Source organism: Haemaphysalis longicornis, unplaced genomic scaffold (genome assembly GCF_048455015.1).
Source record: "Haemaphysalis longicornis isolate Haplotype H1 unplaced genomic scaffold, Haemaphysalis longicornis Haplotype H1 scaffold_3, whole genome shotgun sequence".
NCBI classification, from domain to species: domain Eukaryota; kingdom Metazoa; phylum Arthropoda; class Arachnida; order Ixodida; family Ixodidae; genus Haemaphysalis; species Haemaphysalis longicornis.
Window position 1 is genome coordinate 2839030 of NW_027526335.1, and position 60948 is coordinate 2899977.

Here is a 60948-nt window from a genome sequence, read left to right on the forward strand (position 1 = left end):
AGGCCCGTGCGGGGGCACTGCGCACGCTGCTGTACTGCCGGCACTACGACAGCACACCAGAGGTTCAAGCAGCAAAGTGCAGGGCATGCAGCGACCACGAGGAAAGCATGGAGCACCTGGTGCTGCACTGCCACAAGCTGCGCCCACCCGCCAGAGTCAACGCCACTATACAACAGGCGCTAGGGTTCGAGGATGGCGTCGACAATGCCATGGACGTACACACGACGAAAGAGCGACTGCAACTCTGGCAGCGATCGGTTCGGCTGGGTGCGGCTGTGGTGACGGTGCAGTGAACGCACGAGTGAACTGCAGTGAATGGTGACAGTGCAGTGGACGTACATACGCATGCAGTGTACCATATGCACAAGACTGCAGGAAAACTGCTACCTTTAGTTTTCTCGCTGGTGGGGACGGTGCAATGACTTTAGGCATTCAGCCGGTTTTTTTTATATGTATTTTGTTAACTTTTTCACCTGGCTTGGACATTTCGGTGTCTGCCCGATACAAAGGGTTTCTGGCCACAACGATCATCATCATCTGGCCACAACGCACTGGTCTGATGCTCCCCAAGCAGTGACCAGAGGCTGTGTCGCTGATGACACGGGGGCCCAGAAGACAGGAGAAGGGGCGGAGGTCTTGCTGCCGCCCGCGGTTTCCTTGCCGCCAGGTTCTGAATAGACCACAGTCCAGCCAGCAGTGGTAGAAGCTGCAGCACAGGCCAGAAACCTGCAGCTGGACGGAGGCAGGCAGAACAAAGATGGAAAACCCCATGTCAACACGGTTGAGCATAGAGGGGTGCAGGATACCAACCGTGAAGAGGCTGCACGGGAAGTTCTCATTGTGGGGGACACAAATGCCTCTCGAATCACTCGCGCTCTACAGCGCCAGCTGGGAGGAAGCGGTAAGCGGAGTGTCCACTGGTGCCGTGTCCGTCGGGCCCTGGCGGAGGACATCAAGGCATTTTGCAGCCGACCCCAGGAAGACCCCGGCAAGAAATTGCAGTTTGTGATTTTGCACACGGGGCTTACGGATGTGCTGGAGGGCGCACAGCTGGAGGCTGTAGTAGAGGCCATTAGGGAAACTCTGGTGCCGCACACATCGCGCCTCGCAATCTGCTCTGTGCTGGAGATCTCAACACGGGGAAGGGAAATGCAGAAGCAAACCGTGCTGCTGAACTCTCTTCTCAGGAAACTGTGCGACTCCCTCAAAGTGACATTTCTGGACCGGTCGGCCTGCACCCAGGGGGAAGGCCGAATAGCTCGGGATGGTATTCACTTCCTTGCCGAGACTGCTCGCACAGTGTCAGGCTTGGTGGACCAGGTTGTGAGCCCTTTTTTAGGGGTACCGAAGCCAACAACCAGAGGCAAGGACTGGGGGAAAAAGTCACCCGCACGGCACAGGACATCGCCACGAATCTTCTGGCGGTCCCAGAGGGATTTTCCCATGGAGGGTGCAATGGTACATGGAGTGGCAGCAGGCACCAGAAGGCCAAACGTGCCCGTAAGAAGCGAGGAGCAGTTCAGCACTGTGGAGTTAAAGGAAAGACAACAAGCGACAGGTGCTGGAGCCCACAGCATCCCAGGGCACCAGCAACAGGGAGCACTGACATGTCCACAGATGGCAATCTGGAACAGGAAGCCTCATCCCCCGGCACCGGTAATACTGGCCCCGGGCCAACACCCATCGGAACCACCCTTTCCGGCTGGGGTACCACCGATGGCAATTCACCCACCACCCTTTGCCCAGGGGGTCCACCCACTGCAGCAGATGCCTGTGGACCTGCGCATCTTCCACATGGTGGGAGATTTCGTCCGGCAGCATCTCAGTCGAGAACGGAGTCAGCGGGCATAGGGGTAGGCCGGTCCCACAGCTAGCGCCGGGCGCAGGAAGAGGTCAAGGTGGGATTCATCAACCTCAACGGTGGTCTCCGCGAGCTCAAATGGACCGAGTTGTATCGGACACTGCAGGAAGACCCTGTTTGCGGTGGCTGAGACGCACCTTCGCCTGCTGGAGGAGCCACCTGCCCACTCCGACTGGTTATGGGCAGGCCGCAACCGAGACAGGCAAAGTGCGCAAGGGTGGAGGAGTGTGTGGAGGCGGAACCTGCAGTGGCAACACCAAGATGGGGAGTGCAGTGACCATCTGTGGGTGTGTGGTGATCTGATGGGCAGACCAGTGGCAGTATGTGTGGTGTACCTGGCGGTGAACAATAAGTACAGGGAAGAGAATGTGCAGCTACTGGACTGTGTTCGTAAGTACGCACGCCAGTGGGTAACCCACAGGGAACTGATCATCCTGGGCGACTTCAATGGGCACCTGAGTGAGTTGGATGGCCACACTGCAGACTTCAATGGTAGGCTGGTGCTGCGGTTGGCTGAGGACCTGCAGCTAAGGATTCTGAACCTCGACCAGCGGTGTGTGGGCCAGTTCACGTGGTGTGCTCGGGGAAGCGCCACCACCATAGACTATGCGCTAATCTCCCGGGCATTGGAAAAAAGGCCGACTTACCACCACTGGCTCTCAGACAGTTTTCTATGCAATTACTGTACGAACAACACAATGACCGGAAGCACGTATACACAGACGGTTCTGTGACGTCCTCGAGCTCGGCAGGTGCGGTGGTTATACCATCAGAATCAACCAAGATTCGATTCCGTGTCGCCCATGTGACGAGCTCGACGGCTACTGAACTTACAGCCATCCGTGAAGCTGTTCAATACATCATGGAAGCTTCTCCCCAAAAATGGTCCATTTTTACTGACTCCAAAGGCGCCCTGCAAAGCTTCCGAGCAGCCCTGCGCTATGGTCCTTTGCACCAACTAGTGACGGAAATTCGGGAATTATTTCACCAGGCTGTCATAAAGGGCCATAATATTGTATTTCAGTGGCTGCCAAGTCACTGTGGAATTACCGGCAACGTCTCGGCTGATGCAGCTGCCCGGACAGGCCATGACAGTGAAAGGACCATCTTGCTTCCGCTTGCAAGGACTGATGCCGCTAGGCTGCTTCGTCAGTTCGCGCGGAGGACCTCCATTACTCAATGGAATACACCGGACTTTGTGCACCCGCGCCTCCACAACCAGGACCCTCTACTCCAGCGTCGTCTTCCGTGTGGGCTGACTCGATCACAGTCTACTTTACTTTGTAGGCTGTGGTTGGGAGTGGCCTTCACGAAAGCCTACTCCTTCCTCATCGGGATGGCCAGTAGTGCCCACTGCGACGCCTGCGAGGTTGAAGAGACAATCGACCATGTGCTTTGTTGTTGCCCCGAGTATTCATCGGAAAGACGTGTTTTGGCAGCCGAGCTCAGAAGATTGGACAATCAACAGTTCAAGCTAGAGACTATTCTAGGACAAAGACCCCTACAATCGACTTCGCAGAAGGCAACAAAAGCCCTTCTGCGTTTTATGAAGGACACAGGTTTAGCTGAGAGACTCTAGCGCCCACGAAGGGACTAAAGTGTGTGTGCGACCCCGCTCCTATCCCCCTTTTTCGCCTGCCATCTCTTTTATCCCCTGAACACCCCTTCCACAGTGCCGAGTAGCAATCCGGGCTCTAAGCCTGGATAACCTCTCGGCCTTTCCTTTCGCTTTTCTCCTCCTCCTCCTCCCATGGTCTTGCCGATGCCTGTAGGTCGTGCACGGTGGATGAGGAGGGTCTGCGGAGTGTGGGGAGTGACAACAACCGTCTGTGCCTGCAGTTTGGGACGCAGGGTTTAAAAGGAAGTCGCAGCGGAAAAGGGCCACCGGCAAGTACCTGCCTAGCAGTGCAGTTGGGAAGGTCTGCGAGGACTTCGAGGTTAGCCCAAGTAGGCACGCCGCGGCATCGTATGAGGACTTCATAAGAGCTCTACGGGAGGCCACTGAGCGTCACAAAGTGCAGGATAGGCGGTCGTACGAGGCCAGGAAGAATGCCTGGTGGGATGAGGAGGTCGAAATAGTGTGGAAAGAGCGCCGCAGGGCAAACCGTGAGCACAGGCGGGCACTCAAGACAGGGACTGCCGAGGTGATCTCACTTCGCTGGGCTCAGTACATTGAGCTGAAGCACAAGGTGCAGACACTGTCCAGGCTAAGTTGGCCGAACACAACATGCGCCTTTTTGAGTCCCTGCACTGGGATGGCAAGTCCACGGCTCAGAGGTTCTGGCGATATGTCTCATCACTGGATCGGCCAGCACCCCCTCTGGGCCAGCTCATGGATGCGATCTCTGGACACCCTGTCTTGGACCTACAGGCGCACCTCACCCACCACTTTACACAGGTGTTCGGGGACCCGAGTCCCCCTGCAGACCTTTGTGGTGAGCAGGAAGAGGACATTTTCCCTTCCACGACCCCTGCCAAGGATGGGGAGGATAGCCAACGGTATGCGTCCTCGAGGCTGGGAGTGGACCGAGCTTTAGCACGCTTGAGGGCCTGCACAGCCATGGGCCTAGACAGTCTGTCAGCCCGGCTGCTAAAGAATCTCGGGCCCGGTGCAAGAGAACAGTTGGCAGACCTGTGCACAGACATCATAGAGGGAGCTCCAATCCCAGAGGACTGGCGATTGGGCAGGATCACCCTCGTCCCGAAACAGGGTGGTAACATTGCACACCTGGGCGACCACCGGCCACTCACCGTCACCAGTGTGGTGTACCGCCTGTTCGCGAGCATCCGGACCGAGGCACACAACCTTTTAACAGAGCTGCAGAACGGGTTTCGTCGGGGTCGCAGACTGGACGACAACTTGTTTGTGCTTACTCAGTGTACAGAGATAGCCAGGAAGGAAGGACGCCCCCTGTTGTGTTGCTTCTTGGACGTAGAGAAAGCATATGACTCTGTACCCCATGCCCTTCTCTTCAAGCGTCTGGCACGAATGGGTATCCCTGGGGCCCTACTGGACACCATACGACGTCTGTACGAGGGAAATTCGGTGGTGGTGAAGTTTGGTGGTGTGCAGTCTGCACAAATCTAAGTGGCCAAGGGACTCCGGCAGGGGTGTCCACTTTCACCACTACTGTACATACTGTATGCAGCAGACATTGAGCGGGAGCTGCTAAAATCAGGCCTCAGACCAGGGGCATAAATGACAGCTGCAGACTTCCGGGTCTTGCCTTCGCCGATGACTTGGTCGTTAAGCTCATCAGAGCTCCAAGTGCTGCTGAACATATGCCATGCCGAGGTCACGAAGCTGGGCCTACGGTTCAACACCAAGAAGACGGTAGTTGTTTGCCTTGCGGGTGGGAAAAAACACAGACAGTACGCTCTCACTGGCCGGAGAACTCCTCACCACTAGAGCATCATACAAGTACCTGGGTGTGTGGCTGGGGATGGACGAGAACCTGTTCAGTGAGCAGGAGGAGAAGCTCCGGCAATCCGCACTGCGAGCTCAGGGGATCTTCGGACGCCGGGTGCTGTGGGGCTGCAACCGCTTCACTATGGTACGCGAGTTGTGGAAGCTCGTCCATGTACCAGCCCTGACGTTTGCCAACGCCGTGATCTGCCTGTCATCGGAGACTAGGGAATGGCTTGAGCGACGTCAGCGCGAGGTGGGTCGCACTGCAGTCGGCTGTCATGGCACCGTAGCCAACGAAGCTGTGCAGGGCGATGTGGGGTGGTCCTCGTTTGAAGCGAGGGAAGCTTCCAGCAAGCTTGTCTTTAACGGCCGCCTGCTGTTTATGAACCATGAATGCTGGGCGCGCCGTGTCTTCGAGTACCTGGCGGCGACGTGCCTGCGCACCAGGTGGACGCGTCGAATGTACAGGCTGGAGCAAAAGTATGGCCTCTCCCGAAAGCCTGTGGAGGCGAAGTCGGCAGAGAGTGTGTGAGGCGGAAGAGGGGGAGTGGCGCCGTGGTTGCTCCGAAAAATCTTCCTTGGCCCTCTACAGAGCCCACAAGCGCGCGATCAGCTCGGTCCGGCTGTATGACAACAGCCTCGGCAGCACGCTCCTTTTTGAGGCTCGGGCGGGGGCACTTCGTACGTGAGTGTGGCAGAAGAGGCTGGACGATTCGGTGGAGGATGTGCTGTGTCGTGCGTGTGTGCATGAGGAGGAAACGGTGGAACATGTGGTCTTCCAGTGTGATCGGCTTGGACCGGACTGCAAGGGCGTGGGGAGTGACGGCAACACTCCTCTGCATGTTGTTCTCGGGACCGGTTCGAGGAGGGTGGCTCAGTGGACATGCGAGCTGCATGTGGCGCGGACAAAGTGCCGCCTTGAAATGTGGAAGAGGGCGACCCTTGGCAAACAGTAGTATGGGTCGTGGTGTGGCGTAGGACTAGGACGGTGGGTTCGGGTTCGGGCCACTGGGCCTTCACGGGTCCTGAGCTCTTGTACATAGAGTGCGTGCGTAGTGTTTAACTTTTTTCTTTTCCTTTTCTTTTCTTTTTTTAATGGTTAAGGTAGAGATCTCTCACACGCCCGCTGTAAAGGGTATAACCGCGAGATCATCATCATCATCATCGTTGTATAGCAATTTCCGGTGAGACTTCACTACGTAGTACATTTAACATCGTCCTTTAGTTTTAGTTCTAGCTCTTCGGGCAGTTAAGTTGCGTTGCGGGAGATGAATGGGAAACGTCGCTTCTGTACAGAGAACGTAAGGATATCGAGGTCAAAGGAAAAAAAAAGCGTGAAACCGTGAGCCAAAAAAAAAAAACGGAAGAGGGAGAGAGAAAGGATAGACCAAATGACGGCGGCTGAATCAGATCGTCCGAGGGGCTGTGACGTACGGTAACGCGGCATTTTGGGCCCTTTATGAGGAGGCACCAGGAGCAGCTGTCAGTACAGTGTACATTGAAGGTGAATGGAAGAAGCTGCGTATGGGACAAATATTATGTGGCAGGGCATAAAGCCACTGAAAATTTTAAAGCGCACAAATAACACGTACAGGCAGGAGGGACACATTACAGTCTCGTCAAACAAAGGGTGACACCCACACTTTTTATAATGCGCAGTAAGATTTGCGCCCATTGAATTCGTTATTGTAAACAAATGCTCTCAGAGATGGACGCTTAGACAGTGTCCTGTCTGGCCCACATACATGGACTTACATGACAATGGAATTCTGTAAACCATGCCAATCGTACAACGAACTAAAGGCTGCGGATGGTTAACACTGCACTCGTTCCTCCCTTTCCTTGGATGATCCTTGTTATTAACAATGTGGCAGAGATTGCCCACTTTTGCTTTTGCAGAAAACAACACACAGGACAACGCGCTGTGTGTTCTTTTTCTTGTCGTGGGTTGTCCTGTGTGGTCTTATTCCACGTCGCCATCTTTTACGCATTTTGTTTTTCAAAGATGTACCCAACTTTCAGTTGTGCTGACACAGCATTTAATCCTGTTCCTGTAGCATATCTGCATAGGAAAGCTTCCAGTGGAAAAAAGTGCTGGACCTGGCCCCTATGATGTTGGTGCTGGGCCTGGAGGGCAAGCCTTGGTCTACATCCTTTTTGGGTACCCATGGAAAGCAGGTGAATGCCTCCAGAAGTCGGTTGTTTTGTGGTACACTCGAAATTAGCAGCAGACAGACTGCGTCTGCTCGTAGACCACCCTGGTAGTATGACAACCAAATATGTAGCTGTGTCCTAGTTACTGACGGGAAGACTTAACAAAAAATCAACTGCCCATTTGTTGAAACGACAAAAACGGGGGATGTGAAGCTTTCCAAAACCAAGTCCAACACCAAATTAACCAGTTCAGTACTGAACACCTGTTTCTTGTCGGGACGGTCTGCTGCACTGCAGTTGTGCTCTCTAGAGCTTTACTGATGCAGGCAATCCATGACCTTCCGTAGTGTACAACCATTGTCGTTAGATGGAGGTGTACATTTTCTGTGTAATTTTCCATGCACTTCCATGCAAATCCAGATTGCTTCGACTGTGCTGGAATGGCGCAATGGGATAGATGTCAGCTTCATAGCATGAGGGACCCAGGTTCAGTTCAGATCATGGGAAGCGTTTTAATGTTTTTTCACTTCACCCATGATCGTCATCATCGGAAAAAGTTGGCTTTCCTGCAGCGCATTTTGGGTGGACTACAGATACATCAGGGAGAGGCTGGAAGCTTCACTTTAGTAAATGAAACTGTGCCAAGTACAGTATGTGCGTGAAGCTTAAGCATTGTACATGAGCCAAGCCAGGGAGGAGTGATTATAGGTTAAATCCTTGTAAAGAAAGATCACAAAAAGTTCAATGTGAATCACCGAGCTTGCAAACTTGTCAAATCTAAACTTGACAAGTCAAATCTAAACTTGACAAATCTAAACTTGACACGTACTTTATTGTACCAGTCTTTCATGCTCAGCTGAGGAATGGTAGACAGATGGGGGAAACAACTAGCAGAAAGGGCCATTAGCATGCAGTTCATGTGTCTATGTAAATATTTTAAAAAGTACTGGTACGAAATTTTCGTGTTACATTTTTCCCATTGCTATGGCTGCCTACCAGCCCAGGAGTCATAGAATGGAACATTCGATGGTCGACTGCAGGGTAAATGAATAATTATTTTGAGCCTTGTTTATTCGTGTCAGTTTCGGCTTCGACAAAACGAACACCAAGGCGGCCGCCATGAGAGAATGGTGCAGTTGATGTCACTGTTTTCGTTGCATCATGGTCAGACTGGACACGCGTGCTAATGGGGGCGAACACAGCCAGGCTGGCCGTAGTTGCACGCGCCTGGGCCACTCGATATCAGTCCCAAAACTGTGACATAATACACAAGGCAGTGCAGCGTGCGCCATCAGCAGCCGGTGTGTTGGTCGAGTCACTGGAGCCCTGATGTTGGCAGTTCAGGGCGAACTGCATGGCGAGTCAGCCCATGCGTCTTGCTTATGCCATTTTCAAGAGGGTATTTATTCTGAGCTTTCTGATGCATGCAAAGATTACAATTGATTTAAAATATGTTAACCGGTTGCTATTAAAAATCTTCAAATACAAAGGAAACTTTTTGCATAGTTATCTCAGCTGTAATATTTCGCCTCAGTACTCCTTTAAGTAGAGCCTAATCATGTTTTGAATGTTTAATAGTGGTGCTACTCCTTAAGGTATTTTGTAGTTGTTTTAAGCTGATGTTTTGAGTTTGGAGTTAAGAGAGGCCATAACATTCTGGCCGCCCACAATTCTGGCCATCAGTATTTCTAAGTCGTTCTTCAAAATGTTTTTGCTCTGCACTTCTCTGAAATGTTTAGGACACCTAACTGAACTTAGCCGTCATTAAGGCATTGTCGTGCAAAGGTTCAGCAATTTCTACCCTTCCACTCACCTGGCAGAGGATCATCCTTACATCAGAAAGGGTTTTGTTTTGCTGAGTCTTTGCCACTTAGGACCACCATAGAACTTGCTGCCCACAGAGGAGTGCTCTCCAGCCGAATCAGCCTTAGGTATCACAGGAGTGAGAGTAAGAAGTTTAAAACTCTTAGAAAAAAGCACATACAATAGCTATCTTTTTTGGAACGGGTTAGCATGTCGACCAACCTCATGGCGACAGCAGGGTGTGACTTGTTTGTAGAGGGGCAAAATCAGAAAAATAGAGACGAGCAAGTAGGTCATCGTTGACGACAGCTTCTGCGACACCTAAGTTAAGCTGCCTGCAATCAGTAGGTCCCAAGGGAAGGGAGGGAAAGCGGGAGCTTTCCCTCCCTTCCCCTTTTTCTTTCCCTCCCTTCCCTTCCCCCCCCTTTTTTTTTTACTTTTCAGTGACAGCGAGGTCTCAACGAGCACATGGATGCGCCTACAACGTTTGGTCTGGGCACTTCTGGTACCTGTCGTCTTCTATGACTGTGAAGCTGGGAATAAATAAAACTAAAAACTGTCTCCTTCCTGTGGTATATTCCTTTTACATGTGCAGGAACGTGGAAATAATGTGGAGGACAATACATGAGCACTTGCACGTCATCGTCCCCTGGTCTCTTATCTGGTATTGATGCTGCAGTTTAAACAACGAACTTCCTGGTAGCCAATTTAACACAACCATTTCAAGTTGTACCTCTCAAGCTGAAAAGTTATAATTCATTTGTCCGAGGAACATTTTAAAGGTCTTCACAAGAGCACATGATTAAAGATTGAGATGGTATACTTACAACAGCATGTTCTAAAAATTTTGCATATTTTAATACTGTCCTTCACATCTGCTCTTGAAGCCTGTAAATTGGAAGCAATCTAATGCTTAATCTGCATCGGTTACTACGAAGGGCTAGTGTCATAGCAATCAAGCATCTTGCAGTAACACAAATTTGTTTAGACTGCCACTAAATAAGCTACGCTACCATCTATCGCCAATAAATGGGCATTTTGGAACTGACTTGAAGGGGTAATATCTCATCCTACGTGTTTTTTGTTGTTGTTGTTGTTGCTGTTGGTGGCACACTGCACAAGTACAAGTGCTATTGCGATTACCGTTCTCCCCGGCCGGTACACGCGCGCGCTTCTCGGAAATCTCGCAGCTCTGCATGGAATTTTTCTGTGATTTTCTCATCGTTCTTGGAAGAAGCAAGAAACTTAAACGCAGAGGTAATTCAGTGTCGGAGAAATAATGAAGACGTCCTTCCAGTCTGATGATTAATTGGTTGGTGCGGCACAGCAGTAATATTAGGGCCACACAGAGGAGAAAGAAATGTTGAAATTTTTTAAAAATAAACGAAGCAGCGCAAGACCAACCCGGGGCGATACCATGGACACGGTCAGGCAGGCACGCTCCGCATTCATAAAAAAAAATATCATCAAGATAGACACCCGTCAAAACTGAAAGGAAGCGTCAGTTCCAGCCGTTTGCGTCGTCTGCTGCTAGACGACGGCACTCAGCTTTTTACAGGGAATTCCCTAGAAGGCGACGCGCGATGTCCCCAACTGACAGCACTGAGAGTGTTTTCAGGCTTTCAGGGATCCAATCAAAACGTGTAATATTTCCCTCCTGATGATGATGATGATGATTAAAGGCCTCCTTTTTGAATCGGGGTGACGGTGTGCGCCATCTAGCCTATCTTAGTAGTTTGAATTTAAATTTAGTCCCTCAACTCGGATTTCTTTTTAATTCTGCCCTGCCGCTACCCCTGGCTGGGATGTTATTTTATCGAATTCCCTGCTTTTTTTCCACCAATACTCTAGCAATACCTACTGCTGACCAGTTAATGCTTCCGTCAATTGCGAAGCCCAGTGCCTCAGGAAGTAGGACTTTCCCCCAATTCTATCCGGCTGAATCTTTTGGCATCCTATTACTATGTGGTCGATTGTTTCTTTATCCCTGCCACATACAACACATGTCTCATCCTGGGACGAATATTTGCTCATGTAGGTTCGAGTTCTCAAGCAGCCAGCCCGCGCCTCAAAGAGCAACGCACTACCTTTATTGTTGTCATAAAAGTTCTCTTTCCGGATCTCTTTTTTGCTTGCTTTGTAGATTCCCAGCTATATTCCATCCTCTCTTTCCACATGAGCGTCTCTGCTTCCTTCACTTGCTTTTTAACTGCCCCCTCTTGTTTATTTTTTAGCCGCATGCAACGCCGCCTGCGGGATCATAGAGGAAGAAAAATGTGCGGATCATGTGCGGGATGAACGAAATTTGCGCAGCTCGAGCTATGGCTTGGCTCGAGGCTGTTCCGTCATGGGCGTGAGATGTACGCCAGTAGCGTATAAGGGGAGGAACGGCTGGAAACGCTGATTGGTTAACAGAAATCAACGCTCAAGAAGGCGATCCGTCTCCCTAGGCGACCCAGGGTGCCTAGGGAACCAAAAAAGGTCCCCAGAAAGGTCCCTGGCCGTACGGCGGCGCCACCGCGCTGCGGCCGCGGCCGACCGGCCGAGCCTGCCGCTGCCGGTTCATTCATTCGGCTCCTGTGCTTGCGGCGGGCGGTTGCACGACGTGCTGCTCGCCGGTGCCCACTGTTTTGGCGCGAAAATTGCTTTGTCATCGCCCGTCGGAACGAAATCGTGGTTCTGCAGGAAACGCACAACAATCTCAAGGTAAGCAGTACATATTCCCGGCAAAAGAGTTTTGCCCCCTTTCTTTTTTTTTTTCCCAGCTGCAGCAGGTGCACGACGTGCTGCTCGCCAGTGCCCCTTTTTTGGCGCGAAAGCCCATCGGAACGAAATTATGGTTCTGCCGGAAACGCAACAATCTCCAGGTAAGCAGTACATATTCCCGTCGAAAGGGTTTTGCTTTCATGTGTTTTGCCTTTTTTTTTTTCAGCTGCAGCAAAACGTGCCACCCCATGGCACGCCGTGATGGTTTTCGCGCGCTGAGCCTGAGCCGCAAGGACGGAGGTAAAGTAAAGCCTGCGCAGCAGATCTGCTAAAAAATGGACGTTGCGCGTGAAGCTGGTGGCCGTTATCTTTTGTTCTTTTCAAGGTGCAGCACGTGGCCTTCCATCGGCGGCCGCAGGGGACCGCAAGAATCTAAAAACCAAGTACGGAGCTAAAGTAAAGCCTGCGTAGCAACGATCTGCTTAAAAATGGACGTTGTGCGTGGACCTGGTGGCGGTGACCTTTTGTTCTTTTCCAGGTGTAGCACGTGGCGTTCCATCGGCGGCCTCAGGGGACCGCAAAAATCTAAAAACCAAGGTAAGGCACGCTATGCTGCTGCAAACTGACCATGGCATTGTGAACGAAGTTTTTTTTTTTTTTTTTTTTTTTTTGCGTGGAGCTGGTGGCGGTGATAATTCTTCTTTTCAAGGTATAGCACGTGGCGTTCCCTGAGCAGCCCCAGCAAAAGACCGCAAAAATCCGAAAACCAAGTTAAGCCACACAGCAGCCCGCGCTGCTGGAAACTCTCCTGTGTGTACACAATATTGTTTTTGTTTTATTGCTTTCCTTACCTTTCAAGGTGCCACCTGGAGTACGGCTATCACCCCAGCAACTGGTATTACGCGCAACAAAATTCTGGAAAGCAGGCTGAAAACTGGCGATTTAGGCAAAGTGGCACTTTTGTTTGCTGTGACCGCAGAAAATTCTGCCGTGTCGTCGTCCAGCGTGGCAAAATTTGGACCTGAAGAAAATCTCCAACAATTTCAAGCTAGGTAGCAGGCAGCTAAAAGCCGGTGATTTACGTTAAGTGGCACCTCCTTTTGACGCGTTCACAGAACAAAAATCTGCTTTGTTTTTGTCCGTCGAGTAAAAATAATTGCGTATCACGAGAATTAGCATAATAAGAGTCGGAATGAATTTTTTTGTTTGCTTGTTTGGTGTACTTGAGAACAATAAATCTGTCAAGTGCTTATCTGTGGTCTTTCCTTCGTGGTATGATGAGCCCCACTGGGCGTTTATATGTTCCACATATAATTATGACCGTCAAAAGAGGCAGTTCACTCCCGCAAGAACTTATGAGCTGCTGCAATGCTTTTTTTTTGCCTAATTTAATCTTATCAACAAACGAGCTATTGCGCTTCCGTTTCTACCCCATGGCCCCCGGCCAGCTCTATATGGGATAAACATGTCAAGGAAAAATAATAGCAGCTGCACTTAATTCTGGCACAGAAGGATGGCGGCAGGCATGCTGTTATCGTGTGAACTTCATATGCAGAGCTATCAAATGAAACCAGATGCCCCACTGCAATAATGCAATCACTTGTTGGTGACTTGCAACTTCACCTAGTCTCTGTGGTGTCCTGAACAGAGCACAAAAACGTAGCTGGCAAGCCCCCCCCCCCCCCCCCCCCCCCCCCCTTTCATTTAAATTCTTTTCTTGTTTAATAAGAGGTTTTCATTGAACATGTCGAACCTAAAACATCATCTTGGTGCACAACCTAGCGGTACTTCAGTCGCAACATGTACCTGATCGTGCAAAGCGCATGCCACACAAGCTCATAGCATGTGGTTGTTGCATTGACGACTTAAACACAAATCTTTGGAGTTAATTTTGCCATCTGTGATGAATGCAGAATTGGCAATGTTTCATAGCACTGTTTGACATAGAATTTGCAAGCTTCGTGTTATAACAAGTCTTTTTGGGAAGCTTGCCATTAAATGACCTGCCATCAGATACAAAGATTCATGACTGAGTATGCTAATAACTGCAGAGGAGCATTTCTAGCCAAAATGCTTGCATCTGCCCGATAACCTCACACCTCTTTTTTGTTGTCATTAGTTTTTAACACTGAGTAGTAGACACCCTCCTTCATGTGTTGTGTTTTTATTCCTGCAGGCACATTGCCAGGCACTGTGCCCCAACAAGGGCGGATTAATGTTATCTTGCACATTCTGAAAAGGCCAACCTGGCACATTTACTGGCTCCACTGTCCAAATGCGATAAGAAGTGAACGCTAAGCATCAATAGAAATTTACCCGCCGCAGTGGCTCAGCGGCTAAGGCGTTGCGCAGCTGAGCACGAGGTCATGGGTTTGATTCCCGGCCGCCGCCGCCGCTTTTCTGATGGAGGCAAACAGCAAAAATGCCCGTGTGCACGAGATTTCGGCACACTTTCAAAATTCCCAGGTGGTCAAAATTATTCCGGAGCCCTTCACTACGGCATGCCTCATCGCCTGTGTTGCGTCGGCGCATTAAACCCTTCAATCAATCAAATCATGGAAATTTTTTGCGGTATCACAAATCGGCTTTCTTGAACATTCACGGTTGAGCACTGCCTGCTGTTGGATGGTACTTTTAACAAAGATAATGTTGATGCATACTGAAACACAATGCTCCAGTTCTGCTGTAATTATTGAACAAGTAAAAGGAGTTTTGGGTGATACAGAACGCCCAGGCTGACATATCTTGTCACTGACAGTACAGTAGGCTCTTACTAACTTGGAAGTCACTTAATTGGAAGTAATGTGCTGGTTCCGGCAATTTTACATGCAATTCAAAGGAAGAAATTGCTTGATAATTTGAAGCTAGAACCCATTATATTAGTTGATTGGAAGTTATATTGAATGGAAACATCAAGGTGACTGTCATTTCTCGATAAAAAACCATTTTTAAGTGTCGAAACAGCGCCCTAATTGTTCTCTACTGATGTCGGTACCATCACAACTAAGGTAGTGCACTGTTGATAAAGCAGCAGGCTAGTTCAGACTCGCGCCAATGTTCACATCTCTTGTGAGGCCCTCAACCTTCTTTGTTTCTCACAGCACTGTGTGAGCAGTTAGGTGAACATTTGAGGCTTTGATTTTAGCGATAAGTCTGCACTATCACGACAACCCATGACATATAAGCTCGACTTCACAACAAAAGTTAAGATTCTGAACGAAATGAAAAAGAGAACGAGTTGCGGACTAATGACAATGCTGTTCAGGTGCATTTTGTTCAATTGAATTGTGGTCCCTGTGGACTTCGTATTATTGGGAGTCAACTGTGCCTTCAAGCGTGAAAGCAGTACTGAAGCTGGATGTTTGCTTCTAGGTGTGCTCAGACAATAAAACATACAACATATGCGTTGTAAAACACCTATATATGCTCTTTGACTAGAGCTTCTTGAGTTCAATTATCAAATCAAAACTTTATTTTATAGGAGTGAAAGTGAGGGAACAGGAATTACGAGAAGGCACATTGGCTTCTAATTTTTGTTCATGTCACAAGTATGTGATGCTTTCTTCCTCAAGTTATTGAATGCATTTTATGTGCATTTCTTTTCTTTCTGAATCTTGAACTGTGAGGAGACTTTGTCCATGACTGCTGTCTACGAGAAGGGTCACGCACCCCTTAAGCCATCAATGAATGGCTTTCTTGCTTGGCTCCCTTTCACCGTATAGGGATGAACAAGTACAGAAGTGAAAGGAAATCCAGTTTTGGCCACGTAGACAGGAATCTTCCCATCTGTTTTTCACATCCTTTCAAGTCAATACAGCTGATTCTGGAACTTCCCCCGTGGAATCGTTTGCCGGTTAAAAAAACAACGCCTTCTCACACAGCTATCGACAGCTGAAACAGTCGAAGAGGCTGAAATGCCTAGTCTCAATGCAGCATGCACAACTTTAGGCTGTTTTTTTCTTTTCTCTTGTGATGCTGAAGCATTTCTGGGTATCGTACTTATCAAAAGGTTAAATTTATGCCTCTGCATCCGCATGTATCTCTTGGTACCAAATCAGAAGGGGGATCATCCCATTCTTTACATGAGTATTGCACTCCACACCGAATGATTTCTGTGCCTCATAAGAGAAGGGTCATGATCTCTCTGCTCATTCTGTTCTTCACACTACCGATGAGCAATATCAAGAGAATTCCACTCTTCACATAAGTGAGGAACAAGACGAAGCACCATTGTCTACCACAAAAAGCAAGATCCTGCTCCTCAATTCCTTCCTTGATCATACTAGCAAGGAGTTGGGTAAAATGCAAAGCCCATCATGAGGAGCAGTTCAACTCTTCAATGGTCAGCCTCGAATAACAAACACAAGGCAAGGAAATGAAGGGATGATATGCACCATGCAACACCGTGCACGGCTCTGTTTTTTCTCCTTTTGTCTGAGTCTTCAGGCTGACTGTCGTAGAATTCAACATGTAACAACTGGCTCAGATTCTTCCTATTTGATGCCGAGAAGGGAATCCCACTCATCACACGATAAATCATTGTTAAACACCACTGTTCACCAAATGAGAGTAGCATCATGATCCTGCTCTTCAATTATGATCCCCAAGTTAATGAGTAGTAGTATACCTCAGACCAACTAAGATGTTTCTTAACTTCCTGCCTTTTTTTATCCTTTGTATATTACAATTTCTTGTCTTTACTACCTAGTTCATCAAACAATTGTTATGGCCCAAGACATGGTCCTTCACAAGTGGTTGCAGCTGTGGAACCGCATCATTGATCACAATAAAAAAAAACTCTTTGACGAAAGTGGAGCAAGTTGTGTGTGCAAATGCTGTTTAATTGCCTATTGTGTAAGTGCTGCAACGGTGCCTTCTGTTTGAACTCAAACTGGCTGGAACGTAATATCAGTGTTTGGAATTACTTCTAATGAATACGGGAAATAAAAAATGTAAATATGCTAACAATGCTGGTAAAAAAGTTAGGCTGCTTTGTCTGAGAATGACAATTCCTAAAGCTAATATTTGTAAAATTAAGGGGCCAGGTGTTATCCCCCAGCAAAATCTATCTGCTGGGACCATTTAAAACAAAACTACTTCCAATTTGGACCCACGTCGTTCAGATGCTTGTTTGACCTGGTGCCTGGACTCTCAGACGGAGCCATTTTAGATGAAAGGAGAGCCGGTGACTCCTAAATAGTTTGGACATCGAATGAACCGAGAACAGGGACAGTTGGTAGCATACAACAACCACCGCTCCCACCGATTTCCAGAAAGTCGGCTTCGCTTCGTGCACGAATGCATCGATCGGAAGCTATCGCTCGCTCATCGCTCGCGACGCTTATAATGTATTAATAATGACACTGTAACTCGCCAACCTAGCCTCCCCCCGTCCTCCCTCGTCTTAGCGGTGTGCAATGCAAGCTTTTTACAAATTCAAAAAGCGTCTGGACAGGATGATCGAGTTTGCTTTGTTCAGTTTAAACTTCCTGGACTCATTTTGAAGCTGATGACCTTCATTGGTCGCCGTGCATCGTAATTTCGAGAGGTATAAACAGTGTACAGAATACTGCCTTCACTCCTAGCTATTAGGTGAAGAAATAAACTATCGCCTCTGGTACTGGGGGCGCTGAGTAAACACACGTGTTTTAAGCCTAACGCAAAAAAATGAATAACAACATTTCCGTTTCTGCATACATCCCACCCCAAAGGAGCGTCAAGCGTGCTCTGCACATCGCTTTCCAAGTTTTGAGGTTCCTATAAGCTGACACGACACTTTTCATCAGCATTTCCGACTTTTCGTTGACAAGCACGGAGCGCGCACGTGTTTGCTTTGTATTTTATTCGATTGCCTCAGCAAAATAAGCCCCAGTTCTGCATAATTCTTCTATTTTTGGGGCGAAAGATGAGCCGTACTACCGACCGCTATTAAAACGTGATAAAAGGGCCAGATGGCAAAACATCAGCATTTCAAAACATACCTCAGTTACCAACGTACATGCATGGTTGCGTATATATTCCTTAAAATCATGATACGAGAGTTCGTCCCATGATGCACATCGTGGGGCTCAAGTGCACCAAATACAATTGCAGCAAAAAGAAAGCTCCAAAATCTTCTACTCAGATAAAAATAAAGTGTAAATGCTAAACGGTAAGAGCTAGCTTAGCTCTTGCATAGCCTGCATAGCTTGCATAGCCTGCATTCGGCGTTATGTTTGAACATGAGTGGATTAATTAGGAAGTTTCAACCTAAAAAGTGTGCTATATATGCTTCTCGCTAGCTTTTTTATAAGCTAATTCAGTTTAAGGCACAATCTGTGTGCTTTGTGGATGTGTAATTGATTGTTACCTCATCCTGTTTATCCCACTGATGTCAGCAAAATGCGATTCTCTATACATACGAAAAACTATGCAAACAATTTATAGCAAGGAGGACTATATTATAATCCTTGTAAGATAAGTTTGATTAAAAGCACCACGATTCAATTTGGTAATTTACAGACAAGGGCAGCTATGTGCAAATGCTGCTGCTCTATGGAGGGAACCACCTGGGTCTCTCACCACAGCAAATCGATCACTGTCACCTATGGATGTGAGTAAAAAAAGTGTGGAGGGGGGAGGCAAACTGAGAGGCACCAAACCCCCTGTGTTACCAAAAATAAGACATGTAATAACATAAATTGCTTCCCTCTTCACAGGGAACTGATACAGGTGCTCTGTGCCACGAAAGCTACCAGATTACATTTAAACAATGCTACAGTTATTGCAATATTTTGCTTTTATTTAGAGGTTTACTTATTTAGACACCATTTATTTGAGGTACGTAATACATGAATAGATGTTCACGTATGATGACATGCACTATCAGGTAACGCGTATGAAAATGTGACCGCAGTCTTGGGATCAAACTAAGGGAGTTTTATGCGATGAAGCCAGGTACAGGCTACGAGGCATGCCACAGTAAAGTGCTAGAGATATCGCAGTATTGGATGACAACTGTACTGTTGACCATGATGCATTATGCTTTTGCTGAAATAGGTTTGCACTTTTTTGCAGAGTTACTTTCAGTTTCTTTCAGTTAGTCCATTAACTGATCAATCAACCGAACATAAACTCAGGGGTTTACTGCCTTGAACATATAAGTAAACTGTAGAGTTGATTTTAAGTGAGTTACTTTAACTGAGTTAGAATTGATTTTAAGTGTGTTCAGTGCACTACGTTCCTTTTGCACAGATGTAAAATATACATTGAGATTATGACCTATGAAGCCAGTCATGGTGAATGTGCTATGAAACTGCAGTCATAAAATATGCCTTATATTTTATTTGCATACAGTTCCCAGTACGGCTACTCACAGCATCTGTACATATTCTGAGTACGCATTTGCTTGATATAGAAGGCATAATTTATAATTTGCCTTGTAAAGTCCCAAAGAAAATGGTACGCTGCAGAGTTTCCTTTAAAAATTCTTACAATCTCTTAGGATGGCCATAACCACCATCATGGGGGTATTCTCAATGACAGTAAGACGTTTCTGCAGGGAAGTGTTATTTCTGAAGAATGCAGCAGCATAGCGAAACTAGGAAAACACTAGTGCGACTTTAGACGATACGAAGGATGGCCATAACCACCATCATGGGGGTATTCTCAATGACAGTAAGACGTTTCTGCAGGGAAGTGTTATTTCTGAAGAATGCAGCAGCATAGCGAAACTAGGAAAACACTAGTGCGACTTTAGACGATACGAAGCTCATAATATTTGTGCAAGTTTCCTTGAAAGATGGCCCTCAGTCAGCAGTGATGAGCTTCCAATTTTTCTCGACAACCTAAACTCTTCTGTGACGCTGCAGTAAAACTATAATTGTGTGACAATTCAGCTTCCACTCATCAGGATATTTCAGACTAAAGCCCCTACTTTGAAGTGAAGCAAATTGCACTTTTCTTCTGGTCAGGCATGAAGAGAACAGTATATATACTCACTCATTTCATATGCAAGTATGAACTGCACTGATCTTCCATTGTGTGCAAAAATGTGATTGCCGTCTTCGGATAAAAAAGCCAAGGTAGTTTTACACGCTGAAACTAGAAATGGCTACAGGGAATGCCATAGTGGATGCTGGGAAATTGTACTCTTCGATGAACTCTACTTCTGACCATGTGTTGACGATCTTTCCTAAAATAGGTTCGTATTTTTGCTGCCGAGGTTACTTTCACTTAATCCATTTGTCAATAATGCTATTCAGTGTTCAAAAGCAAAAAAATCTGTTTGAAGTTTCGCATTTGTGGCACACCATTCTTCAGTTGGATACGTCCAAGGACACCGCAGGTTTTTTGCTAACCAATCAGTTGGTTTGTATTTTTTTTTACACTCAGGCCAACAGAAAATTGTAAATTGAATAAAAGAATCCTATTGGTTCCCAGGACTTCGCTTAAACACATGTATCACCAGCCATTTATAGCATGGTGCAAACTGAAATGATTAACAGAAGTCAGCACGTTTAGAAGTGGTAGTGCACTGAAAATTGCACTTGATGGGAACGGGATGCGTCTTTTAGTCACAGTCATTTTCAGTGTAGTTTCTTTTTTGCTTGCATGCATGGCTACATATTCAGTGGTTGCAGGTTTGCATGAAAAGTAAACAGACACAGCTGTCAAAAGATGTGGACACACTTTACTATTGAGGTACACTTTATTATTGAGGGTACACGGGTATTGGGTTCAGACCTTGAAATTTATTTATACTCTAACAAAGAATAACTTTAGGCAGTGCCATCCTCTTGCAGTCTTGCAGGCAATAGTTCATTGTACCCTTGTTTGCACAACGCCAGCAATCGCAGCATAGGCGTCTCTGCACTCTTTCCCGTCATGCTGCAAACCTGTAATGTTGAAAGGAAACAAAATACAGGGTACCCACAAGTGTTCTGTAATGACAAGCTTATCATTCATTGACAAGGAAACAGCATGGGTTGCTAAGGCATTTTGCTACAAAAGGCACTGAAACAGGGCAGGTTTCATGCAGTACTATTGTGGACCCATAGAGCACCTTCTGTAAGAAGAGCAAAATAGTCGTGTATACGATGCACACCAACGGTGGGACCCATTTGTGTACTTCTTTCCAGACGTGCCAGGCAGACAGGCCGAGAGATAATCGAAGCGTGCAACATTTGAAAACTGGGAGGCGATTGTGTTACATCGCCAGTACTTTGTGACAGAGTTCGCCTTCTTAACCAGTACACGCCGCCAAACAGAAGTGCGGCATTGAACTTGATGTTCCTCCTTTATGAAACTCTGTTATCAGCTCGGCAGTGGTCCATAGCTGAAGGATCATGTGTGTCAAGTAAAAGGCTCTACCAGTGTTTGTCATGTGAGGGGGCGGGGGGAGAAGGGCAAGGAAGTACGTTCGAGTGGAATGTGTTCCATCTCTTTTCTTCTGTTGATGCCAAGGTTTATGTTTAGTGCACATTCCACAAAAAACTAGTTGTGAATCATCACTCGACTTGTCTGCTTCGTTCGTCCCAGTCTTTTTCGTGCTGTTGTTAAGATGACACATACCAACTCGCCCAGCTCACCCCTCTGGATATGTTACGGTTGGCTATGCTACAGCTAGTAAAATATGAGCAACCACACGTAAAGCCATACGATAAAAAAGCTTTCAAGGTGGGATTTACTGCAATAACTTCTTGTGCAAGAAGTTACTCCGGTAAGCACTCAGAATGATAAAAACCAACTTGATGTGGATAAGCAGAGTCCAATCGTAGTGCTGTTGCAAGGGCAAAAGTTTTTGGCAGCATGCACACGAAATGGAGTACATGTACATCTCAGAGCAGCTCACAAGCTTCCGGCAGCACCAGGCTGCAATGAACTCCATTGCCAACGTAGTGACAGAGCTAGAGCACACCCAGACTACCAGGCAGGTGGCAGCCCTCGTGCTACTTGATGCAGTGCCGTAGCCAGAGGGGAGGGGGGGCTGACCGGGCTTCAGGCCCCCCCCCTCCCGAAATTTTTCCGGCCATCGCCATGCTGCCTGTATGCCTGGTACGTCGCCTGTGAACAAAGCGGCATATTTTTGAAAGTGCCACTAATGGCACTTTCCACGAAATGCTATGAAAATGCCACGAAAGTGCATGTCAACCCTTCGCATGGAAGGGAGCCGAGTCCGGCCGTGACAAAACGAAGCGCCTGAGGGGTGCGAACCGCTGAGGGATGATTTTGGAGGGGTGCAGCCCCAAAAGCGACGGTGCCTTCGTGTAAGCTCAGCGCATGGGACGCCAAAGGCATGCGTTGTATCCCTTTGTGCGAGACATGCGGCAAGACCGAGAATAATTGGCTGGCTGAGTTGTTCTCAGCAGAGGAGATTGACTCGTCCGGGGAAGCATGGAGTGGTCTGCACCACAGTCCGCACTAACTCGCGGCGGAAAAAAAGAGGGACCGCCGGCCATTGATGGTTGAAGACTGGTACAATGCAGGCCCGAACGGGAACAGACGATCTTTGTATGTTAAGCAGAACAATGTGCAAGCGGCAGTGGCTGATCACGGCCGCTCCCTCTCCTGGAAAGGGGGAGATCAAGTGGCCATGGGCACACATTCAAGACTCGTGCAAGGTAACTGAAGAATGCGATGGGCTACGTAATGGGTGAAACGTGCAGTTTCACCCATTTCACCAGCTGAATGAATGCCGTGTGCGGGCAGAGGGCCTTTGCGATTGAGACACACCGCAAGGTACGCCCCTCTTCCTCGCGTCAGCCCTTCATTCTTCCTTTTTCACGTTTCTGTCGAGGCCCGGAGGGTTTTGTTGGAGTGGGCTCAGATTGCGCGCACTGAGTGTTGTCCTCTTCCGACGGCGATGTTGCGACAGTCAATTTCACCCCCGCGATTAGGCAGATTTGTTCGGCGGTATTCTCCCCTAACCTAGGAAACTGCAAAACAGCGGGTCGACAAAAAGGGCGTGCTGCGGCTCCCCGAGCCAGTTCCAGACTTTATCCTAAATGTGAAGGCACGACGGCCACCAGCCCTGCCACAGGCAGACGGCGTCGCGACAGTAACAACGATCAGATGGCCATATTCGGCTGCCCAGAGCAGTGTATATTCAGGGGCCGGAGTCACAACGGCGATATCGAATAGTAAGTCATTTTCTTCCAGTCACTAATCCTTACATGATCACTGATGTCTTTTGATGATGGAGGTTGCATTGAAAGTTAAGTTGTGCGGTGCAGATCAATTATGCATTCTTTGATATTTAAATATTCACTTCGTAATATTTACACGATGCCACAGTACCTTGTGTCTCCGAGCTAAAAAATGTCTATCTTGTTTTATTCCGAATGCAGTATTTGCGTTTGAATTGGTAATTGAATGCACCCACGGAGGAGCGGATAGGTGACTTTTAATGAGGGAAAATGTAAATTCAACTCCTGTAAAGGCCCAAATATTTTATTATGCACGAAGTTGGAGAGGATTACTCAGAGTGTATCGGGACAGCGTAGCATCAGTACATGAAGAATGAAATATATATTTGTTCTGGCTGCAATCCAGTGCTACACCCAATTTTAAAACCATAGGTGTGCGCAGCCCAAGTGAAGGACTTTCGTACTGGTGGCAAAGAAGAGCTCTAGAGAGAGAGAGAAACAACTTTCGCTGAGCCCATTTCAGGTGACGCTCGCAGGCGTCAGACGGGGTGGAACCCTATTCACGAGTCCCATATGAGTCCAATAGCTCCTGGCCCCTGGACGCGAGCTCTTGCTGCGTCGCAGGTCGGGGCTGGACATCAAGATCTCCCATCGCTGGGTAGAGGGGGTGCCTTTCTGGTAGAATTTTCCTTTAATGCTTCCTGGCCTTCTTTGAAGTTCTGTGGGCGCAGGACTATCGTTCTTTCAAGGCTCAATCGGTCGTGCATGACAACAGAATTTCCTAATTAAATAAACGGCCACATACAACAGGCCCTCTCAAGAGCACCAGCACACCTCCGCCAGCCTCCTCCCCTCACCCCCCCCTCGACGCGCGCACACACACACACACACACACACACATACGGGTGCGCGCCAATGTGATTCTTCCCGGATCCACAACTGATACATTCTAAAATGTTGCATGAAGCACATTTTGAGCAATCGTCAGCATTTCTTAAGTAACCGAAATAACCAAGGAATTATCACGGTAAACAACTTTGCAATTTTTAGCCAATCTATTCTGTCGTAGCCTGAAACCATGCTTTAGTTTGAACATCACGGTCGCTGTCAACCAAGGAAATAGTTTAACTGCGTCATTACTGTCCGCTTCATGCTAAAGCATGGTAGGCTTTGGTCTTTCTGTATGCGGGGCCATGCCAATACGCATGTTTTCTTGGTGCACTCCGGGAAACAAATCTATCCTGTTGTAGCCTGAAACCATGCTTTAGTTTGAACATCACGGTCGCTGTCAACCAAGGAAATAGTTTAACTGCATCATTACTGTCCGCTTCATGCTAAAGCATGGTAGTCTTTGGTCTTTCTGTATGCGGGGCCATGCCAATACGCATGTTTTCTTGGTGCACTCCGGGAAACAAATCTATCCTGTTGTAGCCTGAAACCATGCTTTAGTTTGAACATAATGGTCGCTGTCAACCAAGGAAATAGTTTAACTGCGTCATTACTGTCCGCTTCATGCTAAAGCATGGTAGTCTTTGGTCTTTCTGTATGCGGGGCCATGCCAATACGCATGTTTTCTTGGTGCACTCCGGGAAACAAAATGCTGACTTGTTTCGGGCATCGCACCATGCCCGAAGGTCATGCTGGCTCTGCACAGCTGCCCAATCCTCCGTTTTCTGGTGGACAAAGAAGATTTCAAACATAATTTCCATTTCCCGCGTCTGCAACGAAAACTACAAAACTTCTGTGCGCCCTATACATTCCAGAACCACCCATGCTCATGAACTGCAAATACTTTTTTTATCGTTTAGCTTTAAAACCGGCAGTGTGTACTCGGCCGAAAAATGGCAGCGCACGCGTCAGCTAAAAAAGTATGTCCTTTCATTAAAGTTTGAAACCAAAATGGTAGGACCGCATTATAACTCTTTCATCAGATCTCACGACAAAATTCAAAACGTAGCAATATTTTGCTCAGCTTGCACAGAACATGCCTGCCCGCAAAAGTATGGTCAGACATCGCCGTATTTGCGTTATTTTTTCTTGCTAAATATAAAGTTCGATACAGCATTGAATGGCGAACTTTGCAGTGACTTGCTCTACCTCATCTGGGAGTGGTAACTAAAGGGGGTGGCTGCTCCAGAAAAGGTATAGCTTGATAGTACACGCCTTCAGGCAGATTATAGGGCATTTATGTAAGAAGCATTGAAAACGTGACCGCTAGGAATGCAACTACTTGAGAACACCAAGCTCATTACAGCAGACTCTAATTTGGGTTGTGCAGAAATGTCAACCAGATTCATTATGTTACAAAAGCACAAGCTTCTCCGCCCCGATGAGACTCAAAACAGAAGCGCAAATTTAAACTGGCATGACTTAACAAATGCCGATGGCTGAATTATTCCGCTTTGCGTGTGGACTAATATTGCCAGGTTCATGTAATTTTCGCCCTTAACAGCGCTGTTCTTGCGCGTGATAAGATCAAATGATAAGATCAATGAAGGCCCCTCAAAAATCACGCAATCATGTTCCTTGGCGATGACTTAGGTCGTTGGGCACCAATCATCCAACAAGATCCTGTGCTGTCATAGTGAAATCGCCGCCGGAAAGTGGGCGGGGATTCGCCATTGCTTCAAATGTTTAATTTAATATACCCTATCGATAATTCCTTCGAAGTTTGCTGTAAGACTGATATCATTGTTATCGAGACAAGGCAGTCTTTTTAATGAACCAAACATGTATTTTATCTTCATAGCCTTTAACCCTTTGAGGGTTTTTGCCGTACGTGTACTGCGGTGGTTTTCCGTCCCGCAAGGTCTTTGCCGTACGGGTACGATTTCGAGCATCCGTTTGAAATTTCACGCCATATTAACGATGCATGCTCCCTGGGAGGTGCTGCCACCTCCTGGGACTTACAAGAAGTGTTTGAAATTTGATTGTGCTACCTTCTTGCGGTGAAAAACAGAACTCTCTGGCTTCAGCGCGTTACGGCGTCTGTACGTGTTAACGCGTTTCGTGGTTTCAGTTTCGCCACGTGATCGCATCGGAGGCGCGCGAAACTTGATCGACGCTCGCTATCAGGGGCGGCGGAAGTTGATTTCGATCTATATTGGCGCTGCTTTTATCTTGTTTATTACCCACGCTCTCTAGGTATTCTTGCCCTCCTTGCTTGGAACTGAAGTAACCTAATTGGAGACTCCATTGTGGGGGCGGCGGAAGTTGATTTCTATCTATATTGGCGCTGCTATTAGCTTGTTTATCACCGGCTTTTTCTCGCTCTCCTCGGTTACTGGGTTGCCTTCGAGTTCTTCAGATGCACGGCAAAGCAGCGATATGGCCCAACGAACTGCCCGCTCTGATGACACCGACCGCGATGACTCTTCTGACTCTGAGTTTACTCCTTTCACCGAATCTGAATCGGAAGACAGCCTTTTTTCGGAAGAAGACAGCTCATTTTCGGACATGCGCTGTATGTGTGCAGACTTCGATAAGGCACTGTGCATAGACCCGTGTTTCAAGGAATACCACACTCTGAAATACTATTGAACATTTTTCAGTTCTAAGTGATGCTGACCCCAAAATACTGTTCCTGATAATTTTTTACCATTTAATCATGACTTTAGACATTTTGTACATTCCAAATCCGCAATAAACTAATTTGACCACCAGGGAAGGTTCTTTTTAAAAAAATTCGACCCTCAAAGGGTTAAGGGCGCTTGCAAACTTCCGCGCTTTTTTTTTTCTATCAGGGGGGGGGGGGGGAAATAAAGGGTGCCTTCAACAACCTCCAGCACCCTGTCATCTCCCTGGCCATAAAGGAGGCCGGCATTGCGGACAAGCTGCGGGGCTCCGTCGAGGCGTTCGTGACGGGCCTCATGGCACAAAGGCAGGTAGGCAACGCCCTGTCGGTGCCTCAACCAGTGGATGTGGGCACCCTGTAGGGCACAGTCGTCAGCCCCTTACTCTTCAACATGGTCACAGTGGCACTATCAGACGGCCTGCACAGTAGAAGGGCGCACAGGGTGTACCTGTCTGTGTACGCCGCGGCCGCAGCCCTGTAGGCACTAGGCCCCATGGCGGGCTGCCGAGGCGTCGTTCTGCAGCTGCAGGCACCCCCGGATGCAGTGCGGGCCAAGCTCGCCAATGTCAGCCTGCAGCTGTCGGGCACCGAGACGGAGGCGATGCTTGTTCACTGGGACACCCAGGCCTGCTGCAGGATCACATGCCTGCAAATCGACAGCGAGCAGCTCGGGTGGAAGACCAGGGTGCGCTACCTGGTGCTCATGCTGGACCACCGAGATGGCTTCTGCCAGGCTGCCAAGCAGCTCCGTGCCAGGACCGGATGGCCACCTCGGCTGTGAGTAAGGTGGCCGCCCAAGACTGTGGCTGCTCCCAACAGACAGCCTTTGGCTGTAGGGCTGCTGATGTGTGCGCTGCCGCTGGTCACCTTGCCGAAACCAAATTGGTGGCAGTTGGAGGGTGACTGCCGCAAAGGCGCCCGTGCCTGCTTTGGAGCTCACAGTGCCACAAGACGCTGGCCAAGGCGGGGGTGTGGACAATCGGGATGGCGGTAGAGCAGCAGGCCCTGGGCCACATCGACTGGCTGCAGCGCGCCAAAGGGGGAGGCCTCCTCTGCAGTAGCTGCGCATCCACCTGCACTCGTTCAGTGCTCCACCACACCACCTCAATTAAGGACTGATGCCGCAACCAACGTGCTCCATCGCAAGGAATGAAGGAAACTGGCCACGAGGTACTTTCCATTGGTTGCCACATTTGATGAGCTCATGGCAAAAATGTCTGCATACCGCGCTGCAAACCACGTGCAGCTTTGGAAGAGAGACACTAGAACTATCACAGGAGTGAAAAAGCGTGATGTAAAGATTGATAGCAAGATGCCCAAGACCCTGAAGTATTACCAGATACGTTAGTGCTGCATCCATGGGGGCATGAAGTTCGTGAGCAGCAATAATGGTGGCGTGCACATAAATTATTGCAAGTCCCTCCTTGAAAACGTTTTTGTTACATTTACCAGCAGTTGCTCATTTCTTGCTAACCATAACATAGCTAATCTCCAGGCTCAAGCCTTACTAGTTTCACTATGCACTTTGTTGTTCGGCTTGCCTGAGAGAGAGAGATCAAACTTTATTTAAAGCGGCCCATGTCCGGGCTGCCTGAGCACATTATCACAAAATGCGATGTATGCCTGGCTCCATTGAAACATATAGTTTTATCGCTTGTGCATAAAGCAGCGCAGATCTATCTGTCTTGCTGGTGGAAAAAACATCTCTGTAGACAGCAAACGGGAGCCGACTGAAATTTTAAAAAGGAATTTTCACGGATGCCGGAAGAGTGGGTTCAAAAGAAATTTACTGGCAGGTTGTCATGCGGACCCCAGTCGGCTAACGAGAAACAACTGCCGCGAAAAATTTATACAAGGGATTATCACGGATGCAATGAGAATTGCCGCAGCCATATCAGATTTTGTGCTATGCCAGGTAATTAGGCAAGGCTTGCGAGTTGCTCTTGCCTTATTTTGTAGGAGCCTCGCACTTACCACCTGGCGGATGTACTGTCAGGCAGGCTCTGTGAGTAAAACAACAACAAAAAACATTCCGGCGAAGCCACAAGTAATCGTCTACTGCAACAGGGTTTTCCGAAGGCGCACAAAAATAGAAGCGTGTCATACATTCGCTGTAAGCCCCCGCCGATTAGGTTCAGCTTTTGGATACAGCTTATTTTATTAGGCATCAAACACAGAGTATTTCATGGGAAATACCGGACAATTGTATGACCTACATATGTTTCTTTCCAGTCGCAAGTGGTTCACACTTGCGACTGGAGCGGTAGAAGCGACGAGATTTCTGCCGCTTTCCTTGTTCGTTTGGTCTCGACCAATTTTTTTCGCCGCGGACAGCAATCGCGTCGCTTCTATCGCTCCAGTCGCAAGTGCGAACGGGCCTTCACACTTGCGCTGCGTAGCCACACCACATCGCAATCTAAACCCATTTTTCGTGATTCACGCCGCCGTTAAAGCATGCACTGCCCATGTCAACACAACATTTCAATCTGCTATCAGGAATTTCACGATAGGCAAGCGCTTAAACTTATTATTTGTGGAATGTTGGAAGCGGTCTCGAAATGTTATTAGAAAGTACGCCTTGCTGCTAAGGTTGAGGCTCTGAACAGGGTGGACAAAGGGGGTGATCGTCATTTCCACAGGGACGGTCGTCATTTCAGTGCACAGGCGCAACAATACCTGCACACGCCACGCAGGAAAAATATGGAATACAATGCGATCGCTCCACGAACAAATCTGTCGTCAAAACTTGTTTTATCTCCCTTTTTTTTCCCCTGAACACACTGAGTTCATGGAATGACGCACGTGGAGCGTGCACCTTCTGCAAAAGAAAAACAACCGGACCCAAAAGTTCACGTAAAAGGAATGTTTAAAGTAAACAAGAAGGTCAAAATAAAAATAACCGAGCACTAATAACAGAGCACATGGATGCCTCACCTTTTTTACTGCGGGCAGTGGCATCTACAGTGTGCTGAAACTCAACACACCACACCATGATCAATAACCAGATTCTTCTTGCGTGAAAGCGACGATTGCATCGGTCGAATTTTAAGGTATATGCATGTCTTTAACACATTTTCCCTTCAGTAGCTAACTTCTGCAATCTCAACACAAAGAAGCCCGCTTGAAAAGCAAGAGCTTTCCGCCATTTTGGCCAAGCGCGGGGACTAGGCAGACTAGGGAGGCATTCTAGCGCTTTACCAAAGACTAGGGAAAAATTTCTGGGGAGAAACAACAACTAAACAAATAAATCTAGCGCCAAAAAAATAATGACGTCATGCATATTTTAATGACGTCACACACATTGACCAATCAGCGTTTCCAGCCATTTCTCCCCCTATACGGATGTCGTACGCCGCGTTTGAGGTCTGAGTGACAATGGAGTGACAGCGCCGAAGCGGCCGAAGGACACCTGCGAACACTCGCTTTTTTGTTGTTGTTATTGTTGTTGTTCTTAATCTCCGTTTTAGCCCGCAGCGAATACTCTGTTGAATCAGAAGGTGTTTGCTGTGTGGCGTGGCATCTCGCACCGAGAGAAGCATCTAAACCTCGCCAACTGTCGACGTGCAGACGATCTGACCGCCCAGCAGTAGTTTCATGTGGCATCCATAGGACCCGCGCCGGTATAAGCCACTGCCTCCGCGAGAAACACTGGTATGAAGCACATCAAACGGTTCTTATTCTCTACCCCAAACTCTGACAAGCCAATGGAATCCTTTGAGCCTTTTCCTTTGACAAGCCTTCCGGACCCGTTGATTGAACATGTGTTGCTGTTCGTGGGTCAGGAGGACCTGATAAACAACTGTCGCAAGACCTGCAGGCTTTTTCGTTCCATAGTGGACAGGAACGCCTTTTGGAAGAGTAAGTGCCTGCGAGAGAACAAAGTCATCCCGACGTTCCGACCGTCGGAACTGCCGCCGCGGTACTACCAGCGTATTTACATCGGGAACCCGTACGGCAGGAACTTGCTCCGTAACGTGCACGGAGACTCCCCCAAGAGTGAGTGACTTTGCGAGTCTGTCTGTTCTCATGTCCAACTGCCTTCGGGGTGGTCGACGAGTGCCGGAAATGATTCTTAGCCGCTTTGTCCTTTAACAAGATAGCGAATTCGGGCGTCTCTGGGCACCGCAGTTCACATCCCCATTCTTTGAGCACTGATACCGAATTCCTTGGTAGGGCATCGATCAGTGTGCCGCATAACTGAGCACAGTAGGCACGAAGAAGAATCCCTTTGTGATCACAATTTACTTGCTAGTATGATGTCAGTTTCCTGATTTTTTTTTTTTTCCGGTTTTCACGTTCAAGTTGCTATATCGCGCACAAATTGGCCGAAACTGCTCCAAATCTGCTTCACCGTAGTAGCTCTTGCGTCGCTCTTTTTTTTGTTTTGCTCGTACAGTAATCTTTAGGGCAGAATCAGTAAGCATCTCAGGTGCAAACGTTGACTCCATTTCTTTCACATTCTTTTAGGCCCTTTTCACCGCTGGCAGATATTAGAGAACGGCGGCGACGGATGGAAGCGCGAGGAAGCACCGAATGGTGCTGACCCTCTGCCTCTAGGTAAGTGGTGTGCATTCATTTGACCGCCTTAAGATTGCACAGTGCTCTAGGCGTCAAAACGGGGAAGGAAAAAGATCGTTGTGAGGGACAGGTGTCTGAGGTTTAGCTTAACGTATTGCAAAAGGTTGTGCTAGAGGGATTTGTCAGCACATTGTAAATCGAAGAAAAACAGCAATGAAGACGGTAAAAAGCTAGGGAAAGGTGCGAGTTTTGTTTCCATTTCTTTGTCCCGTCTTCAGCGCTGTTTTTCGTTGAGTTATAAAAATGGCAGAGAGGAAATATTTTTTCTCCTAACTCCATCGTGTAGGCTGCGGGCCACCATAAGTAGCTCGCTGTACAATGTTTATTGCAAAAAGGGCCGTTGCGAGAAACACCTTTTCCATGGGTTGGTGCAATCAGTGGTATTAATGGGCATCACTTCATTAGATGCACTGGCGAAAATTTGCCAAAAATATTGGCTGTTAGAGAATACAGCACAGCAAATTTTTCAGTATCTACCAGTGGATACCAAAAACTGCCAATTGATTTCGGCTTTTACTCCACGACCGTCGTGTTCCTGTCCATAATGCAGTCATAATCCATGTCGTAAGGCCAACATGTGTACGGACCGGGTGTTTTCTGCTTCTTATGCTTTATGGTGGCTAACGGGGGCAGTGGATCACAAAAAAAAGAAAAAATGCAGGCCACTTTGCAAATGCAAATTGGAATGCTGGGTAATCATGCACATATGTGCAGTTAGGAAAATGGTAGCTTAAAACACTAGTAAATCATTTCTTTGTGACATTTAAGAAGACAATTTTATTATTACCTGTTGGTTGCTGCCCCGTGTGACTGCTGGTGAGCAATTTCTTCCACCAAAAAACACTTGTAACACATTTGCTGTACGATGCCAAACTTCAAATTTTCCAATGGCAATGATGCCAATAAGGCACCCCTAAAATTTTGTAGTACCAAAAGGTCTAATATGTAATTAGACGCACGTACACTCGCACCTGGATATTCTCACATGCAGCCTAAGGAAACCTCTGTTTAACTCTTTCGTTGCCGTGGGAAACGGGCGGCTTTTCGTAGGTTTTAGTGCTTTTTGTTACGAGTAATATAATGGTTGTGGTGTTATGATATATATCAATAGAAAGATAAGTAAGGTTACTTTTGAAATGGGTTTGCTTTAGAAAGTGAAATCAGAATGTAATATGGGGAAAAAAATCTTAAAAGACAACACTTATGGGAAACTTCATAGAACATTTGTAATGGTGTGCTCACTACATAAACGAAATAAAAAGGGAGAGTAATCTGAAACAAAAATTGTGTGCGTAGCAGTCGTGTGCATTACAGGAAAGTTTTAATGTCCTGGTGCGTACACCTTTTTCTTTCCTGCCCAGTAGAAACTGCTGTGTTCGACCAGGTGGCACAGGTGATGATGGTCCGGGCTGGTTCTACGCGTTTTCATCGTCCCAACTAAAATCTGGTGATCCGCGATCATCTTCAGAGTCGCCGCTGCTAGAAACAGACAGAATTGCCAGAAAGGCTTTGTATGTGCGAGCGTCCCTCAACCAGATCATCTGCCAGTTAAAACCTGGATGCAACAAACCTCTATGTAACGAATTCCTGGATTTAACGAAGTTTTTCAATTCCTCATCGCCACCCTCATTGAAGCCCATCTGTTTGCCACCTGTATGTAAGGAAACATTGTGGCGGGTAATCTTGATGCAACAAAGCCGGCAAGCTGTTCATTCTTTTGCTTAGAAATCGGCTGGAGCAATGAGGGAATTTAGTGAACACTGACCCTACTGTAACGAAAACGTCTGGAGTTGCCTGAAAACCAGTTTCGTCATGATGGTGACGACGAACGAAGCAGCTGCTGCCCGCCTGTGGCTAGCATAGCGTCCACGTGTGGTTTTGCTTGTGTAACATGACACCGCACTAGGTAGCAAGAGTAACTGCACTTCACATTTGTTTCTGCCCGCACGGCAAACTGCTGTGCGTGTCCGTGCGTTAGTGCAGCTTGGGCTTGAGTTGTGAAGGGCCGGGCCGTCTTGCATGCGTGCAGTCGCGCGTCTCCGCTGCTACAACCTTGACACGTCGGGGATGAGTTCTGCTGCACGAAAATGAAGAGCTGTGTCTTTCCAAGGCCAGCGCCGTCTCTGCTGGTGAGAGACGAGTGGCGCCACCTTGTACCGTATCCCGGCTGCACCCTCTCAGCAATTTTGAGTGTGGTAAAGTGTGTCAAGTTCGCAAAAAGGCACCCCTTCGGTGTACCTCTGGTTATTGAAGCTCGTTCAGGTGCTGAAAAGAGTCAAGAGGCACAAGTGATTCTTAAGTTACATTTGCTAATACGGGGGTAAGTGACCCCCCTGCCTTAACGTCGTGCAGGTTTACTTGCACTGCACAAAGAGTGTTGCTGGGTCCCTTTAAAGGAGCCATGAAGAGAAAACACAAGTTTGGTTCATTCAAAAGATTGTCTCGTTAGAATCAGACTGACACCACTTTTAACGTAAACTTCGCTCAAATAAGCTACATAATTAGGAAAAACGGGAATGGTCATGCGACCCACCAGCTCATTTCCCGCAACAGAACCTATGCTGTCACATGAGCTTAGCTCTGCGATTGGCGGAGGCTGGCAGAAGCAGACGCAAATTAGGTAGAGCTTACAAACTAGACAAACGAGCGATTTGCGCTTAAATTTAGGGCACATTCTTTACAAAGCAATAAGAATGATGGGACAAACAGTGGAAGTTACGAAAGCACATGTAAACATAGAAGTACTGATGCGTTCTGCTGTTCAAACTGCGCACAGCATGCTTGGTTTCGCTGCACAGCACTACGGGGCTTGGGGTTGTCTCAGACGACACTGGCCGATTGACGCAAGCAACGGTGTCTTACGTGACCCCATTTGTCGAGCGAGCACTGTTTCAGGGAACGAATATTTTCTCCCAGAACAAAAACAAGCCAGGTTTAAATGCGGGCAAAAACAAACCAAACGCTTGCCACGGTATGGTGGCGCCATCTAGGTGACGGAACGTAAAGAAACGCGGGAACAAACCAACACCGCTGTACAGGGTGGAGACAACCTTTGAACGGTCCCGTGCCGCCGCAATTGGGCCAACGGGCTCAACGCGTTATTCTTTTCGCTTCCCACGAGACCTAGCAACGCGAAACAGACAATATGATTCAAACTTCTTCAGTAAACCGCGTTGCGGCGTAATTTTAGCGCGGTTTTGACACAATGACTTGCTTCGGCGGCGAGCGAGCAACCGAAAATGGCGGCGCCAGCGTATACGTGTCTCTACCCTGTACGGCGGATGCGTGAATGAAGGTACTGTAGGCTGCAGAGCAGTCGGTTCCTGTGATGTCATTTGGGACCACGAAAACGCACGATTGAGCGGGAAAATCAAAATTTTAACCAAAATTGTTTAATTTCTCAGTGAATAAAGCACCGTTTGTATCCGGACAAGCGCTGGGGGCACTATAAAACACGAAATCTTTCGAATAAAACCAACTTGCATTTTCTCTTCACGGCTCCTTTAAGAGTGGTGTCAGTATGATTCTAACGAGGCAATCTTTGGAATGAACCAAGCTTGTGTTTTGTCCGCATGGGCCCTTTAAAGAGGTGTGCTACGTAGGAGCTTCTAGCTGGTCAAACTCGGGAGTATTCTGTCCCCCTCCTCTCAGTGAACGACACCCATTAGTCGGGGACAAAAATTGCGAGCGCGTGCACGGCAAAAATGCAAACCAAAATTAAAAATGTGTACATTTCTAAAGGGCTGAAGGAGGCGGGATTAGCCTTTAATTTAGCTGGAGGGGAAAGCAGGGTTCTGAAAGGTTGCCTTGGATTCTTTTAAAGCCGATTTTGACGCTTTGGATGCTAAATAGTCCTTGAGCCTGCGCACCTTCTGTATAGGCTTTCAGTGGCTGAAACCGAAATTGATGCTTTGAGATGGCACTGTCAGTCCAAATGGAAAACACGTTGGGTACTCGCATTTCTTGCGTACAGGCACATCCGTCCAAAAAGCACAGTTTTGCTGCCACAACTCTTCACCCTTTCTGGCCCGTTGTCGGGCCCTGCCTGAAAGCACAACACGGCTGTAGTGGTCCATTGTCTAGTTCCGCGCGACTTGGGTGTTCAATGTCAAAGTTCACGGTTTTTCTCGTTGCGATGCGCTCACATTCTTTGTATACATGATGCACCATCTCTTGAGGGATGAGTGAAGTTTACATATTTTTGCACAAGGGTGCAGCAGCGCAATGTTCATCACGGGCCTTCTGGATCCCCGAGCATTTTCACGTGTGCGCTGTACGCTGAGAAGCAGGGCCGCTTTCTCATCGCGTGCGTGTTATGGTGGTGCACTTAGCGAAGGCGATGCTGACTTCAGTGAGGTAGAAAATTACGTGCATCTGTCAGGTGTGCGGTTTGTAGCGATAGCAAAACAAAAAGGAGGAAGGTGGGAAACTGTCTTTCTGCAAAACCTGAGCTGCAACCAGAAGAATGCTTCGAGCAGTTTCACACGCTGCCCAAATGTCCGTGAAAGAGTTGCAAGCACAAGGCAAGAGCAAAAATAAATACCCTTTGAGTTTTTCTTGGACATTTTGTGTTTTTCTTCGGGGCGCCAGAAATTGGCAAAGTAGTTTCGGACCGAGACGGCCGGAAACTGGGTAAAAGCTTTAGATGGGAAAGGGTTAAGCCCTTTAGCAAGGAGGGCCTCTCTATCATGCTTGCCCAGTTTTCATGGCGGTTATGGGGCAGTACACTGTATTTGCCGACTCCACAGAGCAAAGCCAGTTTACGCTATTCCTGAGAGCCTTTCACCGCTGCCCCCCATGGAGATGTTATGGCAAGAACTTCACCAACGCACGGGCCCGTGTTCTGTTCTCCTCCGCAGACAACCAGGGCTGCTTTGCCACTTCGTACGGGGCCTGCTCCAAGCAGCAGGTCATCAGTCTTGTCAGTGAAGGCATTCCCCCTGAAGTGCTGGACAATGTCAGGCCTGACATTGAAGTGTCAGAGTGGTAAGTTACTTTTTCTTTTCTCTTTTAACGAATTGTGCTTGTTTCCTGTTTATGTGACACCTAACCTGTGTTGAGTGGGCCTACAACTAGGAGCTTAGGGTTGTCTGGTTGGTTTATTGAAGAGGACGAACCTCTGGTTTGTTCTTGTATCCCTCTTCTCTGACCTCGTCTGTCTTGTGATGAGATGTTGTGTTGAGGCAGCACAAACAGGAATAAGTGTTAACAAGCCACCATATGCGGGGCTTCATGAAGTGCGCCAAGACTGCATCTTAGCAAGCTACGTAAAGTTGTTGACTAACACAAAACAAATTTAGTATTTTGTGTTGATGACCATACACCAGGCTTTTTGTCCAAGGAACATTTAAAAAATGTAGAACAAAACAGCGATGTCGTATTGAATTTGAACAAAAATTTCTGGTTACAATGTTGATACTCTGAAGACGGCTGGCTACTTATATAAGCTGTGGCTATATAAACTGCCTATGTAAACTGGTGATATAGACTGTGTACCTGTAGAATCTGTCTACAAATAGCTACAAGAGAGCGACAGCAGCTTGGAAGTGGGAGACTAGATACGACTCGCACCATTCCGCACCCAATCGAACTCGGCCTCTTGGCTGCTGGTCAGGCAATGCACCAGTCAGGCTGCCTCTTCTGAAGGAGGCGGCACATAGCCGTGGAGGGAGTTCTTGCCAAAGGCTGACTAGCAGTCATTGCAAGCGTTCTGTGTTCCGTCCGGATGGTCTAGTGTGGTGTTCGATGCAGTAACTGACTGGGCAGCGTGACGGGCAGTCGGCATCTCCACGCACTCTGCCAGGCAACCAAATATTCGCATTCTTGGACGAGTTATGCCCAGCGACCAAGTTGGCCTGTAGGGTGGGTCTTCAAAGGAGGGAAACCAGCAGTAGTGCACGATGGGCAGTTGAAAGAGAGTAGGAGGTTGCTTTCAGAATTGACAGTATTTTCTTTTATCACATGTATGGCGCATGAAAGCTTCTCGTAACATTATTGCACAATTTCGTGACTTTAGCTGTACTTGTGCAACACTTAGAGTGTGTCAGTGATGCACGTTTAATGGTTTGGCTTACCCTGGCCCAGCTGTGTCCCTGCCCGACAAGGTTGTTTGGGGTTAAATTTCGCGGTTTTTTTCACTGCGACGCGCGTGCATTCTTTGTAAACATGATGCGCCATCTCTTGAGGGATAAGGGAACTTTGTAGAAGTTTACTTTTTTTTGCACTAGGGTGCAGCACCATGTTCAGCACGAGCCTTCCAAAAGCGTTTTCAGTTGTGCGCTGAGAAGCGTTTCCGCTTTTTCTCTGTGCACATTTCGCACTGGTGCATTTGACATTAGTGATGATGATAGAAGCGAGTGCCCAAATATCTTGAAAGGAGTTGCGTGCAGAATGCAAGAGAAGAAATAAATACCCCCTGAGTTTTTCTTGCACAGTTTGTGTTTCTCTTGCGGCACGGGAAACTGGCGAAATATTTTTGGATCAGGGCAGCTGGAAAGTGGTTAAAAGTTTCGGTCCGCTAAGGGTAATCGGTATGCATTCTTGGGAAGCAGCCCTTTCCGTCCCCAAGAAAATGAAATTGGGAGGACGGGAGGGCTGGCTTCACGTGGCGACGGGAGGACATGCTAGCTGTGTGCGCACCCGTGATCCTCCGTTGCTGCCCGCACAATTGTCCCCTGTGATCTGTCCCAGGCATGCGGCCCGATTTGACTGTGGCTGCACGTACCAGCTCACCGTATCGCTGCTGAACGAGAAGAGGAAAGCCGTGCAGCAGTTTGCCACTGGCGAAATTGTGACTGAACAGTGGGTGGGCCGCCAGTGGAGCCAGGCAAGTGTCTGCATCGGCGTCTCTCGGGCACTGTCTGTGCAGCAGGGCCTGCAGGGAATCTGATTGGGCAAAGGTTACGTTTCGGGTGACCTCATTGTGCTCCGCTTCGACTAAATCCCAATGCGAACCGGTTCGCAAGCTGGTTCAGTGAGCTAATTACTATTAGCAAAGTGTAAAAAAGATTTTCTGATTTAAAGTGATCATAAAAACTAAATGGAATTCTGGTGCATTCAAAATGCGGCTTTTCCCCAATAAAAGTTGTGCAATTTTAAAGGCAGTGCAATTCTAACAATGACAGTAAGTAATAAGGAAAACGGATGAAGTAGTGACGATTTACCAGCTACTGTCCCGCCCAGCTTTTGTGTCGTCAGAGGGAATACTTAAATAAACCAGCAAGCATCATGACTGTCCTTGAGATATACCACCCTCAGTGTTCAACCCCTAGATTTAGGCCAGCGTAGCGGCAAGTCGCCTCCGCACATTAAATGCCACCGGTGTACTTTTCTTCGTCAGTTGTAGCTCCTGCAGCAGCTACGCAAGTGCTGTCCATGAAGTGGATTAGTGTGTGATAAAGGCAGCTGGGTAACCAAGCACGTTTGTCGGCTTGAATGAATACTTTGTGATGAGAAATGAAAGCATTTGGGGCAATGGAAGGCTGCCTATTGTGAGCTCCAGTTATTATCATCTGCACCACGTGGCTAACAGGATTGTTGTGAGTAGCTTCGACTGTGCTGGCTGGCATTGTGGGGCTCCCTTGGTTCGGGTTTGCTTATCGAGCATTTTGCCCCGCCAGGGTTGTCAAAGCCGCATTTTAGGCAGTTGGAATAACATAACGGCACGTAAAAGTTCGCCCTGTAATCCGGGAGGGACTCCTTTTCAGAAAAACAAAATGGCTTCAGGTGTAATGTTTTTTATTATTATTACTGTTAATACTATTATTTTTCAATGCAAGTCACAGTGTACAACTAAGAAATTTGGGAGAAGTGTTGGCATCAGGGGGCAGCTAGCTGGATGCTGATATATCACTCGTGAAGGGGAAGAGAAAGTGGTGTGTCATAACGGACAATCAGTAGTATGTGAAATGTAGAAACAATTGAGGGGTGCAGAAAAACTTGTCAGATATAAAAAAATGTGGTTGATCCTCCTTTCATAGGAATCGGCAAAACACAAAAGTGAAAGGGGCCTTCACAGGAGCACTTGAATGTTAAAGTAATGTCCTTCTTGTGCGAAGGGTTCGCGAGCCTGACCCCGCCAGACGAAGTGACACCGACACGCAATAAACTAAAAACAGGGGAGGGTGCCTCAATTCACGCACGTCCCCCGCACACGAAGGCGCCGGCATCGAGGCGCCAACTGTCGGCACTCACTGGCGTCATGATGCGCTACTTCACTTCGCTTCCTCCAGACGCCGCGCACCATCTGAATGGGTCATGGGAAGGGCATAAGGCGTGTTCGTAGCATGTGCTCACGTCTCTGTTCTTAGCGCAGTGGGAAGAGAGCCATGCACCTCCCGTTGCGGCCAGACAGTCGTGGGATTGAAACCGGGCGCCGCCGCGTCAATGGCACTTTTTCTGGCAACGTCACTTCCGTGATGGATATCACGTCACCAAAATCTTTGTGTAGCCAGCCATAAAACACTTTCATGTTAAAAAAATGTTAGCATGTCTGGTGTCGCACCTTGTGGTGAAGCCCAACCTCCATTTTGAAATGTGCTATTTTGGATGGTTCTCTGGAAGAAGTCTGGTGGCTTGAGAGTATTAGAGCCACCAATTAGTCACCACGTGGTGTAAAATAACTACGGTTAGCACAAGGTTTAGGGCAAGCAAGCGTCGTGAAAAATCAGCTTGGAGTTGAAAACCAAACTGGGTGGTGGATGGTTGTTGATGTTCTGATTATCACTTATCTGTCAGAACTTTTACTTGCAGTTTATTATCATCTTCTGACTCGCTATGGTAGCCCTGCTTGCAGGAATAAGGTGTGATGCGCTAGAATCGTGCCTAGCAAGCTTTCACCAAGCAGCTGTTGTGCGACGAAAAGAGTTCAGCACCACACGCCTCCTACAATGCAGCGCCACCTAACATTTTCGATAAGATACAATATCAAGCCTGTCGGAGGCTTTGTCAGGCTAGGCAGTTCTGCTAAGAAGCGACACTAGACCCCCGGAAATACCCTCGTACGGAAACGAAACTGGCCGGTGAACAGCTGGCGTTGTTCAAGGCTGATTGGCTCTCCTTGTCTGAACTGATATCCGACGACTTGGTGGTATCTTTCAACTTTCTGCTGGAGCTGTTATCGCAGAACTAGGGCATGGGTGAAGGGAAATCACAAGCAGTATACCTTTTTCGAGGAAGAGTAGCATGCGACGGAGGCGCCGTGGCAAATTGCCGTGAAGTTGGGTAGCTGTGTAGTAGCGGCAAATAAAAAAGTCACAATGCAAAAACAAGACCGAAACTGCTGGGAACTGGCTTAAAATGCCAGGTCCACTTGTTAGACACGCGGGGAACCTTCAGAAAAAAGCTTTGGTAGAATAAAGCTACTCTTTCTCCGAAACAAGCGAATAGCTGGTGTCACTTTCGGGTAATTATCACCTCTCAACACTGTCGGATTGCAAAGCTGATCACATAGTTTGGTATTTGACTTGCCTTTTGATTGAGAAAATTTGATGGTAATGCAGCCCAACTACGAGCGGTATGCTTTTTTGTCAAGCGCAGCACCATGCCCCCTTTAGCAGAAACACATGCACCTCAGCTTGAAAAAAACGCCAGCAAAAGTCTCAGTGTCACCGCAGAGCGAAAATTTAAACTGATTGCAAAAGTGCGGTGCCTTGGCTGACCGCCTTAGGTGCACGAGAAACAACAACATGTCAAAATCGGCAATGCAAAGCATCGGTCACCGGTGATAGATGTGAATAGGCTTGGTCACGAAAGGGCCACACCTGGGCCAAGAGGTGCACTGTAGTGGAGGGCTCCGGATCCATTTCAGCCTCCGCAGGGGATCTTTAATGTGCGCCAAACTTGGCCTTCATCAGAAAAGCAGCCACACTCTGAACAATTCTTATTTCGATGTCCTAGTGCCAACAAAACGAAATTTCTTACTGGTGAAACAATTTCTTAGTGCTAACAAACTGAAATTTTTTCCAGCGAAACAATTTCTTAGCACTAAAAAACACATTGTCTCACGATGAAAACTCTTCAAGTTGACCATATTGTAGCAGTTGCTGCTGGAGGATGCGCTGGCACTGCACTTAGTTGAGGTCGAAGCCCTGAACACCAGCCAAGTGTTAAGAACCCAGCGTGTCAGAAATCCAATTTTTACACCTCGTTCCATACCACGCATAATCACAGCGTAGCCCTTTATACCAGTCATCTGTAATTCATGTCACGTTTATTTTCACTTAGTATTTACTTTCACACCACTTTAATGCAATACAGTAAAACCCCGCTCTTATGTTCCTCAGTGCTGCGTTTTCACAGCTGCTACGTTGTTTATGTCTTGTCCCGGCGCAGCTCACATAGTCCCATGCATTAAAATCCTCACTATTACATCGTGGCCCAGAGTACGTTCCCGGATCATTCGTCGCAATCTGACACTCCAAACCCACCCACGAAACATGCGCGGACCACCATTTTGACATTTGACGAGTCTTTGCTGGGCTTGGCTATGGAACTGACTTCATGAAGCCACACGTGGGTGCAATTCGTCACCACTAGATGGCTGTATGCTACTTTAAGCTATCACCATAATCACTGGGCTTACAGCGGTAGTTTCACTTCGGAATGCCGAAAGTGTGTATTTGCCATAAAAGCACCACCGCATGAATAGCACGCGCGCTCGTCATCATTGTGCACTTAAAGCTTTGAGTACACCGTCGAAATTGCGACCGCAAGCTTTAAGGTTCGAAAGCGAAAGCCACAGAAATGCATAGTTGCAAGTCAAAGCTACAATGTTTTTGTTCATTTTCGAAGGTTTCCTCACAGCGGCGTTTTCCTGGTTGCTACGTTTTTCTTCCCTGGTTCGGTGGAAATTGCATGAACGGGGTTCCACTGTAACCTTTCTTGTGCTCTTTGCCCATAGTTGTCCTTGCGCCATAAAAATCCAGTCATTATCAACACCTGTTAGGTGTTGAGGAATTTGCCGTTGGCATCTGCATGGTCATGTGTGGCTACCATCCTTTGCGCAGGTGAAGCACGTCTTCCGTGACTACCCCAAGGGCGTGCGCTTTGTCAAGTTCTGGCACTATGGGAGCGACACCCAGTTCTGGGCCGGCCATTATGGAGCCAAGATGGCCGGAGGCTCCATACGAGTCAGCGGCCACAAGGAGGGCGCCGTCTTGGAGCCGGCTAAGTGCACCAGCACGGCCGGAGGCCACAAGCAGGCCGCAGCTTCGCGGTCGGCTACTCGCGCCCGCACCTAGGACGTTCCCGACCCCTCGCTGCTTTTGCGCCCTCATTGCAAGATTGCCAAGCTGTTGGCACTGCGACCGTGCCCTTTCTGTGTGTGTGTGTGTTTGTTCGTGTACTCATGAGTTGTCCTTGTTTTAACACTGTGTGTAGCCAAATGCCTTTGCAGTGATCCTAATTATGTTTACCTCTTGTAAAGGTGGCTTACTTTAACATCAGGGCATTTCGCTAGTTCTTGTAGATTTCCGGCTGTTTCTGTGATACCGGTGTGCGCCTTTGACATGCTTGTGTGCATATTTTCTTAACAGATGCTTTGGGAATCCTGTGATGTAATAATGATGGCCCTGCACATCAAGCTGTTCAGTCTTAACTTGGTAGTCTCGAACTGTTTGCTTGAAGGTCAGAGTGCTGCAGTTTAGAAGTCCATTGTAGTGAGGTTTGGCTAGCCTGAGTTGCGTATGTGCACGTTTCGTGCATCTTGCAAATGAACAGGTCCCATCATGCGAAAGCATTTTACTCATGGCGGCCAGAAGGCCAAGAGTGGAACCAAGAGACGAACGAGCCTCTTGGTTCCAGGATAGTTGTTGGCATGCTAAAGTGTCGTGCCAGTTTCACTCTTTGAGATGGTGGGTGTACAGAAAGGCTTTTTCTCAAATGTATGTGAGCTATAATTGGGATATGGTTAGGATATACTAATATTATTGGTATTTATGTTGGTGCAAAAGCAGCTTGTGCTGCGAACTGAGCCATTTTTGTGCTCTTGGTCCATTTGCCTTCAGGTTGTTGTGGGAGATGAAGCTTGTACATAAGCAGTGGCTAAAGTAGCACCTTAAGGAGCATTCTGTGTGCTTCAAGCAAGCCTTCAATATGTAGAGCTCAGTTCACTCAGGCCAGAGCAAGGAATTGTTCATGATGGTTTCATGCTCACGTCAGTACTGTCATGTCACTGGCAAATAATTAAAGTATAGCTGAAAATTTTATTGCCAGTAGGCACATTATATTCCTAAGGCTGTAAACGTTTCGGTGAATGAGAAGGCTTGTTAGGGGCGAAGCCCCTTAGGGGCTGGGGCGGTTGGCCTCCTGTCGTCGTCCTAATCATCGTCTCATGTACTGGCGCTTCTGGAACACTGGGAAGCTCGTGTACGCCTCGCACTAGAGAGCTTCGTGCTTCAAAGATAAGAAAGTGAAGCGGTACACCTCTATTCCCCAGCAGTTACATTTTCATTGGCAAGAACGCCAAGGCGCCGAGAATACACTTATACAGCATGGTTCGCCCCTCCACAGGTTTCACGTTAGTGGAGATGTCCCGGGATTTTTTTTTTTTTTTTTTCTTTTGCAAACTTGGTTGAGATGAATTAAGAAGTTCGCTTCCCTTTAGCGGCTAGAATGCAAGAAACATTCATTTAGGGCAAATGTGTCATTAGAAGGACGGGGCTTGTCAGTTGTGTAGATTTCATTTTATTGGAAGTACTATACTGCATTGTAGTTTTAGGTTTTCAAGTGAATGCACCAACTTTGGGTGAAAGGTATTGCCAGTGCCTAATGTAAGCGTCAGTACACTGTTTATCATTGGCTGGCATGATCGCAGACCCCTCAGATTTTGTAAGCAGCAACTGGTAGCTACAGATCCAGGTTTCTCTTCAGACTCGACACAAACTTCTTTGCTTGCTGTGGTATTTGCACCTGGGCAGCGCTAGAAAACAGGTACGTCCTGTTCTCCAGCCCAGCTTCTGTAACGTTTTCTTGTAAAGCACAACGTGGCACATATTTCTGGTCTTAGTGGCTGAATTTTCGAGAGTGTGAAATATACCAGAACGCTCTATTGTCTGCATTGAACATTAGCATTCTTTTTTTTCTAAATTGACATATGCCATCCACTGCAGCCCACAAGATGGGCTACAGGTTTTACAATTTGGCTAGGCCGCATGTTTGGATGGTTGCAAGGTTGGTGGAACTGCATTTTGGGTGTACTAAGAGAGGAGGAGGTGGAAAGAAAAAGCCAGCTGCTTGGTCGGTTGACTCGTAACTCAAGCTTGGTGGCCTCCGAGGGGGTTCTTGACGTTGGCGCTGGTTTTCCCACTCATTGGGGTACTCAAGCTTTTGTATGTGCATTAAGAAGGTGACAAGAAGCCATGTTGCAAGCCGGGCCAAGCAACATTGTAACAGTGGCCTCCGAGGCGCTTGAGAAACTGTTTTCCCCCTCGTGTGTAGTATTAGCATAAAACGCTACGGGCCCCCTTTCTCCACGGGCCACGACTGCACCGACTCGCACGAGCGTGAGAAGCCCAGCTGTGTGCGTGCGCATGTCAAAATGCTGGCTTCGGGTTTTGCGAGTGGGATTATGTGTAGGTTGGTGAGCTGGGCTGTGGTGTTTTAAGATGGTTGCGGTTGCTAGGTAACATGAAATCCTTTTACTTTAAATACTCCATCTCTGCAACATTATGACCTCTTGCCTTTCATTTCTCAAATCATGGATGTGCGGTGTCGTTGCTTTCTGTAGTTTATTTGTTGTTGTTTAGCTGTAAGATTGCTGGCTTTGAGCCCCGTTAAGAGAGGCGCATACATTGGGCTGTGATGTTTTTGTCAGGTGCTAGTTAGCGTGAAATACTTGTAGTTTGAATAATTCAGCTGTGCAAGATTGGGATTACTTGCATTTTAGTTCACAGATTCTGGTTTTGCATTTTGGACACTAGGTGTGCTAACTAAACTGCCCGGTTTTTGCTCAGCGCTGCTGTGTTACGCATTATGTGCTGGTTTTGTATGCTGCTGTGGCTGATATGCGCAGCCTGTGGCACTCGTAATGCAATTTCGGTGCAAGCAGTTGCAGAAATAGCGTGTTGTCACACCTGTAAGCGGCTATGAAGTACAGCTGACCTCATTTTGACAATAGGTGCTGGAAATAAGTGTCGCTGCACTGTCCACATCCTCTGGAGAGTTATCAGCATGCTTGCACGTGTGGGCTGGCCACCTCTGCTGCCACACGTGCCAAGCGGGGTGGGGGACGCACTTTCAGGAACCGCGTGCACGACCACACCGATGACTGCTAAAGCGGGCACCCAAACGCTTACAGGAAGCCACACTTGGCGCAGGGGGTCGATTTCAGTCTTCTTCAAAGTAGCCATGTTTGTTGCATGTGTTCCAGAGGCTCGCACTGCAATTGTAGCCAATTTTTTTATTGCCCATTGCTTCTTCAAAGACTACATGTGACTTAAAGAATGTGCCCTGTTCATGACTGCTTCAAAGTTTCATGCTATGCTCTGCAGCCACAAACAATAATTTGACACATTCACTTCAGTGTCCCTTCCCAGGAAGCCGCATTTGTGCAACTGCATCAAGCTGGCTGTGAGCGGTGGCACCCATGCCCTTTTTGAGGTTGAATAATGCACCTCACGGGCAAGCAAAACATTATAGACTTGCGCATGTGCAGTTGTACTCATTGGCTGGGGATGTTGTTCGCAGGGGCTCTGCAGAACTTGTATGCGACATCTTGTATGCAGCAAGCCTTAGCAGCAGGAAGTGCATAACTTCGGTAAAGTCAGCTGGCCATAAAGTGGTGGTTGTGCCTTGAAAAGGTCGCCGTTGAGATTATAGTGCACAGCTATCTGGGCACTGAGGAAAATGCCCTTAAGTTTCATCATATTGTTACACACTTGCTGAATGCCTATGATATCCGGAAGGGCAGGGATCGGCGAGAAGCAGAGAAGAAGGTGGAGGAGTGAACGCTGCTTTCCCTGCTGTGGCGTGATCCCGATTGTGAATGCACATCGCTGCTTCGTGGTCCGTAAAAATATTGCTACCTGGTTTACTGCTTGGCCTGTTGGCTTATTAACTTGTATAAGTTATGGAACTTGTTGCGCTGAGGCCAAGCTGGGATCTTGGATTCTCTGCAAATAAACCAGTTTGAAAATAGCTACAGATTTAGTGTCGATTTGATAGTGCTGCATAGGAAAGAGCAGTCATATTCTTTTTCTGCTGCAGCATACTTGTGATACACACTTGCAGGTTAGGCCAGTGGCTGTTCGTAACAGTCGAAGGAATATTGAAAGTGCCAGAAACACTTGTGTAGATAGAAGGCTGTGGTTGGATGTGTAAGACATGCAGATTGTCGTGGGCTAAGGAGGTAGTAGTTGGATAGCAAAGCTTTTGGGCACTTACTTGCATGCACTTGAGAAAAAAATTTTACTTTTTGTTTCAGTTAAGGCGGCTTCTCTTGCTTTGTCAGCTTCGTGAATAAAGCAAGTTCTGTTTTGGCGTGACACGTCAACATGAATTCTTTTTGAGCCGCCTGTCAAGAAACTTCCGGCAGTGTTTTTATGCAGTGAAAATAAACAATGCGAGAGTTGAGATATCGAGGGCAACATCAAGAGGACTTTCAGTCACGTGCAGAAACATTGGTGCAATGTCTCTAAAGCACTGGGACCTGCACTGAGACAGCCCTGGTGGTGCTCTCATGCATCAGGCCCCGGAGAAATGTTGGTTGAGCAGTGAGCGCAAGACCCACTGAGGTCTGTGGTGTCAAGTGCGCTCCGGAAAAATGAAATATATGAACACAATAAATTGAAGGTCTTGCTTCGTGGAGATTAAATATTTGTGCAGTTCGATCATGTTTTAAAAATTCTATGGTTGCAGTATTGTAACTGCCACACAATAATTGGACCGGGATCAGAAGAAATAGCATAGTTCTTGCATTGTAGTTCATATTTTTCTGTTCGTGTTTCATTTGTTCATGATTGCAATTGGTGTGATTGCGGTAGGTGTCTGCTCACTTTAGTTTGGTCTTTTTGGGCATCTTGGCGTACTCCATTAAGTGGCTCATAAGCACGTCTAGGCTTGGTTCTTTTTGAACAGTGGGCCTTTGACAGGCATTCTCTTATGCACTCTTCAAGAGTGATGGATGTGCTCGTGGGAGGTTAGTGGCAAACTAGCAAGGAATGAATCGTGCAAAGAGCTAGGAAAGACGTTTGTCGAATATTTCAGCTGGGAAAGGGTGCCTGGCACCATACCAAGGCCTCTGATATTTCCGTCATCTCTGTGTTGTAACTTGGAATGTCGAAAATCATCTAAGAATTGATTCTAAAGACGGTTGTGATATGACACAGTGTTTGATTGTACATATAGGTGGTATTCATTGAAAAGTTTAGCTGTGAATTTCTTTGCTTGGCAACACTGGAAGTGGCCACGGACATGGTGCGTCTTGTGCCACTGCGCCCGCACGCCGAAGAAAAAGAAAAAAAAACCGGCACGCATCGTCTGCTCCGTTTGAACCCGATTCTCAACGGTGGTGTCAACAGAGATGTTATTAATCGCAGTGTCATTGGACTCGAGGCATTACTTAGCGTTCGATCGGGTAGAGTTTGGAACGTCCAACACAGATCATAGCACGGACAAGTACCGCCATCCCGCGGAGCCCGACGTAACCAGTGACGGCGCACTCACATGGTTGCCGGCATGCGCGCCTCGCCAGTGAATACAAGCCGTATGTTGGACGGGTGTGCTTGGTTCCTTTTTTTTCCTGCAGACGTGTCTCGGAGCCACGGGGAGGAGGTGGTCGTCATGGCACTGGTCTATAAGTCACTACTGCTGCCTGGATTTGTGCTGTAACATCTGCACCTGACAGTGGATGCAGGACGCATCTCTAGCCAGCAGGGCTAAGATAACACTAGCTGGGCAAGATGCGGCCAATGAAAGCTAACTTGAACTGAGTTTCAAAGAAATCTTAGAAAATTTGGGACTAAATGGGAATGAGACCCAGGGCCTGCAGGTAGGTATGCGAGTGCCACACACATTCCTGACGCCACTGCGGTGTCGGAGATGGCTACGTGTTTACAGCTGCACCTAGTCTTTGACCTGGCGCAGATATTGAAAACAGCTGCACACAGCGCGATGTCGTTGCGTGGCGTGTCGTTAAGCTCAATGCTAGGATACACCCGTTAAAGGGCTACTGAAGTGTTTTTAGAATGGGGTAAAAATATATTTTTTGCAATTAATACATTGGTTGGTTTATGCCTGTGAAGTTTTTTTTCGTCATTTTTAGCTTGGGGACCGAGGTATTCATCGGAAAAGTTGACCCTATGCCCCGCCCACTGCTCCCTTCCGTATCGCCGGAAGAGCGAGAAACTGAGAGGCAGCGACCGGAAGTAGCGTCGTATTCGAAAGATGGCCAGCGGCGTGTGCTGCCGCTTTACTGTGTCCTCGTTTTGTGGGTGAAGTTCCGAATTAAGCAGGCATGTAATCTGCCCTTTATTTATCTTTTTTGTCCAGAGTTGCTTCGGCGTTGATTTTTAACCATTATGCCACTGTGTTTTTAGCGATTCCCTAAAGCGACTCCTAGATACCAGAGATTTCCTACCCGAGCGCCCGCGGCTACTACATTGCCTTCACGAGTAGGTGCCGGGGGCCGTGTCGTCGGGTGCTCTGTGCTTCATAAGCGAAGCGACGGGTTCTAACGAATACAGAGTTCCTGATCCCCAAGTTCCTGATCCATTATTATTATTAAGGGATTAGAAATTTTGTGGGACCGCAGTGCTCTGGGTTTCCCGATCAACATTGTTAGCTATGACGACAGCTTAGCTAAGTAGGTAGATTTTAAGAAGAAATCAAGCAAACTGGAAAGCATGAAGCGTTTTCTGCGTGTGGGAACGCTCCGCACACTCGCCGGTCATGCATTCCCGTACGGCACATGATGCGGTTCAAACTGCGCATGCCGCGGCAACAACCGCTCTTCTTCTGCTGTCCAGAAACAAGGCAGTCACGAAAAGCAAGGTAAACGTGCAAGAGAGTGGATGATAGTGTGGTGAACAAGTGTGCTAGGGATTGTCATCCGAGGTGATTTTGAAAGAGGTGATCGAATTTGAATCGCGATGCGAAGTGCAGACCAGTCGTGGAGGCTCGTCGACGGCAGCAAATGCACCTGCCCGAGCACGAGATGCGGCGAGAGGCCGATGGATGGTGCTACCTGTGCTACCTGTGCGCATCTTCATGGGCGCCCTCAAGGATTGGCTGGGCAGGTGGGCCGAGTCCAAACGGCTCCTGACCGAACTTCAGAACGAGTTTCACCCAGGCCGTCGTCTAGACGATAACCTGTTCATACTAACGCAGTGTGCCGAAATTGCGATCAGAGAGCAGCGCTCTTTAATGTGCTGCTTTTTGGACGTGGAAAAGGCGTACGACACTGTACACCATGCCCCCCTTTTCTAGAAACTCAGTCGTCTCGGGCTTCCGGAAACGCTGCTGCGGACGGTCCAACGAGTTTACGAGGGCAACACCGTCAGAGCGCACTTTGGTCAGACTCAGTCAGACCAAATCCCTGTCACTAGGGGCCTCCGTCAAGGGTGTCCGCTCTCTCCGCTTTTGTATATCTTGTATGCCACAAGTATTGAGCGGAAACTGCTCCAATGTGGTCTCAGTTTTTGGCTCAGGTACAGCACCACTGGGGCGGATGAGCAATACCGCCTGCCAGGGCTTGCGTTTGCCGATGACCTGGTACTTATGGCTGAGTGCTCGCAGGAATTGCAGACCCTGCTGGACATATGCTTCACTGAGGTAACACAGCTTGGACTCCGGTTCAGCGCCAAGAAGTCTGCGGTTCTTACCTTCGCGGGAACCAGCGGAGACGCAGCAGTTACCCTCGGCGGGGAAGAAATCAGCTGGTGCTGCCATGCACTCACACCATGAGGCAAAGGTGCGCCAGTCTGCCGTTCGTGGCCAGTGCATTCTTCGCTGCCGAAGCTTGTGGGGCTGCAACCGTTTCCTGATGGTGCGTGACCTGTGGAAGTTGGTGCATGTGCCGGCTCTCACGTTCGCGAATGCTGTGGTGTGCCTCTCAACGTCCACTCGGCAATGGCTCGAGAGACAGCAGCGCGCAGTGGGACGCACCGCTGTAGGATGTCATAGGTATGCGTATGTGGCCAACGAAGCGGTGCAGGGAGACCTCGGCTGGTCGTCCTACGAGGCACGTGAAGCGGCTAGTAAGCTGTCGTACCACGGTCGCCTCCAGTTCATGCATCCGGAGCGCTGGGCGCGACGCGTGTTCGAGTATCTGGCAGCGACTTGCATCCGCACAAATTGGATGCGCCGTGTGTACTTCCTGGAGAAGAAGTGCGGCTTCTTCCACGAGCCTGTTTCTGCGGACACTGACTGTCACGGCCTGGACACGTGACACGCGCCATCGAGTGCGTGAGGAAGAGGAGGCGATGTGGCAGCGTGCTGTGCGGGAAAAGCCCACTGGGGCGGTTTACGCGCACCACAAGACCTCGATCGGTGGCTCCCAGCTGTACGACAACAGCTTGGGGAGCGCACTGCTCTTCGAGGCTCATGCGGGAGCCCTCCATACTCTCGTGCGCGAGAAAACGTTCGACAACCAGGTGGCCAGTGTGGTGTGCCGTGCTTGTGGCGAGGGTGACGAGTCCGCCGAACACTTGATTTCAAGCTGTTTAGGTCTCGGACACTGTGACAATATCCACGAAAATGGTGCGCTTCCGACCCTGCGGGGAGCTCTCGGCTTCGGGGACGCCGACGGTGTGGTGGACGTGCGCGCTGTCAACGCTGTAGCACGTACAAAGCGCCGCCTGGAATGCTGGTGTGCGACTGGTGTGACGGCAGCCCAGGGACGTTAATTGTACATTCTCAGACTCTTCGTTCTTTTATGCTGTTTTTTTTGTTGATGTTTGTTTGTTTCTCGTATGTGCGTTAGTGTTGTCAAGTGTTCCCTTTTGGTGTGCCATATGTTTTTTGTCTCGTTCGTGCCACGTTATTGTCGTTATATATGTTTGTCATGCATTTATCTTTCTGTTTGTCCTGGCTAGTGTGTGCGCGGCACACCCACCCGATTCAAAGGGTACAGCCCAAATGGGTCCATGCGAGAAAGGGGATGCAGGTGTGGTGAAAAACTGTGTTAAGGACAGTCATTCGCAATTGTACAGATAGCAGCGACCAAATATCTGCCTCGGTGCAGATATTTGGTCGCTGGAGGTTGAATTTAGGAGAGATAGGAGGTTGAATTTGCGTTAAAAAACAGACGTCACGTTTTTTTTTTTTTACATGCAATGCCATTTATCGTAGCGTTTTTCTACAGAGAAATCCACGTTACGTTTGTACTGAAAGTGATTGAGATTTTAGTTATTGCTCTGAATGTGCTGCAGTGAAAAGTAACCGCATTTGCTGATCGCGCCGGCGGCATTTCGTTGTGTTGTTCTTCCCTTTGGTCCCCTTCCATCTCGGGAATCGCGCTGGGCCACGTATTTTCTTGGCTCGCGTCCCTTTGCACAGTTTGTCAACACATATATTTATCGTCGTAGTTGCTGTATTGACGCTTAAAAAAAGGCCAAAAAAGGAATACCCGCGCACGATGGCCAAAAAAACCAACCGGCAATCGGCCTGCTCTCTAAAAACCCGGTCGGGCCGGTCCAAAACCGGTCAAGTGGCAACCCTAAGCTCGCCGCGAGCCAACTTGTTAATATACTTCCCTCAGGCTCTCCTATTGTAAGGAAAGATTGTGTGACTTCCATTCACCAAAGGACTTTCTGGCCTGTACCTGAACCACCTGAACGGGAACAGAACGAGCTCTTCAGGCCATAAAGATAACGCAGTGCCTATTCACTCTATGGCCTATTCTGTGGACCAGTCCACAGGATAGTGTTCAGCTAAGTTCAGCTTTATTCTGTGGACCAGACCATAGAGAAAGAAATACTGGTAAGAGTGGACACTCCCATAGAGCCCTGCGGCCGAATGACTGTACTGTAGTGTAGCGCCCCGAGCGGACGGAGAGCCAAACTACCAAACATACTTTCGTTCACTTTCGGTTTCGGTTTCGCGGACACCGATTTTGGCGGGTAGTTTGAAGGACTGGAAAGCGCTGCTCACGGCGACGGGCATCGGTACGGTATTCGGACGCTTTCATGCAATTAGTGTTTATTTGAATACCTCATTCTCAGGCTTAGTGCCCGCATGCTTTTGAAAAAAAAAAAACTGTTTTTTGAAATGTGAAATTGCAATTTACGTTACCATTCACAGTTGTTTAAGAATTCTGTCGTGTGTTCACATCTTGTCAAGCTACATAAGAGACACGTCATAATAGAAGAAATGTTTATTGTATGGCACTAAACGGAACAACAAGTTCAAATTGTCATCATTCTTTGCAATACACATAATAATAAACAGTGGGTAACACACCACAACAGAGACAATTCACAGTAGTGAGAAAAATGCGTTTCCAGGAATGAAAAAAAAGCACAAGTAAAACAACCACACAGAGGATTTATCCTCCATGGTAACTGAAAACGCAGAGAACCCGAATTAGCCATCCACAGTTTTACTTGTATCCACGACAACCTCGAACTGTGTGCGCTGTTGCAGCGATACAAAAATAGCAACCATAACAAAATATAGACACTGGGATACTTGCAACTGTTTACAACCACAATCTCTGCAGGTAATTCCCTTTTACTGTGGCAATTTCTCCAGCCTGGATGTAAAAGAAGAGAAAAACGTGTGCCCCGTTTACCAAAAACGCTTGATGCCCTTGCTTATTTGATGAACTCCAATGAGGCTTATTGCCTATCAGCAACTTCTAATCAGTAGCAGTAATTGAGCAGAAATCGCATTTGTGTGGACATGTACACGCAAAAACGTTAAGAGGGAAAAAAAACAAGTTCCTATTGGTTCCTGGACTTCACAGTAAAGGCAATGGGCCAGGCAAGGATATTTTATGTACTAGGTGAACCGAAAGGCTCCAGGTGCCACGCACACATCTTCAGCAGACAATGTGAACACACATATAAGAAACAAATGAGCAATTTATGCTCCTAGTGAACAAGGCAATGGTGAACTCATTACATAGTTTCATACGTCAACAGTGAAATCAATTGCAGTATTCTTGCGCACCAAGGTTACCATGCAAATCCCATCTGCAGTGGAGCTACTCAAATGTGTAAGAGACAGAGGAAGAACTACTGCAGATACAAAGAGACGTCCAACACACCAGTGGCCATGGGCCACCCCTACCAGTGGAGCTTGGACACCTTGTTAAATATACCCGCACCATCGGAAACAATGTTGCTGAAAATCAGAGAATGGAGTATGCTCTAAACACTCCCGAATGCATCATTAATAAGACAAGAACGATTGCAGCTGCACAAGCCAAGGTTTTACAGAAACCTTGGCTTCTGTAAATATATATGTACGTGGCCAAATGAAAGGGCCAGGACTACAAGAGATGACGAGTACAGAGAAGTTGTCAAATGGAAACACCTCACGCTCTCAACCCTGCAGGCCAAGGTTACGGCACACACCACAGCGTAGAAGTTGTAGTTGTTAGATATTCGCAGAACTGCAGGACGACTTCGTCGAAAGACATAAGTATAAGTTGATTTGTGAACCTCCTCAATGTGTATATCCTTTCACCACTAGCCTAAAAAAAGAGGCTCTTGAGTCGTCACGCCTAAATGGTCCGAGAGACTCATTGGTGAAGGCCTGATCCAAGCCATTGCCTTGACATACATGTTGATATCAATGTTGATATCACGAAGAAGTACGAGTATAACCAGGAAATGCTTAACAGCAGCGTCAGGCATTGTGCTATCAATGGTAAATGCCACTGGCTGATCCCTCCAGCAATCACCAGCCATCACAAGTATGGTTCGCTGACAATAGTGCTGTGGCGCCACTCAATACCACAAGCTGTGAAAATCTGTGCGAAGGCACATAGGTCGAAGCGTAGACAAGTGCTTTTTAAATCGATCACTTCACCTTGGTTATTCTCATTGAAAGTGCGCAAACCACACCATAATTATATATATCACATAATTGTAGAGATGCCATTACAGACTAGAATATGGAGGGGACCACTTTATGGAAATGTACGGATGTAATTACCACTACACGACACGAATACAGTGGCACATCATTCGGGCAAGACTTCAGACCGGACCCCATACCTATTAAAAGAAAACTGCAACTGCTACCTGGATGTTGTAAACCACACTTCCCTGCCTAGTACAATAAAATGTCTTGAAAACCCACCACCATTTCCCGGCAAGTCTACACGCCAACGACCATCTCATGCCGGCCAACCATGCAGCACAAGCAGTGCACAACAATAAGACGACAGCTTTCTGCACCTGACAAACCACGCATCAGGGAGCAAGACAACGTAGGGTAGGATGCGTATTAACTTTTTTTCTTTCTCAGAGAAAACAAATGTTCTTCCTACAGGAACACAAGTAACTGACGATGTAAACTATTAACCTTTAAACTTATCCATCTGAATGCCTGACGCAGACTGAAACCGGACTTTCTCCAAGTTTCGGTTGACTAAACGCACATGCCAGCATACGCGGACCCGGCAAAACATCTGCACGAACCTCTGGCGACACTGAGTAGAACAGAAAGTGAAAGAATCTTAAACAACTGACGGAACAAGACTTCACATACGTGTGGAAGATGTGCAGTAGCTTCAACCATTGCAAGGAAGTGTATCTCAAGGTCTTGAACAAAAGCAAAAAGCCCTTCTGATGGCATAATTGCCAAAAAGCTTGCTGGGAACATGATATGCTTTCACCATGGTGAAATACTGATGGGGGCCACTCTGAACAGCTGCAGTCTTTTACGGCCCTAGACAAAAACAGCTTTACCAAATATCCTGCAACACAATAGGCAGCCGAATCATCAATAGTGTGGGAGTGGATGTCTTGTGCGAGCACTGAAATGTCATCGAAAGACGGGAAGTCATCAGGCTCTCCCCTTACCACGCTGTCAGCCAGGGAAGCACTGCTCAATGAGAACGGTGATACTTCATGAAGAAGTTCGGACCTGTCATCTTCTACGTTACCTTTATCTTCAGACAGCTTAAACAGTTTGCGAATGCAGATGTGTTTCAGTCCCGATATGAACTGAGCAACATTAGGGTTTGTGTTGCAGCCATGCTTTTGCCTAAAGTGTCCAAACATGTTCTCAAGTGGATCCTGCTGCAGCCGACGAGTTAGTAGGCACAAGAAGTAATTCTTAGAGAGATCGTCCCAAAGCTCCAGAATGGGCCGAATGGTTATCTGCCACCCAACAATGGTTTGCGGCTGCCGCTTGGCATCAAACTTCCATGACCGGATCCATGGAATCTGATCCTCGAGAAACTTGACTAGTTCGGCATCACCTTTACGAAGTGCATAGCGACACTCCTGCCGAGTTTTTTTAGGGCAAGACTTCAGACCGGACCCCATACCTATTAAAAGAAAACTGCAACTGCTACCTGGATGTTGTAAACCACACTTCACTGCCTAGTACAATAAAATGTCTTGAAAACCCACCACCATTTCCCGTTACACGCCAATGACCATCTCATGCCGGCCAACCATGCAGCACAAGCAGTGCACAACAATAAGACGACAGCTTGCTGCACCTGACAAACCACGCATCAGGGAGCAAGACAACGTAGGGTAGGATGCGTATTAACTTTTTTTCTTTCTCAGAGAAAACAAATGTTCTTCCGACAGGAACACAAGTAACTGCCGATGTACACTATTAACCTTTAAACTTATCCATCTGAATGCCTGACGCAGACTGAAACCGGACTTTCTCCAAGTTTCGGTTGACAAAACGTACATGCCAGCATAGGCGGACCCGGCAAAACATCTGGACGAACCTCTGGTGACACTGAGTAGAACAGAAAGTGAAAGAACTAATCTTAAACAACTGACGGAACAAGACTTCACATACGTGTGGAAGATGCGCAGTAACCTCAACCATTGCAAGGAAGTGCATCTCAAGGTCTTGAACAAAAGCAAAAAGCCCTTCTGATGGCACAGTTAAATTGCCAAAAAGCTTGCTGGGAACATGATATGCTTTCAGCATGGTGAAATACTGATGGGGGCCACTTAGGTCTTCCCCTGCACCTTTGAGCAGCTCTGAACAGCTGCAGTCTTTCACGGACCTAGACAAAAACAGCTTTACCAAATATCCTGCAACATAATAGGCAGCCGAATCATCAATAGTGTGGGAGTGGATGTCTTGTGCGAGCACTGAAATGTCATCGAAAGACGGGAAGTCGTCAGGCTCTCCCCTTACCACGCTGTCAGCCAGGGAAGCACTGCTCAATGAGAACGGTGATACTTCATGAAGAAGTTCGGACCTGTCATCCTCTACGTTACCTTTATCTTCAGACAGCTTAAACAGTTTGCGAATGCAGATGTGTTTCAGCCCCGATATGAACTGAGCGACATTAGGGTTTGTGTTGCAGCCATGCTTTTGCCTTAGGTGTCCAAACATGTTCTCAAGTGGATCCTGCTGCAGCCGACGAGTTAGTAGGTACAAGAAGTTGTGATTCTTAGAGAGATCGTCCCAAAGCTCTAGAATGGCCCGAATGGTTATCTGCCACCCAACAATGGTTTGCGGCTGCCGCTTGGCATCGAACTTCCATGACCGGATCCATGGAATCTGATCCTCGAGAAACTTGACTAGTTCGGCATCACCTTTTCGAAGTGCATAGCGACACTTCTGCGGAGTTTTTTTAGGGCTGGAGCTGTTGAGAGCGTCAAAAAGCTTATCCATCCTATCACAGAAAGATGCTGTTGCCATCGCATCTGCAGAAAGCTCATTTGCATAGACGAGCGCCATAAGTGCTACGCAAACTGAGGCGCTAAGGACTTGAGTCGCTCTGCTCACCTTCATGTTCGAGAATGGTTTTTTTTGGATGTGCCGCTCTGTGAGTTTTGGAGCCAACCTTAAGCGCATCTCATGAGTCGATTTATAGAGCTTTTCAATGTATTCCCAGTCAACTACACTGCCTCCAATGTGCAACTTGTGAGCTTGCACATTGTTACGCGTTGTTTTAATGAGGTGAGGCACATCAAAGATGAAGTATACCCGTTCGCCATTAACCTCAAAAAAAGGCTGTTCTACCGTCACGCCTAACTGGGTAGCAAGACTCACATTGGTAGAGGCCTGATCACAAACCACGGCCTTGACAGACATGTTGATGTCACGAAGAAGATTTACAAGTGCAACCAGCAAATGGTTTACGACACAAGCAGGCGTAGATGTGTGTCCTATTGTAAATGCCACTGGCTGAACCCATTTTCTCGAAATACCAGCAAGCAAAACAACCATGGCTCGGTCGGCAATCGTTGATGACCGTTCAGTTCCGTCATCTGTGAACCCGTACACAACATCGCGAGTGGAATCATAAGCCAAGTTTTTTTTCAAGGCTATCTCGTCGAAGATAAGGGTACACACGCGATCGCGCTCATTCCAATCCTGCGTGCTTGTCGCAATCGACTGAATTACCCCAGGTATCACACCTGGTGTCATCTCAACATTTGCCAACCACCGCCTCAGTGACCGTTGCGTAGGCAAACTGAAAAGTGGTGCTAATGAACGGTATGCTCTCGGACCACGGAAGTTTAAGTGGAGAGCAAATTTTTTCAGCCATACTGGGTATCGCCTCCCCTTTCCTCTCGGTCTCAAACGGATATGCGCTGACAGAAGGTTGAATACTTCTTCCGAGACATGTGGGCGGATAGCACCCAGGGCCTGTGAAATGCACGGTGGCAGCTTCGTCTTTTCCTTCCGGAGCCGTGCGATGGTCTTCCGGTATTTGGACACCTGGGCCTGCAGTCTCGCAATCGTCGCTCTCAACTTCTTTGGCTGCTGACATCTCTGGGCTGGAACACCGCACTGAACTGAAATAGATGAAGTAGACGCAAAGTCATAAATTTGTAAAGATAAAATTACATGGTGCAATCTTCTTTCAACAACTTTCTGCTAGTATTCCACTGGTATAAAAAGTTGCATTCGGAAATAACCTTCAACATCACGACGAGTAAACTGACACATTTGATGCCTTGAAATTGCAATAAGCATGTGGCGTATACCGAGTTAAGCTTCCGACTCAGTCATAGGGGCACAGTGAAATCTGTTGCAGTATTCTCAACTACACGGCGAGTGAGCGAATCGGGCACTCACCAGAGAAGTCTCCGCCGTCGGAGCTCACAAAAGGCGAGTCCACGTCAGCACAGCTCGTGCTTGCCAGACCACCTGCACATCATGAACAAGCAGGCGCGTCAAAATAGTCGAAACGGCCACCACTCGTAGGCAAATGAGTCAACGTTAACGCTCGGCTGGTTTTCTGCCCAACGCCACATAGCCGTGCCCTAGTGAAATCACTTGCAGTATTCTTGAACACAGAGGTTACAATACAATGCAAATCGGGCACTCACCAGAGAAGTCTCCACCGTCGGAGCTCAGAAGAGGCGAGTCCACGTCAGCACAGCTCGTGCTTGGCAGACCACCTGCACATCATGAACAAGCAGGCGCGTCAAAATAGTCGAAACGGCCACCATTCGTAGGCAAATGAGTCAACGTTAACACTCGGCTGGTTTTCTGCCCAACGCCACATAGCCGTGCCCTAGTGAAATCACTTGCAGTATTCTTGAACACAGAGGTTACAATACAATGCAAATCGGGCACTCACCAGAGAAGTCTCCACCGTCGGAGCTCAGAAGAGGCGAGTCCACGTCAGCACAGCTCGTGCTTGGCAGACCACCTGCACATCATGAACAAGCAGGCGCGTTAAAATAGTCGAAACGGCCACCATTCGTAGGCAAATGAGTCAACGTTAACGCTCGGCTGGTTTTCTGCCCAACGCCACATAGCCGTGCCCTAGTGAAATCACTTGCAGTATTCTTGAACACAGAGGTTACAATACAATGCAAATCGGGCACTCACCAGAGAAGTCTCCTCCGTCGGAGCTCACAAGAGGCGAGTCCACGTCAGCACAGCTCGTGCTTGCCAGACCACCTGCACATCATGAACAAGCAGGCGCGTCAAAATAGTCGAAACGGCCACCACTCGTAGGTAAACGAGTCAACGTTAACACTCGGCTGGTTTTCTGCCCAGAGTCACACAGAAAACTGATGCCGTGCAATCTCAGGTAGAAACAGCAGAGTTTGAGCAAGGGAGACCATATTGGAACACCTACAAGATTCACCTCGGCTTCTGTCAATGACCATGTAAACCACGCGGTGTTAGCAAGTTCAAGAAAAACGAACTATCTCCCGAGTCATGACTGCACTTGTTTTACACACATTCCTGTTAAAAGGTGAAAGTGATGGAACACATTAGCAATGCATATTAGTACTACTTACGTTTGCTTGAAAACACAAACGGCTGTCTCAAATTAACAGACAATGCTAAGCATTTCAATGCGAACTGTAATCCCGCAAAAGAAACTATGAAATGTGTTGCAGTCCCCCCTACGTGATGTCCTGTACTTCTACATTAGGGGAATCGCATTCTATGCTCTCTACAAAAACATTTCCTATCTTGTTTTTCCTGAAAATAGAATTACTTTATGTCACTAAAGTAGATCACAACAGCAAAAGTATGTTACGAGTACTGCTTTACTGTCAATGTGGCACCTTTTCTTCAAAGGCAGTACTTACCATACACAAAAGGACGTCCAGTCCCAAAATTGGAGGTGGGAGTGTCCAGCAGGCAAGGATCTTGCCCGCTCGCGGGAGAGCTGGAGGAGGAAGGTGCTCCCTGGAGGCTTCCTGTGTATGTGCCAGCGTATGACAGACCCCACATCAGTATTGGCCCACACCTTAAACCAGAAAATCAAGATCTTCCACTGCATTACCTTGCGCCATTCGGAGAACAGTCGGCACAGCCATCTTGGTCAGCCGCGTGCGGGCAGGATCCATAAAGTCCTGTGCTGTAAAATGCTTACAGCATTATCTGTAAGACGAATGCAGTTGGCTGGCTGGCTTTGCCTTAAGGTCATCCCGCCCGGTGTAGGCCACCCACGCTGTTAACCTGCATGGGTATTAAGGGAACAGTAAACAAGTTGTTTGCAATGACAAATTCCCTGCTACCAGTCTAAACAGCAATTTGGCACATTGGTTTTAGCACTTGAAAAAAGTAAGTTCACTAGAACAAGTACCCAAGCACTGCATCCACATGTCACTTATGTGCAACATAAAACCTTGTCTTATTCTCCCCAGCTGTCGTGTCATTCCGCTTTTAGCAACACTGAAAATATGCATGCCTAGTTATCTGCGCAAGAGCGGTTAGGAGCATTTTTTTATGCGACCTAGGGATTTTTTGGCATAACAAAACGAGAATGCAGCCGGTACAGCCTGAATGACGGTCTTTACCCAATCAGGACAAACAGCTAGAACTGAAGGTAATACAAAGCCCAAACGTACCTGTTGTCCCGTGGGATGCGAAAGAAATGCACCCCTGGACCGGGCACCTGGCGCGGTTATGCCTTGCCACTGTGTGGGCACCACGGCACACAGCAATAAGGGCCGCGCCGATGACCAGCAGAGGCCATGGGCTGCAAAACATTGAAATGACATGCATAAGGTGTTCAGAGAATGGGTGCTGTATGCGCAATACGTTCTTTATAAACAAACTAGCCTAGAAATAACCAGAGGAAAACGTTCGCATGAACGGCCCTGCAGAGCGCCACGGCATATTAGATAACAGCAGCAAATAACTAGCCGTGCCTAGGTAGTAGCAT

The 60948-nt window shown here is 47.8% G+C and overlaps 1 protein-coding gene, 2 long non-coding RNA genes and 2 pseudogenes across 7 annotated transcripts; 2 read left to right on the top strand and 3 right to left on the bottom strand.

Moving 5' to 3' along the window:
* The first annotated feature begins 11813 nt into the window (after positions 1 to 11813).
* LOC144173161 (uncharacterized) lies at positions 11814 to 12885 on the top strand. Of its 2 annotated transcripts, XR_013323172.1 has the most exons (5): positions 11814 to 11933; positions 11993 to 12094; positions 12160 to 12233; positions 12472 to 12530; positions 12793 to 12885. It is a non-coding gene; the product is annotated as an uncharacterized LOC144173161 (long non-coding RNA). The 2 variants fall into 2 exon arrangements; XR_013323171.1 differs by lacking the exon at positions 12793 to 12885 and having other exon boundaries at positions 12472 to 12763.
* A 14448-nt stretch (positions 12886 to 27333) lies between these two features.
* Positions 27334 to 29940, bottom strand: LOC144173855 (uncharacterized). 2 transcript variants are annotated; one of them, XR_013323395.1, is made up of 3 exons: positions 29568 to 29881; positions 28608 to 28636; positions 27351 to 27656 (listed from the first exon to the last, which is right to left on the bottom strand). It is a non-coding gene; the product is annotated as an uncharacterized LOC144173855 (long non-coding RNA). The 2 variants fall into 2 exon arrangements; XR_013323396.1 differs by lacking the exon at positions 28608 to 28636 and having other exon boundaries at positions 27334 to 27656; positions 29568 to 29940.
* Positions 29941 to 30017: 77 nt separating this feature from the next.
* On the top strand, positions 30018 to 46346 carry LOC144173856 (F-box only protein 6-like). Of its 2 annotated transcripts, none has more exons than XM_077702132.1 (5): positions 30018 to 30629; positions 31101 to 31190; positions 36071 to 36197; positions 37902 to 38037; positions 42218 to 46346. In XM_077702132.1, exons 1-5 carry the CDS (start codon positions 30287 to 30289, stop codon positions 42449 to 42451), a joined length of 930 nt encoding a protein of 309 aa, XP_077558258.1. In that variant the 5' UTR covers positions 30018 to 30286; the 3' UTR covers positions 42452 to 46346. The 2 variants fall into 2 exon arrangements, with proteins under 2 accessions (XP_077558258.1, XP_077558259.1); XM_077702133.1 differs by having other exon boundaries at positions 30018 to 30491.
* A 6170-nt stretch (positions 46347 to 52516) lies between these two features.
* On the bottom strand, positions 52517 to 55916 carry LOC144173857 (uncharacterized; annotated as a pseudogene).
* Positions 55917 to 57269: 1353 nt separating this feature from the next.
* On the bottom strand, positions 57270 to 60127 carry LOC144173790 (uncharacterized; annotated as a pseudogene). The gene is made up of 6 exons (XR_013323387.1): positions 60064 to 60127; positions 59151 to 59222; positions 58897 to 58968; positions 58643 to 58714; positions 58389 to 58460; positions 57270 to 58105 (listed from the first exon to the last, which is right to left on the bottom strand). The product of XR_013323387.1 is annotated as an uncharacterized LOC144173790 (transcript).
* Positions 60128 to 60948: the final 821 nt, after the last annotated feature.

Bases quoted from the DNA above. Each gene is read 5' to 3' on its own strand.
- LOC144173856 (XM_077702132.1), top strand. From the start codon at position 30,287: ATGAAGCACATCAAACGGTTCTTATTCTCTACCCCAAACTCTGACAAG. The intron at 36,198-37,901 runs GTAAGTTACTTT...GATCTGTCCCAG, and splicing joins GACATTGAAGTGTCAGAGTG to GCATGCGGCCCGATTTGACT. The intron at 38,038-42,217 runs GCAAGTGTCTGC...TCCTTTGCGCAG, and splicing joins TGGGCCGCCAGTGGAGCCAG to GTGAAGCACGTCTTCCGTGA.